The sequence below is a fragment of the Alligator mississippiensis genome, chromosome 12 (genome assembly GCF_030867095.1).
Source record: "Alligator mississippiensis isolate rAllMis1 chromosome 12, rAllMis1, whole genome shotgun sequence".
Lineage (NCBI taxonomy): Eukaryota > Metazoa > Chordata > Crocodylia > Alligatoridae > Alligator > Alligator mississippiensis.
In genome coordinates, this window is record NC_081835.1 from 20,313,583 (window position 1) to 20,385,671 (window position 72,089).

Below are 72,089 nucleotides of genomic sequence, written 5' to 3' on the forward strand. Positions count from 1 at the left end.
AAGGCCCCTTGCCATGTCTCCTTCCTGAATTTACATGTCCACGATTTTCAACTGGAGTGCTGTAAGATTCAAAAGGGCTATGGAGTTACTTAATTTTTTAATAGTACAAGCTCAGCACTGGTATGATTTCTTCCGGCAAGGAAATGGAATGCATTTTGGGGGAAAGAAAAATGTCTGTTACATTACTCAATCCCGCCCCCCCCGGGCGCCTTTTCAGAGTAAGAGTGAAGCATGCCACTAATTTTAATACAGAACCCCCCCCCCCCCCCCACATTCACCTCCAACAACTGAAGAGATATTGTAGAGCTGTTCAGTTCTTCTTCCTCTATCTATATAATACATATCCCTTCCCCCTCTGCTTTCCTATTCTAACCTCTCCTTTTCCTTCTACAGTTTTGCCACATACCCCAAGGATACCCATACCCCAGAGACTGAGATACGTGGTCTAAAAACAAAGCTGCGAGTGCCAATGGAAAGACAAGGCAAACTTCCTTAAGAAACCCTGAATAACAATGTCAGTGTTTAAGTAGCACTGACCCTTAAACAACCAAGGATGAACAGAAGAAAGTTAGTAATGAACAGGGGAAATAAAGGCATCACCTGGGGAATATGAAGACAAAACCATGTTATGAGCATAAATGCAGCTGCCTGGATCCTTCATTTAGAAGCCAGTTGTTTCAGTTGGAAAGAGAGGAAAGGCAGGGGCCATCACTTTCCATCTTGAAACGTGTTCTTCTCTGTTTTCCCCAAGGCATCCCCCTCCCTCCACTGCCCTTGGAGACACTTAAATACAGTTGAAAGGATCACTTTCCTGACCTGTTCCACCAACACTACTCTTCTTTTCAGTCCCCTTCATTGAGTGCTTCAGAAGGTGTTTTATCCATCCTTTTATCACATTACCAGCTTCCACAATCATCCTATTTTATGCTGCCACTTTCTCACACAACTTGCCCCATGACCCGACCCATAAGGCCACAACACGCTGTCTTCTGTCAAATCCCTAAGATTCCCCTCTACTTACAAGAAATCAGCCTAGCAGGCAGTTTGATTGTTTATCAGGTTAGAACAGCAGTTATATTTTTAAAGTCTGAAAATCATTTGGTAGGACTCTAATATAGCATAATCATATTCTTGTTCCTCTTTCATTTTGTAGCACTTTTGTATCTTGCCACAAAACAAAAGTTAGTCTTTTAGGGTAGCATTCTTCCATTCTTCAGCATTCCTCTAACACCTGCTATTAAAGGGCTAAAAAGCTATTATATCAAAGGGCTACTCCTTTGAGAATTTCTTATTCATACTTTAGCTCAGGTTATGTGTATGACAACAATGTAAAAGCTACCTGGATGGAGCTATTTACCCACATGCAATACACAAGGTGCTGAAAAAGTGCTCAAGTTTTAAAATGGCAAGCTCTTGTTTGCCCATCAGCAGCTTCTATACCACATGGCTAGAAAAAACAGGGAACTTTAATTATTCTTCTCAACAACAGCAAGGACACCAACCCCATTTACAATGAACAAAAAGTTTTATTGGAACATATACACACAGGGATAACAGAGGTATCTGAATCAGCAAATATGGAATGTTTAGAAAGTTAAAATAAATAAGGATACCAAGATTTGCCAGTGCTAGGTGTAGCACCAATGTAAGTAAATGCCCTCTGAACAAGTCCGACTCTGGTGGGACCATCCCTGCAGAGTCTATAAAGATTCCTACCACCAGAAAGTGGCCAATAATTTTGGAATACAAAGAGTCACTATAGTGCTTTCTACTGGTGTGCATTCAAACTGTTTATTCGCTGCTTTCGTCTCTTATTTCTTTAATAATATCTATTAAGTTCTGAAGTCCAAAAACGTAACCCGTGTCTTGGCCCTCATGCACCACACTATCTTCTCCATAGTACTTGCAGGTAGTATGGGCAAAGTCTATCATACGGACATCAACAGTACTAGCAGTGGGTTTGTAAGCATATGCTCCTGCTGATTCATCTGAAGACTCCTCTGAAAGGTCTTCCAAGTCCTCTGGGTCCGAGTCCACAGCCACTTCCTGCCTCTCCTTGCCATCGTAAATGATCAGCAAGGAACTGGAATAGAAGCGATAAGACTCCTGCTTTTCTAAGACAGATTTGAGTTCAGTCAGTTTCTTTATAACAGATTCAAAGAGTTCCCTGCGCAGGTATTTGCCATTATGAAAGAACTGGTAAAGTGCTTCTTTAAATCCTTGGACTGAAAGCTTTCTCCCATGGTACTTATTCATGAACATTAACTGGGCAGTGCCTGTTTGGTAGACCTGTGCAGAAGGAGAGAGAGAAAGAAGAGGAATGGTTAGGACCGAGTGGCAAAGATGCAATCAACCCTGGAAGAAAGAAATTGTTATGGCTCAACACCTAGCACATGCAAAGGTTTTTTTTTTAAACCAAGACTGTACCCTTGTCTCTCAAAACAGCTCTTACACAGGTGAAGGGAAAGACATTCTAGCACCCTAGCCTCAACAGCAGCCAAGGTACTAAGAGTCAAAGGAAAGTGAAAATTCCTCAGGTTTAGGTTTGAGCTCTTCCACTCTGCAAGTGAGGCTGGAGTGTTTAACTAAGATTAGAGAGGCTGTGGCCAAGATTTACTGAGTCAAGTTACAACATGTACCACAACCACTCTGCATTGCTCCCCTGGGTAGCAACTGCAGCATGGCTCTGCAGGCAGCCTCAATTAAATGATTCCCAGAATTACTGGCATCTGACAGCAAGTGCCATAAGCAAAAAAAGTGAAAATGTGCCCCCATAAAGGGGGTGGTATTTTTAGCAATCTGCAAAGTTGCAGCTTGTTCCTACAAGCCAAGATTTTATTTATTTATTTATTTAAAATACCAAACCTGAAAATTAAGAGAGTTAGGAGTTTATATTTACAGGTCAGAGATTTTTCAACTGGCCTGTGCTCTATTCTGGAAGAGGCCTCTACAAAAGGGAGCACAGTGTAAACGGGGCTGCTAACAGCAAGCTAGAATCTTCACTCTAGTTAAAACTACAATGGTGGTGAACATAGGCAGCATCCATCATTTTGACTGGGGCTCTGCTCTCTACAAATAAAATTTTAAAAGTGAACTGAGTGACAGTCATGAGCAGTATCCATTCTACCAAACAGAACAAGGTTCACGGAGTAAAGAGCCAAGGAGTGTATGGGAAGGGAGAGAGCAGGCCCCATACCACTGACATGAATGGAAACTGGTAGAGAAGTTGTTTCTCCAATGACTCAAGCCACAGGGGAGAACAATAAAAAAGTTTCTGCTTCCTGTCCAGGGCTCAGCTGGAAAAGGCACAACTCATCCCCACTTCACAGCAGCCAAGGGTCAGAGAGGAAGAAAAAGTGACAGTCACCCAATACTCTAAGCCAGGGGTTCTCAATCCCCGGGGCTGTGGCGGGTTGGCTGCTGATCCGCAGCACAGTCAGCTTCCAGTCCGGAAGCGGCCACGAACTTGCAAACCGTGGCACCCCCAGAGCTGGGTGGAGAGGCTGCAGCTCTTTTCACAGGGCCCATAGCAGTGCAGGGTTTGACCCACCCCCCTGCCCAGGGAGGGGCGTGGAGTATCCTTACGTCTTCCAGCCAGAAATTCCAACTGCGGTTGGCTGCAACTGCTGGGCCATGGTTTGCCAAGCTATGGCATAAAAACATTGGGAACCCCTGCTCTAAGCTAAGAGACAACTGCTCTGCTATCCGTAGCAGTAAGGAGCAGCTGTAGTAGATGAAGCTCCCTGGCAGCATATTAAGTAGGTAGAAAGGGGAAGCAGTAAACTCCCAAACTAGTATTAAGTTTCAGTGCCATTTCAAATCTTAAAAGGGCACATGACCAAGACCCATCAGTCCTGGGCAGTCCCAAGAAGCCAAGGCATGGTTTGGGTACATGTTCCTCAAAAGGTGCAGACTCAATGCCAGAACTGCAGGAGAGTCAAGCAAGTGCCCTACTATCTAGTCACTCAGTTGTAGGCAATTAATGTTGAGTGAATGCTAAGCTGATTCCTCCCATCTAAATCACTGTAATCATACCACTTGCATGTTACACTGAGCTTCTGTCAGCAGTGAAGAGAAGCCAGTTAGTGTTCAGAACAAAAAAAGTGACCACACTTTCTTCTTTCATGGCACTGAATGCACCATGCACTTTAGCATAAGTCTGTACATGCCTTGTTTTCCACACATTCGGTACTGGAGAATACTCCTTTCAGTAACCTCCTGTATTGTATTTTATAGGCTAGCTACTCTGGGGCTGGCCTTGACATGAACTAGTAAGATGCAAACTTGGTAAGAGAGCAAAAAGTTCATCTTCTGGTCTCATATTCACAGGACTCATTCACTGTGATGCTAAGGGAGAGCTGCAGATTGCAGTTTAAGACTAGTTTCAAGCAAGAACTGGGAGTTTTTGCTAATGCTGCCAAATCACATGGCTGCAACTATTTAGCAGCATCTCTTCTAAGTAGGACAAGTTTCATTCCCACTGTATCCCCAAGTCATTTTGGACTCACCTGCATGCCACACACTCGGACCCCAATAATTGCTGAAGTGCTCTGTTGACACTTCCGAATCTGATTAGCCTTCTTCTCTTCTGATGCATCATCTCCATGCTGCCGGGTCCCCATTTTGAGGTCCAACACACATGGTACCTCATATCGAGAGGTTAAGTTTTCCAGCAAGATGAATTCTAACTAGTTAAGGGAAAAGCCTTATAAAAGCCTCACATTGCTTTATCCCAATCTACACAAGCTGCACATTTGTATTTTAAAATGAAGATCCCCACAAGGTGCCTTTGAAAGTTGTCTTAGGCAAATTTAATTGATTCATTGCCTAATGTTAGCCTCTCCTTGGACACGTTAACCTGACCAACATTCTTTTCTATAACAAACAGAGGATGATCCAGTTCAACACTGGACTGAGGTTCAGTGAATGTCAACTTCTCCTACCAAGTGTGAACTTGGGAAAGACATTTAATTCCCCTGGTGCTTCAGTTCCTTATCTGTAAAGCAGGGCAACACTTCTTATCTTCATGTGCAAACAAGAGGGGCTCAGATACAATAGTGCCGGAGGGCTAGACTTAAAAAATCACCCAACACACAGCTCTAGCCCAGGAAAATTCTATTTGCAATGATTATTTACCATAATTTTAAGGGATTCAATTCTGTGTTCCTATAATATCACTTTCGTTAAGCCTCGGGCCCTGAAGTACCTTTTCTAAAAGCACACAGGTCTTCAAATCTGCACCTAACATGCAATTCTGTAGTTAGACAGAGCAGAAAGGAACTACATACGTTTCAGGTACTTGAGCTCACAGGAGTTGCTATAACCCCCGATTAAATTTTAGGCTCGGTTTGCTTTTTACCGAAAAAAGATTACAGAAATTATAAAGTCGCTGGAGAACAGAACCAGCCTATATCAAGCGTTAGAAAAGGGTACTGCGCTGCTTTCCCACTCAGGTAACTGATGCTTACTACCTTCCTCAATATTAATTGAGTCACAATCACCTGCACTGAAATGCTGGGAAGACAGCACTGCTGGGTTTTTGAGATGGGTTAAAGGGAAAAGCCAAATCTGATGATACAGCCTAACACTTGCAAAAATTAAGATTCCTGGTGCCAGGAAAGAGCACCACTACTCCACTTATCTGACTTTCAGCATTCAGAAGCTTGTTTAATCAAATCACTTGAACTGAGAAGGCAATAAATGTAATTAAAATTCACACCAAACTAAATTAGTGTTTTAGCTGTACAGTGTGGGTTGGTCTTTTTGGCTTTTGCTAGGAAAGACAGAGCCCTCCTTGTCCCAAAAAGCTTCTTGTGACAGTATGGAAAAGGATACTATATTGGTTCCTATGTTTAGCATTTTCCTTCATTCTCTGTAACTGCTGCTGGTGACATTTCATACTCCAAGGATTATGATGTTTTATCTGGGAACTGACATTCCCTTTTTTCTCTGCACTATAATACATGACTTCGGATTTCTTCAGCCAGTCAAATTCTTCCTCTAATTTGTGACTAGAAAAAAAACAAAACAAAAAATTAAAAAAAGCCACAGGTCAAAGGGAAAGAGGCATCCCATTATTTGCAGGTTTTCTAGATCAGTGTTTCTCAACCTTTCAAGTAGCAAGTACACCTAACTTATTAAAATTTTAATAAGTACCCAACACAATTTCCCAGGGGATTTTATATTTACAGACTGTGTACCATATGTTGCAAGAAGGACTGTGTATACAAGGCCATGACATGACAGATGTCTGATCTGCTGTGGATCAGGTTGCCACCTTTTACACCAAGGTTGCACAACTCAAGTATGTAGCTGGGCTAGAGGTGATGTAGGCCAAAGCTAGGAGGGCTGAACCCAGTGCCATGCAAAGCACAAAACGCCAATTACTGGGGAATTTAAATTTAAAATTTTTGCCATCTTTTTGAGATGAAAAGAGGGCAAGAGAGAGAAAGGAAAAGAGAGGGCAAGAGAAAGTTGGGGTACCTGTGTACCCCGTACTTGTCTCATGTACGTACCCCCAGGGGTATGCATACCACAGGTTGAGAAACTATGTTCTAGGTGTTTGCATTACATTTCGCCGACTTACGAATAAGCAAACTAAAAGCAGAGTATGCATTCAAAAGGCTCTTCCCAATTGCGGAATTAAACCATTTAATTTTATTAGGGGGAAGTTGTCCACTGTTGGTATCCAGTGTTCACAACAAATCCGCCTCCCAAACTGCCTATGCACTAGTACAGATTTACATAAAAATAGTCCCATGAAGCAAATATTAACACCATTTACAGAATTCTTCACTGCCTGGACTACACAGTGGCACTGAAGGACATAGCTATATACTTTCAATGTTTCTACTGGACCAGTCAGTTTTCTGGATGATGCTCATTACAGTATGGTGTGTAGAGGGTTTAAGCTGCACAAGGACTTCAGGGACCTTGCTTTACTACACCTGCATTCGGTTTGAACCAAACAAGAGAATCCAGGCAATCAGAACAGTTGCATTTGCTCTTACAACTGCTCCATTTTGAAACTAAAAAAACAGAAATGAAAGAGCCTTCCCTCAACTGCCACTGCAAAAAGCAGCCCAAATGCATGTTCCCTTTGTGAAGGGAATGTGCTTCAGAGCACAAGAGCAAGAAACTCAATGAACCATGCTAATGCCTCCAGAACCAGTGCAAATCTTGAACCCATGAAGATGATTTCAATGCTTTTATTTGTGACCCACCTTTTCATCTTTTCCTCCTTCCTGTGCTGTCGGACCCACTCTTTAGATACCTTTTCATTTTCTAATAATACAGTCTTTTTGTTAGTCCACCGCAACAACTTATTTTTGGTTTCACAGTCAGAATTATCTAAACTTTCCAAGTTATCATGGTCCCCATTTAACGGATATGCTATTAGACATAAGTTTCCATCTTCGTCTTCTTCAAAGCTCACCGACACCACGCCTGAGGAAAAAAAGGACATGCCCAGTTGGGAATGGCTGAAGTGACAAGCAAACATCTTATGCAACATGACTTTACACTAAGAATATAGCAACTTTTGATTTTTCTCTTACCCAAGTCCTTAGTTTTTATCTTGCCACAGGCCAAAACTCATCTGTCAACCTAACAAATATCAAAACATCTAGACAAAAATGACACCTCACGTAAGACAATTTATCATTTAGACAGAACAACTGTGAAAAGGAGAGTCTCCTCTCCACGGTGCAGAGTCAAAAAAGAATCAAATAATAACAGGAGACGATTTCACTTATTGAAAATTTTTATTATATTTAAAAAGTTCTGACTGGTCTGCCCCTAATAGATGTAAAGCACTTTATATTTACATCTTGCAGTGAAAAGTAACCTGCACAACAAACACCAAAAGCTTTAAGTTTTGCATGACAGCAAAGCAAAAAGCATTTATCCAGACACAGATTTGATTGAGGGTTAGATTTCAAGGGAAAGGAAAGGTTTGCAAGCAGAGCAAAACAAGGAAAACGTCACGCATTACAACAGAAACTAGTTCAAAGGCTTCCACTTAGAATCACCACGTTTATTTTTACAGTTCTTATTTATTTTCAGTTTTGTTTTTCTTGTTTGGTTTTTTTTTTTTTGAAAGTGCATTTTATTGATGTTGGTTATGCAGCAGTCTTGTGAAATAAAGAACAAAATGTAATACAGAGCAAATCTGTCTGTGGTACACAGAAACATGGTGAACCTTGAAAGCATTTTTCCTCCTCATCTCAAGAGTCTCTAGGTCACTGCACTGTATTTTAAGAGTCTTAGTGGAGAGTTCTGATAGGGCTGCACACAGTGCCATATTAACAAGTTTCAATGGTTATCGAAGAAGCCTTTAAAAAATACATTCAGCCAGTTATTTTTTTTTCCTCAGTCCTCTCTCTTTATCCTCAAATCAATCAATCTGCACAGTTCTTGCCGCTCATCACTAGGCCAGAGGGGAGAGTTCTCGGCGTGAGACTGGCACTTCTGAGCTGGGCAGGCGCCTCTGGGACCTACTGTAGCAGGGGCAGGGAGTGCAGAAGTTCTGACTGACAGTCCTGCTGCCACACAGCAAAAAGGACAAACAGGAAAAAAAGGGGGGAACCAACTAGCATATGACTTTTGGCTTTATCCTGGAAAAAACAACAGAGATGGACCGAATGAGGCCCCTTACCCTAGTCCCTCCCACGCTCCCCAAGAGACAAAAAGAGCCACACATACTGGTACAATTGTTCTATTACAGTTCGTAAATATGTATAGAACATGTTTTCTTCAATTCCAGAAGAGCTTGGTGTGCAATCAGGCAATATAAATTTTGAAACATCTTCAAAGTCTTCCTCTGATCTTACAATAATTATAATGTCAAACTTAGGTCACCCTTACTCAGTACTTACAGCTAATATACTTTAGAAAGCAATCCCAAATTAATAAGTGCTTCAGATATATTTTACCCATTAATCATCAGGCAGTAGTTACGGGGATATCCACAATGAGTAAAACAATTTTGGCTACCTAATGTAATGCTTGAGAACTGGAATTTCCATTCCTGCATGCTATCTGAACCCAACCTCATCACAGCTGCTGGCCCCTTGCCTACCTAAACACCAAACTGTCTCTTCCTTGAGGGCAGAAACACATTATAAACGTTTAACAAAGTACTATTCAACTTTCTTTGCTATACTGACATTCAGTGAGTGATGGTGATTAAAATGAGTGTGTCAGAGGACAATCCAAAAAAACAATACAGCTAACTTACACAAGACACAGTCGAGAAATCTTACCCAGCCCCTGAAAATGAATCAAACAAAAGGCAACAAATAAAAAAAGAAAAGAAAAAAAAAAATCAGAAATCAAAGCACAGAATTACTGAGAACATGTACAAGCTGTCAGCTACTTACCTGTCCCTAAAGGAGATATATGGGCTGTCACCAGCAGAGCTGCTCTACTCTAATGCTGTTAGTCAGCCCAAAGACCAACTGGCAAGCATCGCCACCCCTGCATCTCCACAGCCTGCCTCAGACAACATCAAAATACATGAAAAGAAAACCCCTAAAATCTCTTCAGCACAAAGAGATTTTAGAGAACAGAGAGCACACACTTGTATTTACAGAAGGAAAAAGCCCAACCCCTTTTAAGGTTTGGTAACCTACCTTCATACTGAGGAGTGAATTTACGCATTTCTGTTGGGAGAGTCTCATAAAACTGGTGTTCCCTCTGGATGAGGGGTTTACAGATGGTCTTGTCATTAAACCGGAGGACACAGGAGTGACCCCCAACCTGGTGGACAAAAGGCTCGAGCAGGACTCCCTTGGAATAGTGCTCCACTTCCATAGCTCCAAATGCTGGGCTCATCCTTGTAGCACATTAGACAGAACAAGGTGGCAGTGGTGAAGGCAGTTCAGAGGCAGAAGTCTCCAAAAATCTGTCTCCCAAAAAGCGTTTCCTCCAATTCAAAGAGTCTGTTAAAAACAAACAATAGAATCCCTTTGGTTAGACAGCCCTGTATTTCAAAGCCTGGATTGACCAAACCTAAGGTCAGGCAGCGAAGGAAGCCAAATGCAAAACACTCCTCTGGAAGCAGGAACAGAAAAGAGCCTTTCAGCTTGAAGCACTGAAGCAAATAAGAGTGAGGTCATAGACAGCACTGAAAAACAAGCCCACAAAGCCCACCCATCAAAGCCTCAGCCAATGAGGATTATATTTTGCTTCTGGGAAGGATCACCATGGAGGAGGGAAGGGAGGAGCTTCAACACAAAAGCGCAGGAGGTGAAACTACTGCTTCTCTCAGCTGTTCTGGCTGCCAACCCTCACAAGCATTTTCTTATCAAAGGTCCACAGGGCAAACTCAAGATAAAACTCATGTTTTAAGCAGTTTTTGCTATACTCTTACTACATACTAAGCAGAATTCAACTACAAAGAAAAAGTTTTCTTTAAATAAAAGTTACATGCAGTGGACTCTTACAGCACCACTGTAAATCTACCTATCCTTCCCCTTTTGTTTTGAAACAGCAAAACAATACAAATCATAAGACTTCCTTCTGTCTTACAATTTATTTTGAAACAGCAAAACAACCTACGAGAAGACACCTAAGAGCCACCAAATCAACAATTCATGCTTTCCAAAAGGAAACACTACCCAAAATCCACCATGAACAGTTTTCTTCAAGTTCTTAAAAAACCCCAAAAAACCCCCAGATGTTTTACATGCTTCATTTTATCCTTGTATTAAGAGTGATCATGGAATTAAAATCTTTCAGGTAAGTTAACTTTTAGTCTCAGTAAGCAATTTTCAAGTGTACTTTCTTGCAGAACTGAGGACAGACCACTTTTCATACCCTTTCAAGACAGCTAAAATGACCACTAATAAAGTGAAATTATGATATTTAACATTTTGACAAAACTAAAAATAGACAAAACTGGTAATAGCTACCTATTACCAAATTAGACTGTAATTTTAAACCAATCTCTAAATGATTAACTTTTGTATCTAAAACTGACCCGACATGTTTATTCGCCTGTGGTAAAGACTGAACGTGAACAACACCGCAACAACACAAAGTGTTCTAGGTCAGAGGGCTATTTTTGTTTGCCCTCCACAGATATTTAACAGCTTTATCCTACCTTTACAAGTGGAGAACTGCAGGCTTATAGCAATGACGGAAAGCTCTGACAAGTAGTGATGCTAACAGAGCTATAAGCACCCATAGTACTTTGCATGTAAAGCCATTCAAGCTGTTTATCTCCTTAATTCAATTAGCAAGAAACAATATGTCAACCTATTTAATTCGGACTCCTAGAAAAAACTCCTTTCTGTGAAGAACACTGCTAGTTGACCTGTCACACACCTACTACTAGATTTTGTACCAGGACAGAAATTAGAGTAACAACAAACAAACATTGTGGGCAATTCTATAGAAAGAAAAAAAAATGGAACACCGTATGTAGTTTCCTAGGATGAAAGCTGCATTTCCAAAATTTGAATTATATTTTCACATGTAGGGACAAGGACTGCATGTGTTGCATTCCCAGTCTACATGGATTTCCTAGTACTCTTTTTTTTAAACATATTATATCCACAAAATCTTTGGCCAAAAAGATCTGCATTAAAACAATACCAAGAACTGGAATTCAAACGTTTTAGCTGGACATATACACACATGAATTCAGAAATATTTTTTTTTTAGAAGTACCTTTCTTTAAGTGTGCTATAATGTAATTTTTTTCTCAAATCCTCTCAGGCACTTGTCCTCACCTAACCTCATGAAAATGATCCAATCTATTTCAGTAACATACTTATCCAGAAGATGGCGCACACAGTATTTTAAAATTAAAGCAAGAAAAGTAAACCACTTTTTTCTGCACTTATCTTACTGCAGTTTTTCCTAACTTTACAAAGGTATATTACTATATTGCCCTATACACAAAATTTATTAATCAAGATTCACTTCATTTGTCAGTTATTGAAACTGAAAATATACTCTAAAGATCCACTTAAAAACATATCTCATGGCACTGTAGAAGGAGATTACAAGCACAATGGAATGTGTTTTTAAAAGGATTAAGCCATAAACACTCTTGCACCAGCATAACAGCATCCACATTAAGGGGATACACTACTACTTTTAACTCAAGTTGTTTGCAATCCAAAACTGGTGCACACATCAAGCCTGCCAACTGCAGGACTGATACTGGCCTGGGGCTTTATGAAGCCATCACTTCATAAATGAAGCAAATGTAATTTGACTACAAGATGGTTCAGCTGGGAGAAAAAGAAAAAACACCCCCCTCCTTCCCTTGTCCTCTCATCCCTAGTGAGCTCATTAGTTCTTCAGTATGACTTCACAACTTGTTTTCTTCCACATATTCCCATGGAGACCATAGGCTACTGGCACACCCAATTTAGAAATCTGTAGTCACTTGTGTATGAAGTTATCCAGGACACGGTTCAATGGGAAAAGAATGTTTCTTTTACTATAAAATCTGTAACAATACCACTAAGCTGAATGATGCCTCATCAAGTTATGTTCTCTCATAACTGCTGTATTTGATGTGAGATTATAAAGACTCATTAATACTTCAGCAGCTTTGTCAAGGTGAGGCTCTATTATTTGCTCCTATGCAGATACTTGTAAAGAAAAAAAAAAAAGAAGAAAAAAAAGGGCCTATTTTGTATGTGTGAAAGGTCAATTTGTATCCTTCAGTTGCATGGGTGGGGGGGAAGGAAAAATGAAGGGAACTTTTAAGCTGGTTCTCATTTGCTAACCTTCCACATTACTTTATTATTACCAAGGTTTAAATGAAGTCACAAGTACATTTTGCTCTTTTATAAAACTCTTGGTGAATCATCACTTTAGAAAGGTGCTAGACTTAACAAACCAGCTTTCAAAAGCCTAAGACACATTGAAAATGGAGAACATTACTGCTACAGCTATACCATTATAATTATATGGTGGTATAACTCCATGTGTGGCCACTTAACAGCATTACCAACACATTCTTGTTCTGAGTTAATATAAATTACTTCAGAAGCAAATTAAACTGAGCTAGAAAAAAAAAAGGTAGGCTTATCCCAAAAAGAAAACAAACATCAAATGCCCATTCCAATTTTGTACCACTCAAAGCTGTCTAAATATTTTTATCTCACTCCCTGCCCACTCAACTCCTACCCTTATACCTCTGAGAAGTGACCAATAATAAAGAAAATGAATCCAAGTAAAGTTTGACCAAATACAAAAAGACTAGAGATGTGGGTTTGTGATGGAAGTGGCAATTCAAGCTTTGCTACCGGGGATACGCTACAGTACACAAGGATTATAAACTATTCCACATTAAAAGAGTTGGTTTGTTCTTTTGTTGTTTTTTTTTTTTTAACCAAGTCTCAGGACAAAAATATTAAAGTAAAGGCAAACTAAACTTAGGCATAATGACAACCTCTTCTATTACATTATGATTAGGGGTGCACTGATAAAAATGTTGGGCCAATACTGATGGCTGACTACTGACAAGCCATATAGGCCCATACGGCCTGGAGAGCAGTGTCTGCTGGGGGGAAACAGCATGGAGGGCAGATTGAGGCCCTCATGGTGAGGGAGGGAGTGGGGCTGAGGCAGGTGCTTCCCAGCCGGGGTGGGGCAGGATGCTGGATGGAGCAGGCAGCTCATCCAAGGGGTGTGGGGGGGCAGCTCCCTGAACTGCATGCACCCCCAGGGAGGTGTGCGAGGGCAGGCTGCTGCTGCGCACTCGGGGCCAAGGTTGCACCAGCCTCTTCCCAGTGAGTGCAATCAGGCCAGGTAGCAGCAGCACTGGGAGGCAGGCTGTATGGGGACTACAGCCACTCCAGAAATTTGCCAAAGGACCCCCTTCCAGCACCACTGCCCACCCAGCTCAGCCCAAGCACAGCTACTGGGGAGAGGCTGGCACGGCACGTGCCCCAAGCGTACAACAGCTGCCTGCCCTTACCCCATGCTCCCCATGCCTCCCCGGAGTGCACACAGTGGCAGGACATGTCCCCCCTCCCAACCCCTCTGCCCCAGCCCCACTCATTCCCTCACCCTGCAGGCCTTAATCTACACTCCCCACCCCCTGCATACATATGACTTTTATCATACATAAGACAGTTCCACCTGGCCCAGGCTCCTCTGTTTCCAGGAGACATCATGCACAGCCAGATCAGGAAGGGCTGCAGCAACAGTAGGCTCTCCTGTCTCCGTAAGGCTTATCAGATAACCCTAATAGAGAAGAAGTGTATGCTTGTACCACAGCACAGCACAGCAATGTGGTCTGGCTAACCACATTGGAAGGAGTACTCCAGAGCCACTGGAGTTAACTGAAGCACCACAACAGTGGTTCTCAACCGAGGGTTGCACCAAATTCAAAGAAGTTGTGGAGTGGCACCCTGAATCTAAAAAAGGGTGAGAAACACTGCTTTAAGGCCACAGCAACTCAGCCTGGATTTAGAAATAGCCACAATGGATTCCTTAGAGACAGCATAAAAATACCTGTACTATTACCCATTCCAAACTATTCAGACTTTTTTGTTTCAGTGCTTAAAAAACGCTGAAAGTTATCAACTTCCATGTAATCTAATCAAAGTGTTATCAAAGTTTTACAAAATCAAAAGCAATGGCTATGTTTACAGGTCAAATCCCAGAGATCACCACTGAAATCTCATGTTAAATTGACTGTGACAGTGCCAGCCTAAAAGGACAGTAATTAGGACAACAAGATTTGGTAACAGAAATGCTTTTTTCCATATAAGGGCTTATAGACTTCCATAGATTCCAGGGTCGGAAGGGACCTCAGTGGGCCATCTAGTCTGACCCCCTGTCCCTGGCAGGCAAGAAAAGGGTCACCAAGCCTGGGATCATGTGATCCCAGCCAGGTGCCCGTCCCATCTCCTCTTGAAGACCCCCAAGGATGGGGCAAGCACCACCTCCCTTGGAAGTCCATTCCAGATTCTGGCAACCCTGACTGTGAAGAACATTTTTCTAATGTCCAGTCTGAACCTACTCTTCAACACATTAGCAGCACAGTTTTTTGCATTGATTCAATCACAGAAAACAAATCACATATGATAAAGTGAAGAAGCTTGCATGAAGCTTTTAATCCAACTTCTCTTCCTAGGAGAATGAAGCCAGTGTATATCTGATTAACATTGAGGCAGTACTAGAAACAAACAAAATGTACCTTGGCCAAGTTCAGGAATAAATAGAAGAATTTGCAACACAAGTGGCTGGTTTACATTTTGATGGGAACCCACATTAAACTTATTTTATAGCATTGTTTTAATAGTAATCCCCTACCCCCTCGAACATGAAGGAAGCTCACTCCTGGTTATGGTTCTGAAGAGTTTTTGCCAAGTTTGGAACATTAATTCTGTTTGGGACTAATCTGTTTACAACCAAACACTATTTACTTAGACTAAGGGGTCCTCAAGTTCAGCTTGTGGACCAAATGCAGCCTGCAAACTCCTTTGATATGGTCTGCCATTCACAACTACCCCTCTGAATCCAGGACAAAACTCAATCCCCCCCCAAGTTCAGGTGCTAGAATGGAAAATGAGATTCCCCTTTAAACAATCCAGCCAAGTGTCTTAGGAGAAAACCCTGTAAAAAATGTGTTTATTTCTTGGCCTTCACAAAAGCAGCCCCACATCCATTACAAACAACTGCACTAGAGATAGAAAGAAAGTTGAAGCTCCTCTTCCACCACTTTTCTCTCCTAACTCCATATATCTAATTTAAAGTTATTATCAAAAGCAATTTAAGCTGTATTTCAGATGTTCTAAAAAAACAAACAAACAAAAAAAACTCAAGACAATTATGCTGAAGCTCACCTCTATAACCCGAGGTCTCGGCAAACTCTTTAAAAGCAACTTTAAAACCCTACTTCCACAAACTTTTACATCAATACAGGAGAACACTGTATATTACGTTTTGGCAAAGAATAGCACTTATTGGTCTTCTTGGGCTCGTAGGAAATAACGCCAGTACAACCATGCACTGCAGGCACTGACCAACAGAAAACAAGCTATTTCCTTCTTGTAAGACAAAATCAGCTAATAAAACGTTTTGTACAAGTTTAATGAGTTTACTGCAAAAAAATTCAAGCATCTGCTGCTGGTTGAGAAAATAGGAAAGCAACCAAGTGAGAATAAAGGGGAGGTGCAGGTGCAGAATCTATTCATCTCAAGTTGCCTGCAGCATTTTCTTTAGCAATGTTTGTTTAGTGTCAGGAAGTGTATGAAACATTTTAGCAGTATGGAAATAAATTTAGTAAGCCTGATAGATATGGTTCACTTCAAAGGAAAATTCTGATTAAAATTATGGCCAAATCCTATGTTGCCTTTTTTGACAGGTGTATCTTCAGTGCTGCTGCTGTAGTTAGCTGTTTGGTAGGGCTGTGCAAAGCTTTGGTTGCAGATTCAATCTGGAGAATTGGCCCAATTCAGCAACTGAATCCAAATCAAATTCAGATACCAATTAGAAAGTCCAAATTGAACTGGAAGCCTTTGAATCGATTCAGAAAAGATTCGGCACTGCTTCAGAGATTAGGCCATAGATTAAACAGGTAGCAGTCCTCACCACAATGGACAGCTGCCTCCAGTTGGTAAATCTGTTGTGGTGGGCTGAGGGGGGAAGGGAAGGGGAATGGGGGAGGGAGGGCTTGGGGCTAGGACAAGCTGCCCAGCCAGGGTGGGGAATGCAGGACCTGTGGAGGGAGGAGGGCAGGGGGGGCACAGGAGGTGGGATCGGCAGCACTGGAAGCAAGGGCTGTGCCCTGCTGATGCCTGCCCAGCCAGGGCATGAGTGGGGGGCACGATGCAGGCGCAGCACTCTCTGGGCAGAAGAGGGCAAGCAGTAGAGGGGCTATGCCCTGCTCCCAATCCTGCTGTGCCTGCTCCCCCCCAGGCTTCCCGTCCCCCTCATCCCCACTAGGCACACAGCAGCAGGGCAGAAGCTCTGCTCCCAGCACTGATGTGGGTGCAGCAGCACTGGGAGCAGGGGCCACGCCCTGCTGCCTTGCCACCTTACACCCAGAGTGAGCCATGCCTGCATCGTGCCCCCCCACTCCAGCTGGGGCAGTGGCAGCAGCGCAGAGCCCCCACACTCCCAGTGCTGCCGTGCCCACATCCCAGGCCCCCCACCCCCTTCCAAGTCCCGTGCTCTCCGCCCTGGCTGGGCAGCATGTCCCAGCCTCAGCCCCAATCCCTCCCTCCCCCACGCCCCTTCCCTTCCCGGCTCCACCCACCAGGACAAACTCAACAGCTGGAGGCAGCTGCATCCAGTATGGTGAGGACTGCTGCTTGTTTAGTCTATGGCTGAATCTCCAAAGCAGCACCAAATCTTCAGATCCGATTCAGCAGAATCAAATCGTGACAGTGATTCAAATCTCCAAATCAAATTGCTGTCCCTCTGAATCGACTGAATCCAAATCCAAAGCAAATACTTGCCACTTTGTACAGGCCTACTATTTGGTTACTTGGCACGGGGATAAGGTGATCGGCTAACAATGTTTTTCAAAGCTGTCTTGTCATAATGATGCCTATTATGAAATCTTGTAAAGGGAAGGTACTACGTAATTCCTATTAAATTCAAGAGTGACCTGGGGAAGTAAATGCTCTGCTCTCACATTTGTAATGTGTGCTCACCTGTGTGAGTGAGTGAGCAGTTTCACATCATTGTGTTAGTTTCCAAGGAGGTGGTATTAACTACCTTAATGAGGCTGGCTTAATTAGAGACAGAAAACCAAGACACAGAAGGTTAAATTTGCTGCTTCCCCTCCTATTGGCAGGGCTTGCAGAACTTATGTCAAATCAGTAAAGACGACTGCCTCCTGATGGTTAGATACTAATAATGAAAATTTTATGCAGAGCCATCTTCTTGTTGCATGGCTAGCAAATTATAACAAGACATTACTTCTAATGAATAAGCAACAGGTACACTAATTTCATCTAAGAGTTGGATAACAGCTCATCTCAATTCTCTTCACACTTTCTAAAGTAAAAAGGAATACAGAATTCAGGATTTAAATGTACATTGAAATTTACTCAGATTTCTTCACTTTTTTTTTTTTTTTTAAAGTAGTCTAAAAAAACCACACAAAAACAAAACCCAAAAACTAAGCAGGTGCTGAACTAAAAAGATTAACTGCTGAGACAAAAAATAACTCTAGGTTGCCTAGTAGGCTTTTCAGTGAAGAACTTTTTCTTGGGAGAGGAGGGGGATATAAAGCAAGACTGTGCGCTGAAAATAATAAATGTTCTACACTTTGTTTTAGGAACCAGAGCAAGAAAACCATGATATCATATCTTTAAACCAGTGATGCTCAACCTCCTGTGCTGACAGGCTGGATGAGTGGCATGGAACCAGTCCACTGCAGTGTCCTGTGGATGCAATCCAATGCACCAGCCCAACCCCCAATGGAGTGACCCCGCACACTGGCCCCAGGGCACACGAGCATTACCTAGTGCGCTGGACCCCATCATCTGGGCTACAGGCAGCAAGGGTATGGCAATTAACACCATCACAGCTCCCTTGCTGACAAGTTCTGGATCTGTCAGAAGCTCTGCAGGCTAAGCCCACAGGACAGATGTTGAGCACCACTGCTTTATACCTGGCAGAAAATTGTTTTCATACACTTCTGTAACCTGACATTCTGTCACTTACTCTGCAGAATATACTATTCCAGGGTTCATGCTTCAACCACTGGCACTTGACAAGGTACTTCATAAAGTCTCTCTCAAACAGGAAGCAAAAAGCAACTGAAAAAATTACTGTGTGTTAAGATTTAGTTTTAAGATACTTATGCTCTGACCAGTAAAAGCATCTGTATTCTACTACTAATAGAAATCTACTATCAATCTTTTTATCCCTTGTCAACACAGCTGTTTCAAACCAAGATGTACGAAAGGGCACATTTGAATATCCTACATTCCATAAACATATTAATAAAACATCAACTGAAGAGGGTACAACACAAGACCTTCTCTCTGTTAAAAGATTGTCTAAAGGGTAGTGTCTGGGACTTGGAAAACCTGGATACAAATCCCCACTCTATCACAGATTTTCCATAGGACAGTGAAAAGGGACAATCATCTGGCTTCTCTGGGCCTCAAATTCCCCTATTAATAAAATGAAGAATCAATACTAGCTCTGGGGCTCATCAGGATATTGTGATGATAAATGCATAAAAGAATTTGCTCAGCTACTATTTAAATTAGACATATGTAAAAAAGTATGTTAATGCTCCTTTAAGACAAATTTTGATTTTTGAAGAAATCTTTCCCCTCCCTGCATACACACTGCAGGTGACAAAATAAACGATACCTTCTAAAAGTCTCTAGTTTTCATGGAGCCCAATCTAAGTACGAGATTAGACATGGTGGCTGTGTGTCAAAATCCAGACATTTTAAACAGGTAACATATCCACAATTACTCACAAGCCAATGCTGCTAGCACTAACCAAGGCTTTTGATCAAGCAAAAGCCTGCATGAGGAACAGGACAGCTGTACATAGCTTCTTCACTGAAGTAATCCACAAGTATGCAAGGCCTTTTTGGATACAACTCTTAACACCTGGTGCTTTTCAAGAGTTACTAGATATAGGCACTATAACAGTATACACACACATGTAAAATAGCCCATAAGAAAAATGTGATGTGCCATTCATGGTATTAACAGTCACCATACATTACCATTATTAAAATGAGTGTTGTCTAACTTGGTTCTTTTTTAATTTCACATCCTCCTTTGGAGATACAGCCTAAATCAGGGGTGGGCAATTATCTTGGGTGGAGGGCCGCTTACTGAGTTTTGGCAAGGCATCAAGGGCCGCATGACAGGCAGCCAGGGGCAGATAAATATTAACTTCCTAAATTTTTTAGGGGCACTGCGGGCCGGACAGAATGGCCCCGCAGGCTGCATTTTGCCCACCCCTGGCCTAAATAAAGTAAACAGACAGCCCTTAATACGCCTAACACTCATAGGTGGAGGGATAAAAATTTAGGGGGGGAGGGGGCGCCGAGTGTGTGCACATATGCATGTGCACCCCCAGTAGGTAAATCTGTGGGGCAAGGCACAGGGAAGGGCAGGGGAAGAGGGAGCAGGGCTGGAGTTGGGGAAGGCCCTGCACAGCCAGGGTGGGGCATGGGACTGAGCCGCAGCTCATCTGGGGGGCGTGAGGAGGGAGTTGCAGTTCCCACCACTGCACACACCCCAGGAGAGCATGAGGGGCATGTGCCCCCAGATTCAAGTGGGGTAGGATGGGCTGCTGCAAGCTAGGTTTGCACCGGGCAACTCCCAGTGGAGGCTGGGCTACACTGCACTCAGGCAGTGCCGGGGGGGGTGGGGTGGTGTGCACACAGCTACAGTACCTGCAACAAGTTCTGGGGTGGCTGCAGCCCCCCCCCGAAATAGCTCTCTTCCAGCACCACCGCTGCCTGCCCCGAGAGTGTTGGTGCCGATCTGATACGGGACGGAGGCACAGCCAGTGCAGAGTGGGATATGGAGATACAAGCAGCTTGTCTGGGAGGCACAGGGAGCAGGGGATGGTTCCCACCGCTACATATGCCCCAGGAAGGGCATGGGGCGGTGCCCCCAGATCTGCATGTGGGGCAAAGGCAGGCTGCTGCTGAAGGCTGGGGCAGCGGGCTCTTCCCAGTGGTGCAGGTGGCAGCAGCACTGAGGGGGGGGCTGTAGCAAATTTTGGGGTGGCTGCAGCTCCCCCTTCCCCCCATATTCCTTTCCTAGCACCACTGACCACTCCCAAGCACAGCCCTGTCCCAGCCTACCCCCTACCTCCCCAGGAAGAGCCTGGCACTGCCCCTGGCCCCAGCCCACAACAACAGCCTGCCTTCACCCTGTGAACAGATCTGGAGGCATACACCCTCCATGCCCTCCTGGTGCGCACGTAGCAGCTGGTGCTGCACCCCCCCCCCCCAAATAAGCAGCTTGCAGCTGTCTCCTGCTCCGCCCCAACTGTACAGTGGCTGCCCCTGGCCCTGCTCCATTCCCTCCCTCACCATTGGGGCCTCAATCTGCCCCTTACCTTGCTCCTTCCCCTGCAACAGACTTACCAGCTACAAGCCACTCTCCAAGCTGCCCAGCTGCATATCAGAATTGGACCGGTATGGCTCATTAACAATCAGCTATTGGTATTGGCCCAAAAATTCTCTGCGTACTCCTAGTTATTTGGGCTGTGTGAAACAGCACTATTCCACTTCAACGGAACAGTGTTTTGTTTAAATTTTCATTTAGTTTCAGAAGTACTATTCCATTTAGTTTCGTCAAAGCTGTTTTAATGTTTTGCCATTCCACAGCCAGTGCTGGGAAGATCAGTGCTGCTGCTGGTCCCAAAACAAAAGGTCAAATGGCTGACTTGCATGAATTGAAAACAACAGTGTAAATATGCATCAACAATTAAAGAAACTTTTGATATAGGAAAGATGATGATTATCTGATTAAATGCTTCAAAAGATCTAAACCAGGGATGCTAGACTCCTGGTCCATGGGCCAGACTGGCCATGTTACGCCATCCTGCCCACAAGGTTCCCCACAGGTCCAGAATGTGGGCTGCAGGAGAGCAATGGCACTGTTGTCCTGCTGCCAAATTCCAGACCCATGGGGAGCCCCAGGTCCTGTGAATTAGATGGGGTGCCCAAGTCCAGGCTCGTGCACTGGAAGAGGGCAGCACCAAGCCCCAGAGCCCAATCCTGATGTAGAGAGGCTGGCACTGAGCCCCCAGGATCCAATCCCACTGCACAGGAAGTAGGAGACAGCAGCCCCTGGGACTTAGGGTAACCATAATAATTTTAGGGAAACCCAGTGTTCATTGGATTCCTTAACTTGATGACAAAACTGCTAGTCAGCCTTTCTGTACTTAAGGACTGTAAACCATGTTCTGTTGTCAACAGCTGAGTTACATCAGTAATTTCCCAAAAGGAAGATCTCAAAGTTCTGCCCAACAGCTACATTCCTTTGATTGACCAACAGTTTTTCTGCCATGTGCTGTTCAAAACCTGCACTCCCAATATCTTCCTATTCAGTAACTTCTTGGCAATAAAAAAAATAAAAAATAAAAAACAATAGAGGGACTGAGTTGCAAGTCTGCCAAGCTGCTATAATACCTGGCAAGTGGGAGATGTGAGATTTTTGTGATCAAAATAAGATGAGAGTGTACGAGAGATCTGCTGAGCCTTGTTCAAATCATGTTATATCAAGAGTTGGGCCTCCAGAAGTCTTCTTGATATGAGGCATGTCAGCAGATCAATGGGATAGCATGCAGGTTGAAACTACGTTCAAATTGACACTGTATTCATTCTGTGGACTAGTTAGAGTGAGACAAGGCCAGGTAGCTCCTGTTTATTACTGTTCAAAAGCAGTTTGTGTGTTATGAGCCTTAGGAGGGAAGACTCATTAGCATGAACTTAACTCTTCACTTTCTAGTTTTCAGAAGATTGTGGTTTGCTGAACCCGACATTCTAAAATAGCACAATACTCGCAATCAATCTGAACTCTGTATTAATTATTTTGTAGGGTTTGTTTTTTTTTTTTAAATCAAACATAAGTATTTTGTAGCAGCTATCATCTAGTCTGTGGTTAAGATGCTACTGTAGCTTGGTAAAGGCTGCTAAGCAATTCCCAAGTACTACTCTTCACCATACCTCCACTTAACTATAGGATTATAGTAAATGATACACTCCAAATATTTAAAAATCAGTGAATTTTTTGAAATCAAAGACTGCATAAAAATCGCAAGGGGGGGAGGGACAGCAACACAGCAATCTTATACAATATTTTCTAAACCACAGAAAATGAAACGCAGATTGAAGTGGAGGCAGCATTGACGAGCCTGTTAAGCAAAATCTGTTAATGAATCTAGTGATCCAAACTGCCAGGGCGGGGAGAGAGAAGGAAGAAGAGAAATACCAGCACTATGCCCTGGCTCTTCAGTGATTCAAGTAAAATATTAATGGGTATCTAATTTTTCCCCTACCCAAACTAGGGGATTCTCTCAAAATAAATATTATTCACAAATAAAGTACAACCAAGCTCTATTAAGATGAAGGTCTTGCATTATTTCCCTGGATTCATATTTGTTTCATAGACAGAACTTTAGGAAAAAAGGCTGGTTTAGGTTCCAGTCAGAATCTGTAAAAATGAGATTTCACTCTTTGAACTTGTATACTGTTCTGAACCTGTTCATTCCTCGCACTTTAACTTGATAAAGGGAAAGCATGATTTAATCCTTCAAATTTTGAAGCAAAAAGAATAAAATGGACACTAAATTATTTAAATCATTAATTAAAAAAAATGTGCACATCATCGTGTTGTACTCATCACTGCTCAAATCCGCATTTAGTCCACTTAGCACTAGTCCCCAAAGGGCGGGCATTATGTCATCATGAACTTCAGGAACAATAATCCTCTAAATATTTTCACTGCCCACACCAATGCAGAAGATTACACATTTTACACTATCTGCACATCCACACATTTAAGCATCAGTTAAATAAGGATTCCAAACATAAATCAGCTCTAATTAGAATTGCAAAATCTTTACATAAACCCTTCCAAAAAAAATAATAAATAAATAAAAACTACTGATTAGCTTTGGAGACCTGTATTTCAGATTAGCTTTTTAATATAAATCCATACTCTACAGTACTGTAATTAATTGCAATGCTCTTCCCTGTCTGAAGTGCCCCCCCCACCCCCCCGAATGGAGAAGTCAGATTTGTCCAACTTTCTCAAAATCGAGACCACAGACCAGATACAGAATGGGTGAAAAATTTCAGAGAACTACAGATGAAAACAAAATGCTCCTTGGCTTGAGGTTAGGACAGAATTCAGCAGCATTGTGGTTTGTCTTATCTCTTCTTACGCAGGCTGATACACTACACATGAAGGTGGATCTCTATAGAGGTCAATGACAAAATGCCTATTGGGGTGAAGTCATAGTTCTACCGGATTCAGTGTTACAGTGTTTTAAAATTTAATTTATAGGATTATATTTTCATACATGCAGAACAATAAACGGATGAAATGAGACAAGCTAGAAGAACAAGTTTTCCCTACATTTAAAAGTACAGGGTAATTTTAGAGTATCAATGACTGTCTTAATTACCCTGCCTGGCTTCAATTCCAGTACACCCTGTTAAGAAGAGTTCTGACACATGGAAACAAGAACAAGGTAACCAATCTAGCAAACTGAAACCAGCAGGCAACAGTTTATGCATTTGGAAAGGTAGAAGATCACATTCACATCTAGAAAAAGTTGAGTGATCCAATATCTGCTCTTTGGAATCCAGTCCACATATAAGTGACATTTAAGTAAAAAAACAGCTTTCCTTTCTCAAAGTAAATAAAGCATTAAAATGGTGTGTAAAGTGGTATTTACTCTGAACCGACATTCTGCTATGTAAACATGTACTAATCTGCAAACACACCAGTCAGTTTCTCACAGTAGTGATGAAACAAAATACCATAATTCTTCAGGGGTTCTCCAAGGTCTTTTCAGTGATGACCACTCAAAATGAAGTAATTTCCATCTCTGTAGATGCAAGCAACTCAAAGTAAGGGTTTTCGCAATATTCAGTTGCTATCTTAGTAGCACTGTAAAAAATATTGTAATTATAAAACATGTCAATACTAATACCTGTATCCCACGCAGAAGCAGTGTTGAAAGGAATGTGCACAATTATGCCAACATAGCTTTTTTTTTTTAAACTACAAAATAAACTAATGCAAGTGACCTTAAATTTGTCATCACTTCTGATAATGGGGTTCCAAGTACTACTTCACATATATTAAGAATATGAACACAGATCAAGGTGAAAAGGTAACATTTAAAATACCATTACCTTTTAAAATGATAGGGAGCCTGTGCCTTGTCTGCAACTCTCGTGATATATAAAAAGACAACTAATTTGTTGGTGAGGTTGGTTTCAGTCCCTTTTCTTCTTCCACCCCAACCAAATCTGAAGATTTTCCTCCCCCATGCCTTTTACATTAAAATAAATAAATAAATAAATAAATAAATAATCAATCAATCAATCAATCAATCAGGCCTTTTCTATGCTAGAAGATTCATTGACAGGACTTCTAGTGAAGCAAGAGAATCACTAGAGTCAAAACAATAAAATTAGAGTAAATGAATTGAAGGAGGAACACAAGAAAAAATATAAATCTGCACAGGATTTGTAACAAAGAATAAGACAACAGAAACCAGTTCTCAAAAACTTCCCTGATTTTAACTGAAGACAAAAGTAACTATTACTTTAGCAGCATCTAGCGTGACTAGTTGGCTTTCTTTGGGCTTGAACCTTAGATCTCGTCTGAACAAGAGAACTGAATCAGATTATATTAGTGTGATGTTAAAAATACAATTCACTACACAGACATTTCTTTATTTTGCAAAGTGGCTTATTTCAATTTAGCCAAGTAAATAATTCTAGGCATGGTTTAAACCAAAATAAGCAAATGCACGTAGCCTTCTGCACCATTTAAAGTTAAATCACACTTCAGTGGAACTGAGACCACTTTCTCCTGCAAACAATGCCTCAGAAATGAGACAAAAAGCCATTAAGCTACTCAGAAGTAGCATTTCTCACCTCTGCAATCAGGAGCTGCATTAATCTGAAGTCATCACAAGCCTCTTACCACCATAAAGTCCTTACCTATCTCAAGTACAGCACAGATGATTTACAATGCATTTGGAACAGATACAGAAACAACAGAAAACAAAGGCTAAAAGGAAGCTTTTTTCTCCACTAAGCATGCAACCAAGTATCGCATACACTTCCCGAAAACACTCAGACACTGCCAGCTTTCTGCATCATACCACTGCATTACTATTTAAGCATTCTGGTCAAAGCCCTCTGTGCATCATGAAGACGACAAATGAAAACTGAACATAGCAATCACGATATTTCAGTGTGCAGCAAGATTGATGAGGCTTATCACTGCACATTATTTTTAGTCATTTTTGTAGGGGGATGAGTGAGAGTGGAGGAAGCGGGCACTTTTCTTTAAAAGAGGGTCTGTTCTTAATACCTGTATGAATCGCCTTGAATCTCTAATCTATACAGACACATGAAACTAGGAGGGCTATCCTCCACTGCAGAACAAAATGCTGTTCTGGGGTAGAATAAAGATCTTCCTCTGTTTATTACGTTTTGGAATCCGAAGCTGCAGTTCAGCTTATCTCCCTTCTCCCATGCCGTTTGTTCTAATTTTCTCCCTTTCAGTTTCTTGCTTCCTCTGCTTATCCCAGGTCCCTTCACCAGGTCCCATGTGCTGCCTACCACATCCTACTCTGCTGTCCCCAGCCAGATGCTTCTGTGCCAGATACCTTCTTTTGCTTTCCAGTGTTTCTTTAAATATTTCAAACCATTCTCATACTCTCAACAGTGGAAGAGTGAGAGAATTTGGAAGTAAAATTTTGAACAAACTGGAAGAATGGAAACAATAAGATGAAATTTAGCCAAAAAAGCTACCTGAAGTCTATGTAACGATAATTAGGATATACCCTCCCCCCCAACATACTGACATCCAACTACAAGAGGCAAGTCCCTTACCATTGTCTTCCAATTTTTTTTTTTTAAGTGTCTAGCCCATACTAGACAGGATTCCCAACAATTTGTTTGTAGGTTATACCTCAATGTGAAGAGCTGGAGAAACTGGGTCATCTAAAAAGTGGACCTAAAGTTCCAAGCTTGACAAACTTAAGCCAAAAAACTATTATCCAACAATATAATTCACCACAGTCCTTCACCAACCAGATATATTCATGACCTCAAAAATTCTGTATTACATGAAACGGGAAGTTACAACAAAAGCTTCAATGGTTTGTCCCTTTGCTCAAGACCCTCTGACACTAAAAGCCAGCACTCAATATTTATTTAAGAAGATTTTAGTTTTAGGTAACTTTTTTCCTGCTTTCTGGCTCTATAATAAATTTTACTTTGATTAGCAAAACAAAAGTATTTCCTGACTCCTACATCACATTACAATGCATATTTGTTGTTGTTAACCTCATCATACAGTCTCTTTTGCAACACAGAAGACAGTGAGGCCAGGTTTAAAACAAACAAATTCCAGTATTTTTCCTCTTAACAAAACCCCCCAACAATTCTGACGTGCCACTGCCTAATTTTTGGCTGGAAAAGATTAGTGTAAAAATATACCTTTAATAATGATTAATTCTATTAGAGAGCTAGATAATGCATCTTAAAACTATTCTTACATGGCTATATTGTTTCAAAGGTATCTTAACTCTGGACAAAACACAAAGCCAAATGAAAGCATTATAGCACAAAGGAAAAATCCTCCCCTGCAATGGAAAATTTTAATCTTTTGAAGCAAGCTGCAGAGATGCTTAGCTGGACCTGGGTTGCCTAGATACCAATCGCACCCTTTTGCCAACTGAAAGAAGTGAGGTATCAGCAAACCAAACAACTGACAAGTGGATGAGCTAGACTAGGCAGCAAATTTTCATTCCATTGCTCCTAATCTCCAAACAGCAAAAAAAACACATTCTAGTCTGAAAAGGAGATCACTTTATGTTTGGTGCATGTACTGAATCAGTCTTAATGGGAAAATACAGATTGGCTCCAGTCACATTTCTAATCAATACACACAGATTATTCATTAGTGATGTAGGCCGTACAATACTATGCATACTTCACTCAATGTTGCGATAAGAGAAAAGTAACACACTGTATACCCAACCTTGAGCACAGTGTAACACATAGCATGAAGGGCATCTAATTCACCTGCATTTACACTTCCTATCAGAAAAAAAGAGGGTTGGGGGGGAGCAGGCTCACCAGAGACCCTGTTAACCACAAAGGTGAACCTACAATAAAAAAAAATGACAATTCAAATCTTGGATATGTTTCAGCTTTGTGCACACATTCCTAACTATAAAGCAAGTGCCATGTTCCAGTTTGAGGGAGAAACACTGCCAATTCACTCAGTGCACTTCAATATAAAATTCACATTTTCATTTAAAACCTGAAAATATTTGTTTGCATTCTGACTAGAGTTAAAGACTTCATCAAGTTATACTGCAGTAGTTATAATAAATTTAAAACAAAGCCAATAATTTCAGCCTCAAATACTTATCCTGCGTTACAATTTTCCCTTGAAACTTTCTACCTTAGCTACACAATTCCAGTGACCTGGAATTATTAATAAAAAAAAGGCAACCTACCATAATTCTGGACACTGGTCTATGCTCCTATCCAGGGTTAAATGGCATGATTCTTCAGACACCTCAAGAAAGGCATCTGGAGACTTCTCTGCTAACACTGTGGTTTCTACCAGTAGGATGGACACTGTCCTCTTACACAGGATGCACACACCTAGGCTTCATTCTCACCTGTAGTACTAGTCCACCTCTGGCAAGTGGGACTTCATTTATTTTTCCCCATCAATTGTTATGAAATAATAAACAAGACAGAGAAGTCTCTCAACGTGGATAAGATCTAAATCACTGGTCAGGAAGCCTCAATTTATAATCGTTGTTTTCTACAAAAAGTGCATTCTTGTTTGATATCCTTTATTCATTTAACTTCTTGAAACTTTGCACTTTTAGAGAAAGGTTAGGGCTTGACTGTATCTAGACAAACTGGCAAACAGACAACAAGGCTGGTGGGTGGGTATCAGGTCGGTTATCTCTCATCTTCATATACTGATGTTAACAAGGATGTTACCTCTGGAGACGACAAACTCTCCCTACGCTTGAAGAAGGGCATTTGAAAACTTGCAAACACAATTTTTCCAACTATTTAGTTGGTCTTATAAAAGATATCACATCTATCATCTACCCAAAGTACCTTGTCTGCCTGTGATCTCTGGAGACACAAATACACAGTTTGACAACTGAAACTAAGCATCACAAAGATGCTTAATGGGATCTTCTAGACAAGGAGTAAGCAACCCCTGGCACAGGCGCCAGAGTGCGGCACACAACATGCACCTTGGGGTGGATGGCAGGGAAAAGGCCAGGACTGCACTGCCACAACAAGGATTGGGCCCCTCACAGCTCCCCTGCCTTCCGCTTCTGGCACACCAACATCTTACAAGCTGAGCTGGCAGGTGTTTTTGGCACTGTCCAAAAATATTGCCAACCCGTTCTAGACTGAGCACCAAGTCCCATTGGGTAAAATAAGTTTTCTTTAATCTTTACTAGTCTGTAAAGAAGCCTCTAGGAACCTTGCAAGACTGGGCCCCTAATATAGTCCATGGCCTGTTGTAACCTTTTTAGAAGCGTTATAAATGGGTTACATGAACATATTTTCTCAAATAGTATAGAATTATAAATTATAATCCCTATTCCATGACAGTCTTTGAGCTGTAGCATGCCTTAAATTAAAACTATCTTTATATAATTGTATTTTGTTAAAAAAGCATCTTAAAATAAAATAAAAAGTTGAAATGGGATTTTTTTCACTTAACAAAAAATTAAAAAAAAAAAACTTTTGATTTTTAGCAACCCTGGTGTCTTCCTATACAACATAAAACAGTACTCAAGAGCTAGGCCAGTCTCATATGGAGTCTTAAGATGCAACTGTGACAAATCCTCAAAAATATGCTTGGAGAAACCTACTTGCTTCAATAAATGAAGAATTAAGTTGTTTATGAAACCCCTTATTGTAGCAAATCCTTTAAAGTTACACGGTGCTATGTAAAATATTCTCCTTGTCATCTCATAACCTTGTCTTCCTTGCCCAGGTCTCTAGCAGAGGGAGGTAGTTAGCCATGTTAGTCTGAAGTCAAGGCAGAGGCATTTTAGAGATTACCTCACTCAGAAAGGGAGAAAGGCATAAGCTTTTGCAGACAACAGTTGACTTACTCAGATGCTATGAGAGTAGGTTATTATCAAGCATACTCCCTTCTGAAGGGGTCAGCCCCTAAGGTGCCTCCCAGAGCACCCACCCTGCCTTCTGCCCAATTCTCTATGGTAGATCCAACACCCTTTGGGGGCATTGGAAGGTGTTGCGTTTGTTTTTTTTAACGAAAAAAACCACACCAAAGGCACACACCTTCAATCCCCTCACCCCCAAACTATAGCTATCTATATAATTTCACCTGTTAAATAAGCTTGCAAGAGCATCACAATTGCAAGGCACAGAAAAGTGCTGTAAACTGAAAAATACAGCGCACCAGTGGCAAATTTAATTTCCAGGATCAAATACCACAAAGCGGAAATCCCCTTCTGAAAAAGCTGCATTAGGAAAGAAAGAAAAAAGAAATCCCCAGGCTTCTCCAGAACCTCTAATAATCCCAGGGGGTGAGACGCCTTTATTTGCCACAGGCTTGATGGGGCCGGGAGACACAGTAGCTAAAGGTGACAAAGGGGCTCTGCTGACCTGACCCCTCCGCCTCCCCTCGCACTTTGAATTGAGCTCATTCAGACAGTATCGAGATGAGTCACAACTGCACAAAGGAAGCAAACGTTTCCACAGCAGGAGGAAGACCCTCCCTCGGGGAACATGATGCAAGGCCCCGTTTTTCCTCTCTCAACCAGGTTATAAAGACTGGAGCAAACACAATACACCCCCCCTCTCCCCCGGCCAGGAAATCCCGACTTCAGCTGTCCAACAGCCTCTCCCTCCTTCCCGATGTAAGGCACGGGGCCTCCCTGCCTGGCGGCGCTCGCCCCTCACGTACCCGCATGGGCTGCATCCTCCAAGGGGGCCACCCCCGCTCAGCACAGACTTGCCCCCCCCGGGAGAAGGAAAGAAGGAAGGAAGCACTCGCTCCCTTCCCGGGCCCCGAGACCCGCACGGGCCGAGAACTTCTGGCCAATGGGGGATGGGCTGCGCCAGGGTCCCGGGAGGCGCGAGCCAGGCCCGGCCGCGGAGAGGAAGTGAAACCCCGACTCCCACCTCCGCCTCAACGGGGCGGCACCCGGCGGGGACGAGGCGGGCGTGAATTACCTGGCGGTGGCGGCAGCGCGGGCGGAGACTCCGGCTCTTTTGTTCCTCAGCGGCCAAAATGGCGGCGCCGAGCGGGGCGCCCCCTCCCCCCACCCGGCCGCAGGTAGGCCACTCCCCCGCCTCTCTATTGGCTCCGCCGAGGCCGCGGCGCGCTGATTGGGCGGGCGCCAGAGGGCCTGTTGCTAGGGCAGCGGGGCAGCATCGGCCACGTGACGGGGAGGAGGAGGAGGAGGAGGAGGGGGAGGGGCGCGTGGGCGGGAAGCAGCGGGCCTCGGGCGCCTTGCCGGCTCCCAGCCGTTCAAATGAAAGCTGTGAAATAACATTGAGGAGCAGGAGGATTCTCCACACTGGCCCCTGACTCCCTATCTTTGCCTTGACCTGAACTCGGCACCTGGGTTGAGGTGCAGGGATTCTCTCCCTTCCTTACTTTAAGAAAGGAAATGAAGCTGTCAAAGCAGCTGCTTGGGAACTTGTTCGGGGTGGAAACCTGGGCACAGCTCTACCTGACACGGGCAGGGCACTGAAGTCGCCTTGTCACTGCCCTTCTGCGGGAATAAGCCGGTCGGTGGCAAAGGGACCCCTTGGCTCCACTCACCCATGGCGCCAGGCACGTCTTTGCCAGCATCGTGGCTTGGGGTTAATGGCAGCGGGCCTCGCTCACGTGCGGGTCCGGCTGCAGGAGTGGCCGTGGTCCCTACTGGGATTTAGTCTCCTGGTTCCTTTAATTACGGCCACAGCTCTCCATATTTAATCCTCCTAGTCCCTGGCCACAGCTGTCAGGAGAGCTATGAACACGGCTGTGGTTAGTTTGACTACTCATCAGCTATGTTCCTGGCTCTAAGATGATCATTTGTTGATACCACAAGCAGAGGCACCAAGTAGGTGGGGGCCCGAGGGCCCTGGCCCACCTTGGGAAAAGGGCTGGCACCTGAAATGCATGTAACTTTCCACACATCCATCATCTTAGCACCCCCTGCCCTCAGAAGAATAGAAGTTGGTGCCTATGAATTCACAAGCGTGGTGCATAACACCCCGTTCCCCAGCCCAAGTGCTGTCGCTGCTTGTTGTGTGCAGGCCTACAACGCTGCTGCTTCGCTCACCAAACGGACTTGCTTTTTTCCTCAATGACCCTCTCACAAGGGAAAGGTGGCAAAGAACAAACTTACAGACAGTTGAAGCAACAGTCATACCCAGAATCTTACAGGTCCTATAGATGAGGCTACTTTCTACTCCTTTTGCTTCTGCTATGGTGGTAAAATCCCATTTCTGTCCTCCTGAACCATGAGGCAGCATTCACTCCTATGTGGCTCCCATCTCCCTTGATTTCACTCTATATGATGATGACCCTGTTGTAAAAAATGATCTAGACTGTATTGCTTTGTGAAGTCACAGAATATAGCCAAATGTAACCATGTTAATGAGCCTGTAATAACAGATCTGTCAGCCCGGAAAGAACAAAAACTGAAAAATGAGATCGCTGCATTCTAGTTTACTAAGCAACAGCCCCTCTGACAATGTACTCAGTAAGGCAGTGTCATCTATTTAATCACATTAATGAGATAGGGCATTTTTACATAGGTATAAATTACTAGCATCCTGTGCTAATTTTAAATTTATTAAAGGTCAGAAAGCTAAAAGTGGTAAAAACCACCACAATTCTGTCACATAAAACACAGCAGATCTCTGTTTCCAAAAACAGTGCTTAGACCTTTCACTGCATCCCTAGAGATCAGATGCTGTGACACTGCCCTAAGCAGAGAGCATCCTGTGGAACAACATGCATCTTGTATCAAACCTCCCATATTTGATTTCTGAATTCTTATCAAACAAGACAAAGGGGTGAATTTTTCACAGTGCCTATTTGGCAAGAGAAGGTGCTATTCTTTGTGGAAATGTGCAGCATCACTTCACAAATGAGGTTCATAGGACCTTCCATTTGTGTCCATACTAAAAGTACCATACTTATGAAAAGTGCTGTATAGATAATAACTATTTGCCGCAGGTTCTTTCTGCCTAAGATATGCATATCTGTCCTTCAGATGCCACAGATGCAAGGGGGGGCTTCTATTACGAATCCCTGGAGGTCTGCAGATTCTCCGCAGAAACAGTTGGCAATGACATTTTTCCCCCAATATATGTGTCAATATCAAAGCATGACATTTTGGTGGATATTTACAATTCTCTGTGTTCTCTTGTCTTGAATGGGTAGCTGTGGACTGTGACTATAGCTTATCCTTATGGCAGTTCCTCATTTTGGTTGGCATTTATCAATACATTGTTCGTGTTTTAGTCACTGATCATATATGGTCATGGTTGTTTTATAAATGATGTAATTGTCTCCAGGAGCAAATCTGATGTATGTTCACCAGTCGCTGGGAGGCAGGTGTTGAGATACAGCCCTTTGAGCCTTGTGTGTGATTATATTATACTCTCAGAGGGCAAGAAATATTATTAGGTTATTAATGGTTGCACTATGTTTCTTCAGGTCTTGTTCCTCACAAACATCTTTCTGCCCTTCTTAATTAGTTGGTAGTAGCAGGTTCCAGCTTATGCAGATCACCCAGATGTCTCTGGTTTTCCTATGATCAATGTCACTGATACAGTTCATGACTGTAATAAGATGTTGAAATCAGGTTTCATTTAACAGGTGCAGTGTTATGGCTCACCTCTCACTGATTCCCCCCCCCTGCCCCTTACCCCCTTCACTGCCCTTGATTATGCACCTCTCACGTTCGTTTTCTGAACAGTGACCATACTTCTCCAGATCCCTTTGTACCTGTGACTTGGTCAATAGCTAACAGCTTACATATGCTTTGAGAAGAAAATGCTAAATTAATCCCTTGCTTGCCTGCTTGGCACTCCAGGTGACCCCACAGTGCTTACTTTGAACACCTTACCCTGGGCTTTGGCTTGTCGTCACTATACATAAGACACTTAGCTGTGCAGGCAGTTAAGAGTTACTGTAAATAGCAATTATTTTCTTGCCAAACAAAGGAGATGTACCGTGGGTACAGCATTAGCTCTGAAGGTTTTAGTCCTCTGCTCACCTTGAGAAGTGTCTACTTCCAACAGTGACAGACCTTTCACATAATAAATAACCACCAAATATTGTGCTTCTGCAAATGCCTGTTGTTTGTGTTAAGAGGTGGTGAAAAGTGTCAGACTGTCAGATTGAGAAACCAAAGGTTTTCTTCTGTCCATGGAATTGATACAGATATCAGCAAGCATGTTTCTCCTTCCCCTGCTGTTCCTATCCGTGACCCAGAGGAACAACCCCATAGCAAGATGCTCACAAATGTATTGCATGTTCAGTCTATGTTTTCCCTGCCACAACTTCCCACAAAGGACATTGTACTGTTTGGCACCTATAACCTAGGCCCTAGGACCTGTTTACTTCGCTGGAAGTAGTGAACAATGATAAGCTGAGATATATTCACTTGACTATCTGAAGGTTATCTTGCCACAGGGAAACTTGGAGACTTTCATTTAAATAAAGCTGAGATTTCACAACACAAGCAGTGAGCCAAAAAAAGCAAACACACTCCACACCTGCTCACCAGGTCAGTCAAGCTCAAACCTTAGACAGATATTTTCCAATTCTGCTGGTCTTTCCATTTCACAAACCCTTTATTCTGCCTACAGCGTACTACTTGTATAATGTCTGTCATGAGTTGGATTCATGCACATCATATTAGTTACTTTTTTTTAACAAATGCGTTTTGGATAGTGTGTATGATTCAATGCACAAAAAATGTATTCTACTAAAGCAGCATAGCACTTGCTCTAGTCACCAGGGCAGATTAAAAATGCCATACTGTCAAGAGGTATGCTAGGACTGAGTGTAGGGAAAATGCACTCTTGAGTCTATCTTCAATCCTGACCGGGTCATAAAAATAATAATCTTAACAAACAAAAAAAAAAAACACTGGAAAAAAATAACGATGGAAAGACTTTTCTTTTTCCAGATTCAAAGCAAAGCCAGCTGCATTGGCAGCACAGAGCCCAGTCCCCAGCCAGGCATTTCTATTCCCCTTGAGCAATGACAAGGTGATGAATGAGTGCTGCAAGATAAACAGGAGAGGACTCTGTTTACTGGGATGAGATGTCTCAAAAGCTGCAGGGGTGGGTGGGCAAACAGCTGCCATTTTAATGACTCAGGTTATGGAGGTATCACAGATTAATCTGTGATACTCTGCCAAGATCTCTAATTAATGGGTCTTTTTAACCTAATGTTGCGCTCATTTCAATTGGTCTGATCAGATCCAGAAAAAAATAATAAATCCAGAGCATACCATTTAAAAGTTTATAAAAGTTTACAAGCAACAATTCAGAAAAACTTAGAGCCATGACATGTATATTCCTTCTGAAATTAGTTATAGAAGAACTGGCTGGCTCAGCAAATTAATAGAGAGCTGTGGAGCCTGACATCTCTGGTTCATTCATTCAAATCTAGTCCACATTCCCGATAAGAGAAAGTTATCTCGATGTGCCTGAGCTCCACATCTCTAAAGTACAGAGAACAATGCTTCCTTTCTTTCATTTCTTTGTCTATTTTGTCCATTTATGTTACAAGCTGTTTAAGGTAGGGGCTGTAGATGCTTTCTGTAGCAACAGGAGATAGTCTCTGAATCAAAAGCAAATGGAATTTCATGGGACAAAGAAAGGCAGTCTCTGGCTCCAGAGCTTTCTTCCTGCTCAGTTAGAAGGTTAGAAGCAGCTGCTCCTGGAAAAGCGCTTACATGCCTGTTACCATTCTTATTGCATCCTCAGTGGATGTGTGATGTCACAGTTCTCCAAAATGTGTTCAGAATAAAAAACAAAAAAAACCACAAGAAAATCCACAAAGTTACCATTTCCATTTTGGAATGGGTTATTGGTCATTGCTCTTGGGTAACTGATCTCATTCAGTGAATAAGGTAATGGGGTTGATAGCACAGAGGTGCTGCTGCTCCTGCTCTTAAGGCAGGAAAGAGCTATGGGTCCCACAGCTTCCTGTTCTCACCGCCAACACATATGTGGTTATGTGACACACCCCTGGGCCTATTTCCCCACTTGCTAGGACCCTGCTCTTTGTAGTTTTAAGCTGCTCCTAACATAGCAACCACCCCTCCAACTTTTCTTAGTGAAAGCTCTTCACAAAAAGCTGTGCATGGAAGGAGCTCTGGCCTCACATCTGATCAGCGCAGATCTTGAACTAACACAAGAGATGGCTTGTCACATTACCCCCTTTAGTGCCTCCAGGCCATATGTTCATGGACAACAGTTTTCAAATTAATATCTTTTCAATGAAACAGATCATCAGTTTGTACACAGCATTCTTATTTTTATGGTAGTACCTAGGGACTAACCCTTTTTCTAGGCACTGTACAATCATAGCAATAAGCAGGCTCAACCCAAAGAGCTTACAATCAAGGATACACCCAGTGTGACTGTGAGGTCACACCAGCCTCTGATGTCACTGACTTCCGAAATCCTGCATTCAATTGGCTGAGCCCTTGCCACAGGCCCTTATGACAGTAAGTCACTGCCACACCCACCCTCTCCTGCAGGGCTGAGGTTTTGCACCCAGGCAGCCCTTCAATGACTGCGAGCTGCTGCTCTGTACTTGCTAGAGCAGGGGTAGGCAACCCCCCGCACAGGTCCCAGAGTGTGGCACGCAAAGGCATTTTGCTTGGCATGCATGCCTCGGGGCAGACAGCAAGAAGGGGCCGGGGCTGTGCTGCCATAACAAAGACTGGGCTACTCGTGGCTGCCCCACTGCCTGGCCTTGACACATCATCTTACAAATTGAGGTTGCGGGTGATTTTGGACCTCTGCCCAAAAACGTTGCTGACCCCTGTGCTAGAGTCTCCCACTTGCTAACTGTTGATTTTTAGGATCAAGCAGGCCACAATAAAATGGCAGATGATGCTCTCCAGGCTGCCCTGAGTTAGTTGTTCAGAGAGGATTCAGGCTCAGAAATCCTATACCTACTGTACTGTTAAATGAGGACCATTAAAAGGACTCCTTGACCCTTCTCTTAAATGGGTAGAAACCCAAGGCAGTGGAGGCAGTTAGGAGAAAAAAAAGCGTTATTGCTTTGATCAAATACAACATTTTTGTAAAAGGCTTTTGTGAAACTGAAACCGAAATTTAAAAAAAATCCCCTCTCCCTTACATGCATATGGCACAGTTAAAGAACCTTGCTTCATTGGGCATAGTTACACCTTTACAACCGTTTCAATATCTTTTCTTTGCATTTTCAGTTGTTTGACATCAGCAAAATAATAGGGAAAAAAAAACCCTGTGTGCAATGAAGGCCACAAGAGACAAACTAATTCACTCTGGGGACACTGCAGATAAGGAGCCACACTCACTGCACTCGCCAATCACATTACTGTGGCTCATTTTGTACGTATGTGTGCATGTGCACACGTATCAAATGTAGCCATAGTGGTGATAGCATCAAGCTGTTAATGGTCATGGGGCTGACAGGAGGAAACAAATTAGGGCTGGAAAAAGCTGTTCTGAAAAAAATACTGTAGCAACCAAGCTTCCCAAATGCCCTCAAACCTCAAAATGATTCACACTTCAATAGCCTCAAACTTACCTGGCCCATCTTCCTGAGATACTTTAATATTAAACATTTAAAACTATTTTTCATTTTCAAAACACCACAGTGCATGTGGTTTCACTCAGAAGCAGATGCATCAAAATCCTATGGGAAGGAACTATTCTCACAGAATTTTCTCAAAATAATACAGATATGACATTTTGGGTCATGATGAACCCTCTTTTTGTAAGAATTTTAACCCATTTCTCAAACAGAGAAAGGCTCAGATAAATTGAATCAACAGCAACATTTGAAAATTTGTTAATTTATCTGAATTCCAAAATCAGTCCAACAGTTACTACTGTAAAGAGCAGGATTCCATTGAAAACTGGTCTCTTCCTACTTTAACTAGGAAATCAAGCAAGCAAGAAATCTATCCCTGCAAAAATGTGAAACCAGCTGAGATGGCATGTGTTTGTACAGGTTACAGAAGAACTTTGGCCCAGCAGAATTTTAATTTTAGTGCAAGAAAAGAGTCTCTTGACAATTCACTTGCAGCTATCAGTCTCATCACAAATGGGATAAGTGTATGTAGGTCATGTTTGCCCTGGGGCAACCTATGTTCTCTGTTCATAGAAATTAAGTGCAACTCCCATGCGTGACTACAGAAATTGACTGGCAATATGTTTTCCCCATTTAAGCCAAACCTGTGGTAACCAATTAAATCACAGACACAGTGTTTGTGACCACTGATGTTCTGAACCACTGAGAAAAAACATCCCCGCATGCACAGAACCAGCTTCTCACACACTTACTCACTGGATCAACCTTGCTGTTTCTTTGCAGATGGGCTCTATCAACCTGTCATTGTGCCTTCAATGGATAGAAGATTCATGTCTGTTCAAAATGGACATGCTTTTCCTCCTATGTTTTCTGCTTTACCCCTCAAGAATGCCAAGTAGTGCTGTTGTCCTTTGATTCAGCCCTCAGGGAAAGCATACCATTACCACGTTCAAAATAGGTCCTATGCTCATTCCAAATTTCTGTTGTTTTCTTTCTTTTTAAAAAAAAAAATGAACTAAAAACCCCCCAAATTTGCCAGAATCTCAGGAATGGACAGCTTGGATCAGAAACAAATCCTACTTACTCTTGAAAGAGTTGGACCCCCATCAAAGTGAACCAATCCCAGCTGATCATCTGAGGATGTCAGTGTTGCTCAAGGCAAGGAGGCGGGAATAAATAATTTTCCACACTGCTTTGTTTTGCAGGCCATGATGGGCTTCTGCACTGGGAACTAAAGAGATGTGATTATAAGTGTTGTTTTTCAGGACAAAAAAGTCTCAACACAAACCTAAATATTTATAACTGTTGGTGCCTATCAATGCAACACTTACTTAACTACTTACTTCAGGTTCATATGGGACATCCAGTAGTAGATACCTCCTTCCACACTGCTGGTCTGCCCTGATGGGGCATTTTTTGTTGTAATAATATCCTATGCTTCCCAGTGGCTGGGGCCTAGAAAACTGTATACATGCAAAAAGCCCATCACTTTACTGTATGGTGTGGAAGAATGCCATCCCAGTTTCTTCCCAGACTCTTCTATTAAGTTTTTCCTTGCCATTGTCTTTTCACCTCTCCGTCAAGTTAGTTGCTCTGGGTTACTGTGGAGGTGAGGGACTTCAGATAAGAGGGCAGGAACTCCACCTCTCTATTGTGTTAGCACTGACATCATGGCATGGGGGCAGGGGCTTGAGCCCATGTCACTCTCTTAGGTGACCAATGATGCCTTTTAAATTGGTTGGTCAGCATCAAACAACACCTGGCCTTGATTGGGTCTCGAAGGTGATGTCACAAGGGCTATATAAAGCTAAAACTCCCCAGGATAAGGGGAGCAGCCATGTTAAGTTACATACAGCAACTGAACACCTGCAACTCTCTTTCTCTCTCAGGATGCTGAAGTGAGTAGACTACTTGGAACTTATCTAGCTATATAGCTTACTGTAATGTAGAAGCATGTCAAACCGCTACTAAGTTGACATGGTTTGCTCTGGGTTATTCTTTGATACTTCTCTATCCTATACCCTTCCCCAAGCCTACCCTCTTTAACCAATAAAGTTCTTCACTATAACTAGCATGGAGGACTCAATGGGACAGGGATTGGGACATGCCTTCAAGCTCCTTATGCTCAGCTGACTAAGGGAGGCTACTCTTTGTGCTTCAGGCTAAAGGAAGCACCCCAAGTTCTTGCACTGGGTCAAGCACCCTCAAGGTCTACAAGGCCTGTGTACCCCAGGGGGCACAGGGCCTAGATACAGACCAGACTCCCGGGTGGTGGCAGCAGTTACCCCAGACCTGTAGGTGTGTTCCAAGAAGGGGGTCAGCCAGACACGAGGCACCCCAGGAGCGGCACTCAGGGCTTGGTAGGTGAACAGCCGCAGTGAGGTGGGTGGTTCGGTGCAGGAGCACCCCCCTACTGGTCCGACATATGGTACTCACCTTTTTTGGCCAGTCACATAGCACTTCCCTATCCAAGCCTTGTTAGCAAAGCAAGTGGACTAGCATGGCAGCTGGTCCATGTATCAGCTGGCAGAGTTTGAGAGTGACTTGGATGAGTAGAACTCTTTATGCAGGTAGGAGGTATACTACATCTGGTCCCTGCTACCCCAGGAAGAGAAATGCCCAAAGGTGCTATCAGTCCATTACTTTCTGTGTGTTGATGCCCAAGCTCAGGGCAATGCCAACAGGCTAGGAGTCATCTTGTTCAGAGAAAGTCAGCTCTTGTGTTTCATGTGTATATCTGTCTCTTCTCTGCAATGCCTCCAGCTTCAGGGTTTCTTCCTCTTGCTATTTTTAGTGCAATGCTGCTTGTCTTATGTAACTAGACAGAGTAGGCTGCCTTGTAAACAGACATTGGCTGTAAATATCCAGACATGGGCTCAATGGAGCTGCACTACTATAATGAAGACAATGTTATAAATCACCCAGTATAAGAACAAAGCTGTACTTGTTCACAAACAGAACAGATGTATGAACAAACAAGGAGCATCGTGATAATGTCAGTACATGAAAGGAGGGAATGCTTTCCAGTTGTGAGAACAGAAAACTGTGATTCAGGCTACATATCCTTTCAATTACCTTGCTCTGTAACACAGGGCAAGTTAGCTGATCTTCTCTGCCTTTATTACTTCTCTTTAAAAAGATTTGAGGCCAACCTACTTCTCTAGAGGCCTGCAAGGTTCATGAAGTGCTTTGAGATCCTCAAAGAACAGGTTCTGATAAAAGCACTAATTACTGTTGGCATTATTCATATGTAACACTCTGTGGAGCAACAATTATAGTGAGTGCAAGTAGAACACAATAGCTCAAAAGGACCAGGCTTTGTAGACGAGGAGGTTGTATGTCAGCCTGCAGAACTCCAGCCAGTGAAAGGTGTAATTGCTCCTATAGAAAAGGAATTATTTCCAGTCTAGTGGCAGAGTCTGGTTTTTGGGCCTCGGCACTTTGTGTTCTAACTGGACATGCATAAAGTTTGTTTTGGTCGTGAGACAGCAAGGACAGCCAGGTGATGAAGGGATGGATTTGCATTGTGCCTCTTTGAGAAGATGCTGTGTATTATTTTTGGAGGCTATTTTGTGCTGGAGGCATTTAGAGCTCCCCAACGCCAGTACTTTTCCAGCAATAGCTCTAATCTGTCCTGAGTGCTGGCTGAAGATTCTCATCAATGGCTCTGTCTACATGCTTGGAAATCCTGTCGGTCACTAACTCATGGCCTCATTCCTCATGTCAGGAGAGTTTTGGCACCGCTCGCAAAGCGTAACTGATACAATTTCCTAGTCAAGAGTCAGGGCAGGGGGTGGATCTTCACTGCAGGCCCAGCGGATGCCTGTTATTCTGAGAGCATTTCAAATTCCTCATTGGTTCCTGTAATACTGTTACAGTCAGTTACATAATCCTGCAGGGCCCCCTTTGGACTTGTTTTTCATTTTAATCTGTAGTCAGTTTTGTTCTCTCTCTCTCTCCCTGCCCCGCACTAGTATCCTGTTATAACCATGTCTATAACTAATTATAGAAAAAGTAATAGAAATTAGGAAATAGGTGCCCCGATGATGGCCTAGAGCAAATAAAGCTTCTCATCTGGAAATTCCTCTAGCACAACAGAATTTCCCCGTAGGGCATAGGGCCAGCATCATGTCCCTCTGCCATCTCCACTTGAGTCAAAGACTGTACTAGGGATGTAAAAGACACTATGGGCACTGAGAGACATTTGTTGTGCAATTGGCTCCCTGAAAGTGCTTTATAGCCATGCCCTGACAGAAGTGCATGGTTGCAGAGTGCTTTAAAAGTGCCTGATTGCGTGACAAATTAATCCCGATGTAATGAGGGTCCAGATGAAGGTGTTTCAAAGTAGAGTGCCTTCGTTAACTTGTGTTAGTCCCTGCGTTCAATTGTGGCTGGGCTGATGCAGCTCTGACCTGCCCCTGGTGCTGTCTGCAGGATGGGACAGGGGAGAAGGGCTTGGGTTTGCCCAGCCTGAGCTGGAGGGTAGGCGGGTGGATTGGAGCCCCCATCACTTTGCAGCCTCCCCCCAGCCTCCTCTCCCTCCTGCTCAGGCTGGGCAAACCCCAGCCTGGAGCTCCCTCCCCTCCCTTCTCCCCCCTCCCATCCTGCAGACAACATGGCTAGGGGAGAAAGCCTGCAGGCAGTCTCTCTCCAGTGGTTCAGCTCCAAAGTATAGCTCGATCCCCTACCTCGCAACCCAATAGCAAATGTCCATTGTGTTTGTGGGGAGCTCACTCTAACTGATGGCACTTTTTGTGAAGTGCCATGAGTTAGAGCGGGGAGCTGTACGTCTCTCAGCGCCCTATAGCTCTGCTTTCTGGCTCTCCTAGACTACTATGTGGGGTCCTTCGAGGACTGTTCCTGTCCAGCCATAAATTAGAACTGCCCTAGAGATGCCATAATTTATGCTGGGCATTGAATCAGCCTCCACAATCCCAGAGATACAAAGACAGAATAAAGATAACTTCCTCCTCTTCTCCTTCCAGCTTCCTTTCCTCCAAGGCACAGCTCAGAATCAGGGCTGAAGTGTTTACAAACAAATTCTTTATTAAATTCCTTCCTCTCAAGTCACCATACAAATGGAACATATCACCTTTCTGCTATAAGCCAGGAGAAATCCCCCTGTCCAGCTTTGCATTCCTAAACCACTTGTCACTAGGGTGGCTCAGCACTGAGGAGCCTGCCAAAATTAGGGCATGGGGAATGCTGGAGAGTGGAAGGATTGAGCTGGCAGCAAATGTGTGAACAATGGATTCCAGGTTCCACCATCACATCAGAATGACCATCAGAGAGCAGGCTGTAAACCACGTGCTACAAAATACATTATTCGAAATCGATCATACCTCTTGGGAGGAAAAAGGATGCACAAAGACACCAACCAGAGAAAGCTCAAAGAACACCCCAAGGGAAAAGGAATACAGGGAAGATAAGGATTATATGTATATGGGGAATAAAACAGATACTAATTTAGTGCTCAGCAAAACCAAACCCAGGATTTAACAGTAGGGCCAGGTCCAACGAATGACACCAATTTTTATACCAGTTAGGGATCTGGCCTACTGTTTAGGAGTGAGCTCTCAGATGATCCCTCCTCTATTGTTGAAGCCAAAGCGGTAATCATGAACAGTTCAAGCCCTGCCAGTTACCAAAAGCAGTTTATTTGCATTTATATTCAGCCTCTAAGAAGAAAGCTCTGCGGAGGGATGAGGTTTCTACAGGTTGTTACTGACCCAGGAACAAATATCAGCTCCTGATCAAAGGTAGGGCAAACCCACATCCTGTCCTGACAGAAAAAATACCTGTGCTGATGGAAGCAGGTGAATGCACTCAGTAAGACACAGGTCAGAGTGGTAGCAAGCACAGCTGATCTGTTAGAATTAACCTATCAGCAGGTCAGTAGAGCTACACAGGTCATTTCCATACCATCTCTGGGGATTTCTCTCCCCAGTTCTAAAAGTTGCAGCAGGAATCTTTGATGTTGGCAATTGGTGTAGAGATTATTAGGCCAAATTACGCTCACTGCATCTGTGCCAAGGTTAATGAGAAAGCCCATGCAGTCTCACAAGTTGCAGCATTTGAGTTCACGTGTCTTGGAGAAATTATGTTGTGACAGCAAGGGAAGAGCCAAGCAACTGGCATGTACCTACATTATTATACTGAGCCTGAGCCAGGTGGAGAAGGGCTCACATTGGGTTTCCTCAGAAATGAGACAAGAGACTTAATTCATTAATATTTTTAAATCATATGGAGCTCCTTAGTGGAAAGCTGTAAAGGAGGATAAAGAATCATTACTATTTATTATGTTCATTACCCTGAAGAGACAGCCTCTGTACTCCTCTGCGATGGATACAGCCTCTTACACAAAATCCTACTTCATACCATCTTTGATGGGCAGTGCAGTGCATGGTATCATGTAACCAATGATGAGGTGCAGGGGAAATACCATAATCAAGAATGTGGTTCTCCCAGGGTGAGGCTAGATCCTTGCACTCTGGGCAGGCTGACCCCCATCTAGGCCAGATTAAGCCTTTAGTGGGCCCTAGGCAAACAAACTCATGCCCCCCTACTTAATACTGTATCTTTATATTACTTTTTTCACTAAATAATTATAATATGTCACATAAGCACAACCGGGACCCTTCTTTACTTAAGGCCCTTGGTACGTGCCTAATTTGCCTACGTGTTAATCTGGCCCTGACCCCTGTGAGTTTCCTCAAATGCGGGAAACTCAACTGCACAGTTCTGTGGCAACTGGGGACTGAATTCATTACTCCTTGGCCTTTTCACTTGGAGCAAGCAAGACTAGGGAACAGCTGAACCCCAAGGCCTCTGGGCTTGGGGCTTGCACATAGGATGCCTGCTATGGATTTGGGGAGTATCTGAAGCCCAAGACTGATGGGTCCGGGAGGGAGGATTCTTGCCCAGTGGTAGAGCCACACACACAGACTTGAACGATTGAGCTCAGCTCAGTTGAAATTTAGAACTTCACTACTGGGCTTTGCCTAGTACAATTTGGACCTGATTTGGCCCTTGAAACAAAATAAAAATAAAACTACACAATGATGAGGTGTGGCATTGGGACTGCTATATCACACGCCATAATGCTGCACTGGTGTGGGTTGTTGACGCACAGCAATGCATCATCACTGCAGAATAACAGCATCAACTTATGCCACTGGCAAGCAGACAGTGTCTCTAGCATATCGTGTGTGTGCATCCACCCACTAAGCCTGCTGTACTTGGCACCTTGAGGCTGCTTCACTCCTACGGACTGGCTAAGCTGCTCATTTTCTTCCCTGGTTTACCTTCAGCTGCTTTTGTCAGGGGACAAAAGGCAACTCTCTCAGAAGCTGCTCTTTAGGCCACTCACTACTTAGGAAAGCACCAACATAAGAGGAATCCATGGAATACATATGAGAAGAGGGAACAGGATAATCTGGCTTCATAGATCAGTACAGAAGACTACCTAAGAAGTCTTTTGCACCAGTTAGGGTTTCTCAGGGGCAGACTCACAGCCAAAGGGTACTCTGCAAAAGATAAGAAATGACTTCTTGCTCTTTGTTGCTTCTTCAGGATTAACAGAGAATCCCTGGGAAAAACTATTGGGGTTTTCCTTCTTTCACTTTTTATATAAAAATGCACCTCTTTTCCACTGCAGAGACTCGAGGGTGATCAGAGAACTAATTAAATTAATTCTTTGCAGTTCCTAGCCAAAACCAAGCAAGAAGAGAATACCCCAAAACCCATTAAACTTCTTCAATCAATCAAAAAGTAGCATAAAACCTGACATAAGATCTTTTAGATCCCTCCCAAATCCTTTCCAAGTCACCATTTTTGTGCAATTAAGACTCTGTGGGCATTGCAGCTGCTACATGTATGTTATCATACTGTGCCTGAACAATGGAGAAATATTCACATTGGGGTTCTCATCCCTGTAAGAACAACAAGTTTACATGTTTGTAAAACATGTGGAACTACTCAGTGGAAAGTTATAAGGGAGGATTAAAGGTATATGTAGAAACTAACCTCACTTAGTACCAGCTGGACATGATACACGCTCACTTTATAAAAAAAGCAGTTTTGGAAACTGGCTGGCTTAGGACTGGTAAAGGACTTCAGGGCATCTTCGCTTGAGATACCAGTTCCAGGCTAGTGACCAAAAGTTGTAATCCTCTGGATGCCTTGTATAAAGGGTTTGGTGAGTATGGTCTGGCTCCCAGCAGTCAAGTATCCACAGGTGGCTTTAACTAACATGGGGCCTTTGTACACGCCACAAAATTGGCCTTTAAAGAGAGTTAAATGCCCTTTTACACTGCTTTAATGGTGTTGCTGTTTGCACATTCGGCGGTGTATTGTGCATTAAATGACTTAGGGATGTAGCAAAATAAAACATGTCCAAGGTGTTTTAGTCCGCTACCTTAGGACGTGTGTAGATGAAACAGGGGCACTAAATTGAAGCGGTGGGTTTTTAAACCCATCGCTTCAATTTAGGGCATAGTAAACCCCCATGTCATACATGCACCCCACACTTACCTGCCTCTCTGGCGGCGCAGAAGGGAGGGAGAGCTGCCAGCAGGTGGAACAGTTCCTAGGCTGTGGGAGGGGTGGGCTGGTGCTTCCCTCTGCTGCAGCCGCAGCCCCCCGCCAGGTGGCACCCGCCTACAGGCACCTGGCTTGGGTGGTTCCGGGGAGCACCGCAGATACGGAGGGAAGCACCAGGCCCTCACACAGCTCCAGCAGGCAGACAGGTTCCAGGGGGGAAAAAAATAATCAGGCTCACCGCTTTTCTTGGGTGGAGCCTGCCTTCCCAGGCTGCTGCCAGGCTGCCCATAGGGCTTCTTGCAGAGCCACAGAGCTGCATGGAGTTTGGTGCTTTGTTCCACAGCTGAAGGGGAAGCAAACTAAAACTCCACAGAGGAGTTTTACTTTGCTGTGCCCCAAGTCATTTAAGGTGCGTTACGCCGCCGAATTTCCTACAGCAGTTCGAATTAATGTTCAATACGCCACTGAGATGTGCAAACACCAACACCGTTAAAGTGGTGCTAAAGTATTTAGCCCACTCTAAAGTGTTGTGGACACATGCCCCTCATTTTGTCTATGCACCACCACTGGAGGGAGTTTATTCCACAGTCTGGACACCCTGACTGTGAAGGAGTTTTTCCTGGAATTGAGTCTGAAGTGGCCTTCTAGGAGTTTGTATTCATTGCTCCAGGTCTTCCACAGGCGTGCCCTGGTGAACAGTTGTTCACTGAATTCTTGATGTACTCCCCTGATATAGCAGTAAGCTGCTACCAAGTCCCCTCTCAGCCTTCTCTCTTTCCAAGTTCCTCTGCCTCTCCTTGTATGGCTTGTCTTGCAAGTCCCTGATCATTTGGGTGGCTCCTCTCTGGATCTTCTCAAGTTTTTCCACATCCTTGTTGAAGTGCAGCACCCAGAACTGGACACAGTACTCCAGCTGCAGTCTCACCAGTGCGGAGTACAGTGGGAGTATCACTTCCTTAGTTTTGCATGAGATGCAACGGTTAATGCGTGCCAGCGTGTTGTTTGCCCTGCTGGCCACAGCATTGCACTGCCAGCTCATGTTCATGTGTTGGTCGATCACTACCCCTAGGTCCCTTTTGGCCGTGGTGCAAGTCAAATTGTCACCACTGAGCCTGTAGATATGTTGGGGATTGTTTGCCCCCAGATGGAGCATGTTATACTTCTGAGTGTTAAACTTCATCTGGTTTTGATCTGCCCAGCTCTCCAGCCTGTGTTGAAAGACTTCAGTTCTAGGCCTCATCATGACTGCAGTGTAAGAAACTCATGGCTATATATCTACATACAATGATAACTTTTCTGAAAGAAAGAAAGAAAGAAAGAAGGAAAGACATGCAGCAGCATAAACCTTCCCTGACTATCTTAGTAAAGGGGCCAACAGTTAACTCACAGAATGTGAACTTAACTCACATTTACAGAAAAGGCCAACCTTGAAATTCTTGTAGACCCCTTGCCACTGGATTGAGATCCAGAATCTCATCCTTCATTTCAAAACTATTATGTTTCCAGCCATAATGGCAAAGCCACTCCAGAAGACTTGGTATTATGCCTGCAAAGAGACTGCAACAATAATTCTGACATTCATCTCAGTGGCATGTTCAGATTTAAACCTAACAGGTAACACAGTCAACATTGCTGGCTATTTCACTATTGAAACACTTTAGTTAAAACATGCTGCTTATTTCACATAATTCCCCAGCTGCCTTCCCAGGAGCCCAAAGACTCAACTGCCCCTTTCTGGCTGCTGAATAAATACCTCCAGCTGCTACCTGAAAACAATCCAATACAGTCAGGTGTTAATGCAAAAATATGCACATCACAGACATATGGACAGCATAAAATATATTTAACATAATGCATAACTATGCTGAATCATCATTCATGTTTATATATAATTAAATGATAATCTTCCAATTCAGAATGTAAAGAAAGTTTTTGCAGTATTTCCAATCTACTGCATAAAGGCATTGTAGTATCCAAGGGCTTTCCTGCGGAATTTGGATCTAGCATGTTCAATACAGTCTTACTCAAAGAGTTGCAGCTGATTGATTTAGGTTCATCCTCCCTTGTTTGGACTGTCTTACAGTGGGACTGAACAGAGGATTCAATCCATGGGGGTTATACATAACAATGCAAGGTGACTGCTGGGATACTGTGCCCAGTTCGGGTGTCCACACTTTAACACAGATACTGACAATTTGCCAATGTGTCTATATCTGTCTGAGCTTTTAAGCTCTCCTGCATCTGAGCAGCTTCCCACCAGTCTCTGGCTCTGGTCTCCTGAGCACAGACCCTCTGGGTGTTATTTTTAGGGAATGTTACCCTATGACCCAATTGCTTAAGGCTGCCCAAAATGAATGTGCCTCTGCCACAAGACACCTTTGTTGCTGACCCATTACCATCCCAGAGATCCACCATTGTGGGTATCCTGTTTATAGTTTAATCCAGGACAGCTGAAGCAAGACACAGCCTTTGCAGAGGAATTTCTTAACACTACTCACAAACCAAAGATACAATGCTATAGGCAAAACAAGCAAGCTATGTGCAGTCCCCTCTCTCAGCATCTTCACAGTTCAAGTATTCTTTGAGGTTTGGTCTGTGTCGTCAAAGTTATAAGAATGAACAGTGGTCTGGAAAAGAAGCCTTATTCAGGGACTTAAATTTGATCTATTTACAACACTGCACAAAAATGTAAACACTGAGTTGATCACAAGGTACATGCAGCTAAGCAGAAAGAAAAGGTCTGATAACCTCAAGACCTCTTTAGTCTAGTCAACAAAGGCATAACAAAATTCAGTAGCCAGAAGTTAGAAATTGTCACGTTAATAGTTGAGGTTAATACCTGAAACGATTTACCAAAAGGTGCAAAAACACTAAGTGAAGTTCTACAGTGTATGTTTTGCTACAGCTCAGATTGGGTGGTTATAACAGCCCCTTCTCGCCTTAAATATCTATTAATCCAAATCAGCCCCTTTCACCAACAGAAGAAATTTGTGCAATAAATGTCTTCATTTTGATCCAAACTATTCCCCATAGCCCCCAACCCCATCACCCACATTGCTGGTCAAGCCTATTAAACTTTGAGAATTAGAAAAAACAGATGGAAAATGGGAGAGTAACTACAGTTTAAGAAGCCAGCCCAATGCCGCTTCTAACCCTGAGTCTCTAGGCCACAGTCCAGAATTTTGCACTGTGCTGGACAACACCCAGTGTGTGTGCCTTGAAAGCCATAGTGAGAAGAGTCATGAGGAATCTTATCTTTCTTAGGGCTTTTTACTGTGCCTTTTCTGTTTGAGCAATGAGGGCAGGACAAGAACAGAAGGAAAAGAAAGGGAAGAAAGAGAAGAAAAGGATGGTGGGGAAGGAGGAAAGTAGCAGGCATGAGAAGAGGAAGCAGGGCCCTCCTCTGTAATGGTCTGTAAGACTCCAGCAATGGTTCCAACTGGGGTCACACTGCAGCAAGACAGTGGTACAATCTTTAGGAAGGAGAACACATGCTCAGCCATCTGGTACTTCATGTCGTTACAGTTTCAGGTCAGGTCAGTCTGGGATTCAAAAGGTGAATGACTACGTTTCACTGCAAGTGTAAAATAGCAGGAATGGGCAAGAGAATGTAGTCACAGTTGGTCACTCCAAGGCATGGCAAGCCTGTGCTTCACTGTGTTAGGTCTGGCCATCTGGTACCAAGTACCATGTCACCATTGATGACTAAGGCTTATGAGTTTAAACCTTTGATAGTCAAGGGCCTGCTCTCAGGTCTGCTGGTCACCTTCCTCCTCACCTATAATCCCACGCTGCTATTTTTGTCCAGAGCCCAGCTCTGTTGCTACACCATTGTCTTCTTGTCATAGCCAAGTGATGTTTGTCATTTCACTGTGTTTGATGACTCTTATGTCACAAAGCCATGTTTCAGTACTGACTAATATGCCAATGCCCTTGGCCAGTGCCAAGCATTCTACTTCACCTATTTTTACATTGACGTGGCTCTCAGTGATATACATACAATTATATGTAGGCTACATGTCTATTTTTTCTCGCACTCCTTTATCTGACACTGTTACTTTCTCAACATTATCTGCCTCTGATGTAACCTGCCCTTCCTCTGCTGTAGTTTCTGGCCTATCCTGCACTGGATACAGAGAGAGATTTGTTTTACTGGCATGCAAAGCAGATGGCTTTGTCTTCCCTGCTGGCTTTCCTTCAGCTCCTAGTTTAAATAATCCCCTCCAACCCAGATAATATCTTGGAAAACATGGCTTATAGCTAGAGGATCCAAAGGCTCAACCTATTTAGAGTATCAACAAGAAGGTTAAAGGGTGACTTGATTAGTCTATAAGGATTCACATGGAGAATAACATTTGGTAACAGGCACTTCAAGCTAAGAGACCCAAGTACAACAGGCTCCAATGACTATAAATTTGGTCCTTGAACTAGTGGGAAGAGCTGTGGGAAATAGTTCGGCATTCAACAACCTGGAGAAGCAGCAGCCACAGCAGGGGCCATGCTCACCCCCTCAAATACTGCCCCTTTAAACTCGCCTATTGGATCAAGAAGTGATATTCTTTTCTTTCTGCCAGGAGGTGGATCCTATCTCAGGATGTTCATCCTTACATTTTACCATTATCCCCTTCTCTTGCAAGATTGGTTTCCTGAACTGGAAAACCAAGGGAGTTTGTTTTGAGGTAGGTCAGGCTGTCCCAGTAATTCATTTTGCTCCTTCTCTAGCAGTTCAGTAGCTCAGGCCACAACCTGAGCTGGGCTCTGAGGACCACGAGAGAAAAACCATGGATGCTAATATAAGACTCTTTTTTGCAAGACAAGTTCTTGCATGTTCTGCTTTCTGTGCAGTAAACTGAGACCTCGTTCCTTCTACCCCATGTCTAATCTGCTGCTGGTCTTCGACCTCCACAGCTACACTGGGGTTTTTACTTTGCGACTGGGTACTAGGTTTGGGGTCTGATTCTGGTTTACACTGGCTTCATCAGTGGAGTTAACCTGATTGATAGTAATGTAACTGAAGTGAGAATCAGCATTTTTATCTAGAAGCTAAGGGTTTTTTACTTGTTGGTTTATTTAACAGATCTCCTAGACTCTCAGACTGCGAGGATGAATTCAGAAGCCTGCTGCCCTTTATACTGAACTCCCACTCACTCCCCGAGTCCTCTGTGCTCACTCTGTCTGGGGCCTCTCTCCTCTGTCACGTGGTAAAGTAAAACTGGTCTCCCGAGGAAATTGTGCCTTTTATGTTTGAGCTGAGAAGCACAAACAGATCTAGGGACTTTCCCCTGGGCAGGCTGAGTCAGGGGCCGTGCCCGTACTGAAACCCAGCTGACATTTACTGACATTCACCATAAGAACAGACATTTGAGTCGCATCCACTTCCCCCAGTCAGTGCAAACAGGGAACTGGAGATTCTTCGGCATCCCAAGGCCTCTCTGCAAACACTGCACTCAAGGAGTCCCTGGGTCAGAAGAGGCTTCCAAGTGAACTCCAGACCTGCCTCTAACCAGCTGGAAGATTGAGGATTTAGCAGAGCATCTAGGGCCACATTTCCTATAACCTCTCAGCACAGACTAGGACTTACAAAGGCACAGCAGCAGATTTCACATTTAACTCCTAGTGAATTCAATGGGGCTGAGTGCATGTTTTTCATGAGGGCAGCGCTTTCTGGCTGGGGACGCTATTGAGCATGCTGGTTCCACCCATCCTGCAGGCACACCCAACACCCAGAAACATGCTGGCAAGGTCACAGTGTAGATGGAGGCTTTGAGAGTGACTGCAGAGTAACACCCCAAGAACCTCACTGACAGATCCATGGGGCATGGGTAGGTGCAGAGTGCCCAGGACATGATAGGACTGCAGAGTAGGTACCCAAGAGCCTAGTCAAGATGTTTTTGTAGCTCTCTAGGGGCCTCTCTGCTGCTTTAGGTGCCCAAATATCTTTGCAAGTCTGTCCCTTGATCAGTATCAGGATTTGTCAAGAGTGTGTGGTGAGCAGACTGCACAGAAGAAGCAGGCAAATGGCACAACTTACCATGTTAAATGAATCATTAGGAAATGTACAGTGCAGATATAAATACCTTTGGTTGCACTGGGGCCCAAGATGCCAGATTTAAGTGTGACCTTGTGGCCTGCAGAGATTACAAAGGGGAGCCTCATCTGAAGGGATTTTTAGTGTGTGTGTGTGTGGGGGGGGGGGGGGGAAGATGCGTTTAAATCACCCATTTATTTAAATAGGACAGTGCATGGTGCTTTCTCACAGGCTACAACAAACAGCTTCTTTGACAATACAGCCATATCATGTGAGGGTTTGTGCCTGCACTGTACCACACGGCCTCATTCTGTTTCAAGGCACTCTAGACATCTATCCCCTAGTGGGAAGACTGCTCTTAGCATATACAGAAGCACCAGAAAATGGAGTAAGTGGTCTCTGGCTTGCCCTATCGCATAGAGAGCTAGAAGGCAGGAAGGCCAAACAGGTTACCAGGAGTCCTATCCATGCTTCAAAATGACACGGTGCAGCTCTGATCATAAGCAGAGAGCCATATACCGACTTAGGCCTTAGCTAGAGAAGGAGCCTGGTTAGCTCTCAGGATTAATAACACAGTAGGAATCATGTTGGGATTGAACACACAACCATTTGAGCCAGCCACGTTATTAAATGATGATGATCTACCCAGATTAGAAGATGTGTGGAGGGTGTGTCAAGGACTAGACTAGAGGGAAGGAAAGACAGCCTAGAATGAAGGTAGAGGGATAGTACTCAATACAAGATGTCCTAAAGGGCCTGACAGACCCTTACTTTGTGACATAAAGAAGGAGCCAGGGAGTCAATCAGTTTGGAATAGGACCTTGGACACTTGGAGGGGCAGGTCTCAATACTTCAACAACCAGCCCAGCTCAAGGTAGACAAGATGTCCCATCCCTTCCCTTCCCCAGTGGTTATAACCTGTTGAGCTTTAGCTCTGCAGCCCAGGAAGGGCATCCGTGGGGTGTGAGATAGCCAGGCATTTCCTTCTCTGATTAATACGTTCTAAACCTCTCCTGTTGCAGGGACCTAAATCCCATTGTAGACAAACCCAAATGATCATCTCCCTGCTCTTTATGCTGAGAGTCCAACCTACCCTATTCTTTGGTCAGCAGAGCAGAGCTCAGATTTCTCACAGGCAGAGAAGGGGGGATTGCAAAAGGAAAGAGAGAGAAGAAAAGAGAAGAGAGACATGTGAAGTCAAATTTAATCCTGGAAGAAGTTGACTGAAATCAGTGGTATAGGTTGTACTAAGGACACAGTGTTGGTTTAAGGACACAGGCAAACAAGGTTCTTTGGTTAAATCTTGTATCTTTTATTAGACCAACTAAATAGTTAGACAATTTTTTCTTAGCAAGCTTTTGGGCTTAAAACCCCTTCATCAGGCTGAAGAAGCATCTGCAGTTGGTGTGAGCTCTTTCTGGATGGAATGAATAGTAAAGAACCTATTTTACTATTCATTCCATCCAGGAAGACCGCACACACCAACTGCAGATGCTTCCTCAGCCTGACAAAGGGTTTTTAACCCCGAAAGCCTGCCAAGAAAAATTTTTCCAACTATTTAGTTAGTCTAATAAAAGATATCAGATTTACCCAAAGAACCTTGACTGAAATCAGTGGAATTTTACCAGGAATAAGTTTGCAAGGGATGATCTGCTCTGAGATGCACTCAGCAGATCCTGCTCTCCCAGCTCTCTCTCTTTAGTCCTCTTCCGTTGCACAGAATGCCTCTCCTTCATTAGAAGCAAAGCAGCAGGAAGGGGGATGTTCCCTGGATGCTTGTTGTTTTCTACGTGCTCTGTTACCCAAGGGCTGACAATTACCCCAGCTCAGATTGGAGTTTAGTAGATCTATACTAATCATTTAAATTGCACCCTGACAGGGACGGCACTGGCCAAAGAGAACATTTAGGGGGGAGATGGCACCTATGGGAGAAGCAGGAGCTTGCCACAGAACAAAGGGAGCCAGAGCATCAGCACATTTGGAAATGGAAGGTTAGGGCATAGCCCGCAGAGAGGGGGAAAATTCCACTCTCAGGTTGTTTTGATAGTTGCTTTCTCCTTACTGATTCAAACAGGAGGTGGAAAGCTACAACCCAGGCACCTTGTAATTAAGATAGATATTTATGCAGTCTGCATGGTGCTATTAAAATCGTCCCTCTGGCTTTCGGAGAAAATACCTAGGATACTTTTCTCCTGGTAATTCATCCACGCAATAGCAAATACTCCCCTCCAAACAACAAGTTAAGAGAACAGAAGAAAGGGGGTGGTAGAGGGGAGACAAGATGCCCCCACAGCAAAACTACTCTGGGAGGACTTCTAGTATGCTCATGCAGTAGAAAGAAAACACTTTATCACTTGTGTACTTGAGATTAATGGAGAAAGTCTAACCATCTGCTCATGATTTTTAATTCTAGACCCCTGCCATAGAGGTCTGGATAAGCAGCAATGCTATTTATGCTTTTTAGGTTTTAACCCCTCTGTTCACAGTGCTTAGCTAAGGGCACGTGCCTTATTTTCCTGCTCTTGGATGGTGTTAGCTAGCATTTATCAACATAGTATATCCTCAACACTAATTAGGCATCCATCCTAATCACTACTCAAGAATGGTCCAGGACTAGAATAGCAAGGGGGTACGGTATAAGTAAAATTTGAAGTTATTAGCCCAAAGGCGGATAAAAGGCCCATGGCTAGAATAGTGGTAAGGGCTTCAGTTCCAGTTTGAGGAACATCAGCATTCGATGAGTACGTGAGGCCGAGGGCTGCAACAGAAAGAGGTGCTTAGAATCATGCCTAGTCAGGGGCATTGGCATGGCTGTGTCATTAAACTCAACCAAAATTAAATTTTAAAAGGCTTGAGATAAACCAACCCACCCACTTCAATTCAAACGGCGATAATAATACATTAAGAAATCAACCATGAGGCCAGCTATTCACGTCATGCCTAAGAAAGCAGCAGTAATAGTCAGGCATGTATAATCAGGAGAAGAGACTATATATAGTTCCAAAAAATAAACTACATCTGGGAGAAGATGACAGGGAGGAGGATGATTCAAAGGGTAAATAGTTCTCTCTAGAACACTTGGGCCTATCTCAAGACTCCCGCTGTCAATGGCTAACACTCACTAGCCTCAAGTCTTGCTGTCAAAGGTGGAACATCTGCATCCCACTGAATGACATTACCCCCCATTTGGACCTTGCTTGCTGGCAGGTGGTGAGCCAGTTGCCACCAAGTATGCTGTGAAAGTCAGGACCAAGTGTGCTGAGATAAATACAAGCTCTTTGACTTTGGGGGTGTGGAAATGAATGGTCTGGACTCTAAGAAATGCCTCAGTGGAACAGCTGCTGGGCCCTGTGAGGCAGGGCAGGCATCTCAGGAGATTGTTTCCGATGCACACAGAGCTATACATAGTTGGATCTTTGCATCTGCAGAACAGTAGAAATCCCAGCCCCAATGACAGCACTGTTCACAAAGAGGAGGTGCTGCACCCACATCTGTGCATGCATAAAGCTTTCCTCCAAGGAAACAGCCAAAAACCCCCTCCCCTTCACTAAGCCTTGAGTCATTCTGTGCTGCCAGCCACCATTTGGCTGTGGACAGAGGAGAACAAACCTCATGAGGAGAGAAACAACAGAGAAGAAACTGCAGAGGGTGCCTTGTCTTAGACCTAATGGACCTTCTTCCATGCACCAGGCTATGCGGATGCTTTCATCCCTCACTGGGAGAAACTGTAAAAATAGGGTTAAAGGCACTAAGAAGACTCATGCAGAATTATCCCTTGGGAGGGACAATATGCAGCAATGTCAGGGCCTTAGCCATAACGGTAGGGCTGATGGCAGGCATCAGGGCTTGGAAATCCCTTGGATCTTAGCAGGAGGCGCCTGGACTAGTTGCTGTGTAACCCACTAATTACACAGCGAGCAGTACTGCTGGCCGGCCCCATCATTTATAGGCTCCCAAAATAGACCAGAGCTGGCTGAAGGTCAGCCAAAGTTGTTTACAGCTGTCTACCAAACACAGCCCTGGGTGATGATGTGTCGGTAACAAAGACAGGCTGAGGCTATGGGGTGGGGAACAAGGTAATGCCAAGCATTCAAAATGGCAGTGGTGCACATTGCACATGTGTTCAACTCCTTGTCCGTCCCCCGTGCCAAAGAACCTCAGCTCTGTGGGTGGAAGGGGTCAGTAGCCAAGGACCGGTGGGTGTGAAGCTGGCAGCTGGAGCTTTACCCCTATACCAGTGCTAGAGCTCTTGTTCTGGGGAGGCCCAGACTTAGCACCAGAATCCAGAGAAGATTCAAGCTTCATCTTCCAACTGGGCCCATTTGCTGCAGTACTGGGAGGGCTAAACAATGCTCATGCTATACATGTTATAGCCTATGACTCTGTGGCAGGGAATCTAGCACAGACCTTCCCCTTCATGACCCCCTCCAGCCTGCACAGACACACACATCTCCCTTCCTTGGCCAACACAGACTCCCCTTTCCCTGACTCTCTCCCTTGGAGTTTCACAGACCACAAGAGTCTTTGTCCTGGGTGCTGATGCTACATGCACTATTTTCATTGCCCCCCACCATCCCAGAATGCAAAACAGAGGAGGAGACCAGATCTCCCCACCTTCCTGGTGCCATCTTCCTGGGTTCTCTTTGATTGTAGCCTGCAGCATGCTACATAACAGGCCAGTTTGCCACAGTTAGCCAGCAGTCCTATTTTTAATCTCTGCTCGGCTTTTCATTTTTAAAACCACCCACGGGAAACATTTCCATCTTACCCTGAAAACGACTTTGCTGTGAAAATAAATGATGAGCCCATCATGGTGCTAAAATAAAAGCCTCCCCAGAGAAGAAAGCCACATGGAGCCAAGGGGGCAGTTCTGCTTTGTTCCAACGGGTTAGACACAAAGCAGCCTCTTGAAGCTCTTTTGTAAGAGAAAACAATTCAGTAAATGACACAAGCAAACCGAAGAGAGGGGTTGCAGCAACAAGCTAATGGCAGCAGGGGAGTGATTCAGTCCAGCTATTGCAGTAAAATAAGCCTGGCAGAATTCACTGGGATGGGCTGAGAGAAAATGCGAGCCCAAACTCCCTTCCACATGGGGCCAATGCTGCAGCCTCCCAGAGCTGAGAGTAAGAGTATTTTAGAATGAGCAGCTGCTGGTGGCTGCACAGTTGCAATGCTTTCCCAACATGGAGGGAAGTGCCCAGGGGACTGCAAGGTAGAGCGTGGGATCAGAGTGGGTAGGGAGCTGGTAAATTATTCTGTGGTAGCTGGAAGAAAGCCACAAGGTACAGCAGAAAACTGTGGTGTGTGATGTCAGAACTGCACCCACTCCCTTTTCATTGGAAGAAGAAGAAGTAGGATGCCAGGATAGACTGTACTGTGATGCATCTAACACAGGCTCCAACAGTGACCAGTCCCAGAGGGTTTAGGGGAAGGTGCATGAAATCCCATGACGGGCATGTATGTAACAATCCCCGCACGGCAGACTGTCCCCCACCTTGCCCTCCATAGTCAGGCTTGAAAACACTTCTTCCAGTTAGAGAGCAAGGGGGTTGCCTGTTGGCCAGTGGATGAAGGATTGAACAAACCATCCCCTCCAACCCATGCACTTCAGGCCAGATGAGGCAGCAGGGGACATGGCGTGCATGACACCAATCCTACTACTAGAGCTGCAAAGGGCATCAGCTTGCACATATCAAGTCTGGCAAACTAAAAAATGGTCAGGACACAAACAAAGAGGACAGTTCAGGGCCCGTGGTCTTTTGGCTTATTAGCCTCTCTGTTGAGACAGTCAACAAGATGGCCTTCTGTGGTACAGAGACCACCGGGAAGAACCAAACCAAGATTCATCAACTGATTATATACAGAAAACTAAACTGTGTTCAGCCTGCAATAACTCTGGGGCTTCTCTACCAAGTTCAAATTCAGAGCAACCTGTTCTTTTAGAGAACGGAGGGGGCTTGGAAGAGAGCGAGCAGTGATGATCACTCACTGGGGAACATTCTGTTCAGGCAGCGGAGGGAAAGGAGCCCAAGCTCAACAAGAGCTGTCACATTCCAGGATGTGAAGGGAACAAAAATCTCCTTGCTGCTCAGATGTGTTCATTTCAGTTGCTTCCTCAGCTGGAGGCAAATAGAAATTGGGCCCAGTTCCTGCTTAGAGCTCCCTGTGGGAAACTTGGGTCACATTCCAGGTCACATTCAGGCTGCCTTTGTTAGGCATTTCACAGCTACTCTGTTGTACTCCCTCGGGCAGGGCCAGCTCTGAGCTATGACAACTGCTTCCTTCTCCCAGAGCCTTGGAGGTCTCTTGATAGGAACTAGATCGGGGTCAGCAAACCCCAGCACACCACCGCCAGCCCAGGCTCTAAGCAGCTGCTGCCAGCCGTGGAGCCCAGGCTGCTCCCAGCAGGCAGCTTGGAGGCTGCAGCCGGGAGGCTGCAAACAGCTGCTCCGGGCTCCGGCACGTTGGCACTCTGGCATCGTCCAAGATTGACATAGTTTTTTTGGCACTCTGGCCAAAAAACGTTGCCTACCCCTGATCTAGATAATAAACAGAGAGGGTGACTCCAGGTACCACAAAGTCCCCTTCTCAGTGTCTGCCATTCTGGGGACATCTCTCACAGGGTTGGAGTTTAAAGACCATGCTCCCCTACTAAAAGGCCAGTCAGTACTGCTGAGATTTCACACCAGCTTTATTCCACAGCCGTCTTCAGGCTTTATCCCACACACCCACCTATGCATGAAATACCCTCCCCCAAACCATCCCCAAGGCCGGCACTCTCATCTAAGGCCTTCCACAATAAGCAAGATGCCAGGAAAGAAAATGTTGCTGGTTATATTCCAGTGGAGGAGCCTCTTTTGCGACTGTGTGTTATCCCTCTCCCACGGATGATGACTGTTGCCTCTTCTTAGATTTTGAGCCTTTGGGCCAGGAGTTGTCTGTGTATGTGAACGGTGCATGCACCACAGAATAACTGTTATGACAATTGACTGATCAGGTATTGACAATTCCAGTTGACAATTTTACCACGTGCAAGACGATGAGGTCTTGCAAAAAGCCTTGACAAGGTAGTGCCTTGCTCTAAGATGCACCCAGGTGAGCTTAACTTGTTCAAGACAGAGGAACCATTTTGAGGAGAGATACTATGCTGAAGTTAAGAATGCCAGGGAGCACAAAAAGACTGGAACAACAAATGATACAACTGCAACCCTGGTCAGGGTTCCTCAGAAGCAAGGAACTGGTTACAAGGAGGTACCGAAAGCTGGAGTAACTTTACAGGGACTGTTACAATTCATCTGGAATGCATACATCCGTCTGGAGTGCCTTCAGAAGGGATGGCATTAGGAACTTTTGTAGTGAGGGATCGTGATGTAAATGCAATATTTATATCAATGGGGAGGTATTGGTAGCAGAAGTTAAATGGGAGCCAACATGCCTATCAAATTCTGGACACTGGCCATTGCTGTTCAAGCCTTTCTGCTTCCCTCTCAGGGGCAAGGGACCATATTAAGGAATGAATATGCAGAGAACATGTGGAAGAAAAGTCATATTCTGAACAGGGAGCAGCATGCATTAGTGGGTAGGAGCCTAAGAAGAGAACACTGGATCTGTGAGCTTGGAGTTCTACATTCCTAAGGATTTGGAGCAAACGTGCCTGACCTTGTCTTGCCTGAAGGGTGCCCTTGGCACCTGAACCTGGCTGAAGTGGGTTTATGATCCAGAATGGATAAGTCTGATAGCTGGCATACAAATGGCTTCCCAGGAAAACAAGCACTGGATATACTTTTCTCTCCAGCCACCCTGACACCTCCAGGAGTTTCTTTGTAGCTAGAGATAGGAAGATCCATCTACCTGAGGTATGAAGCCTTTGCAGATCATTCCATACATCCAGTATTTTAACTACATAACCCACTTCCAAAGGCACTGGGTACTTTTCATAGACATTAAGGCTGGAAGGGACTTTGGAAGATCATCGAGTCCATCCCCCTGCCCAAGGGGCAGGAAGTCAGCAGAGATCATAGGATCCCAGCAAGATAAACATCCAAATTTCTCTTGAAGGCATTCAAAGTAGGTGCTTGAACCACCTCTGATGGCAGACTATTCCAGACCTCGGGGGCTCAGATAGTAAAGAAGTTCTTCCTTATGTCCAGCCTGAAACGGTCTTGCAGGAGTTTATAACCATTCGACCTTGTCGTCCCTTGGGGCACTCTGGTGAACAATCGTTCCCCCAGATCCTGGTGAACACCCCTGATAAACTTATAGGTGGCCATCAGATCACCCCTGAGCCTGCGCTTTTCCAGGCTGAAGAGTCCCACAGCTCTCAGCCTCTCATCGTAAGGTCTGTTTTCCTGACCTCTGATCACATACATGGCTCTTCTCTGGACTCTCTCAAGCTTCTCCACATCCTTTTTGAATTGTGGAGCCCAAAACTGGATGCAGTACTCCAGCTGCGGCCTCACCAAGCCCGAGTACAAGGAGAGAATGACGTCTTGGGATTTGCTTGAGAAGCCTCTATGGATGCAAGCCAGCGTTTTGCTTGCTTTACTAGCCGCAGCATCACATTGAAGTCTCATGGTCATTTTGTGGTCAATCACGACCCCCAAGTCCCTTTCATCCATAGTGCTAGCCAGAGTAGCACTGCCAAGCCTATAAGCATGCTGCAGGTTTTTCTTCCCAAGGTGGAGAACCTTGCATTTTTCAGTGTTAAACACCATCAGGTTCTCGTCCACCCATCTCCTGAGCCTGTCAAGGTCAGCCTGGATCACCCTCCTGTCCTCAGGTGTGGACGCTTTACCCCAAAGTTTGGTATCATCAGCAAACTTCTGCCTTAGACCTCCACATACCTGGGTATATTGCTATTTACGAAGCAGTACATCCAGAGACAATCCCAAATAAAGCTCATTCAGAAAAGTCAACAACTCCCCAGGCAATAGTAAGGTGAGCCTGTGCTCTCTGTCCCATTTCCCACCAGTTCAGAAGCCTGGGATAGTCAGTGCCTGATAGTATAGTCCACTATTTTCTCTTCTACATCTCTCAGGCTGGCACTAACCAGAACATCACTAGGAAATGGAGAAGCACAAGAATAACCAAACTGTCCTTGGAATTAAGAGCATGAAACAGAACTAGCCAGGGAGAAGACTGTAGAGGAAAGTGTCTGCAAGGAACAGGAGAAAAGGGGTGCACTCCTCTTGGGAAGGGATGGAAATTTATCACAGGCTCATGGCAGAATGCCCCAGTTACTAAATGGGGTTACAAGACACTTTTTGCTATGGAAGAAGTATCAGCTATTAAGAAATGAGAGTGTTCTAATTAGAGCAATTAGGAGGCTGCCTAAACCACTGTTTTGGCTTTGGTCTGACATTCAGACAGATGAAACCCAACCACCCACAGTATCTCACATTAACTAACAGGTTATAACATGACTGATGAAACTAACTCTCTGGTGTCCAGCAACAAGGAGCATTCTTGCAGAGCTTGAAAATGACCTCAGGAGAGTAGCAATGCCCTTGCTTCTGAGGTTGCAAGGGGACCCCTGGCTCAAATAACCTAGCAGTTCCCCTGGATGCATACGCACCCACAGAGCCCTCAGTTAAGGAGTCTTGGAGGAGGCAGTTTGTTCCAGGCTCTGGATAACAAAGAGCGGAGACAGTTCCGGTATGTGGGAAAAGAGTCTTGAGGAAACATTGCCTTTGGCTCCCCAATCGCCAGCTGATAGGAAAATTGGTTGATGCTTTGATGCTAAATTCTCAGAGGAGAGCAAAGGATATAGCAGAGGTCAAAAGGAAAAGTTTGCTGTGGGGGACAGGGGCAGCTCAGCCCAGAAGAGCTGGGGGAGGAGCCATTTTTTTCACTCCCACTCCTCAGCGTGGCACTGTCTACCTCTGTTCCCAGTAGCAATGGAAGGGGACTGACATTCATCCCTTCTCTACCTCCTCCAGGTGGGAGACAGATGTCATCCTTTATGGATGGATAGATACAGCATGTCATACTAGAACAGCCACTCTGGACAATCAAGGGTTTGCATCCAGAAGTCACTAATCTCAGCAGTCCTCAAAGGGATGGGCAAGCTGCTCATTGAAGTTTGAGGGGAGCAGGGGGTGGAGGTGGCAGGGAGATCCTACCTAAGGAAAATAAAACAACCAGCTCAGCTGTGGGAGAAGCCAGCAGGAGATGAAGGCTGGCTGGCACAGAATGGTGCATCTTCCACCAGACACCCTGGTGCCTGGTGGCAAGTGAATCATAAGCATCAGAGCCAAATAGCACAGGTGATCCAATCTGCCAGCCTCTAGCCACCCAGGCAGCATCCCAGTGGCACTTGAGTTCATGACTGATTCTCTCTTTTGGCAGTAAACTGAGGGTGTCTTTTCTCTCTTGTGGGATGCCACATTTCAGCGTGTTGTCTGACTTCCCTGTATGTCTTGTTACAGTTAGTGGGAACCCAGGGCATCCAGCATCAGTAAAGCATCACCTCAGGTTACCGGCATGGAAGTGCCTGGGCAGGCCCTTCAAGGCCTCAAGCCAAACCCACTGGTACTATGATCGTTAGCAAACCCTCAATGGGTGTGTACCAGATAATTAAGAACAGGTGGAGGCAGGTAAACACAAATGCTTCTGCTGCTAAAACTCACATGCACAGGTGGTGTGTCCAGGTTGAGGCAATTTCTACATTAGACTGAGCCTTGCTCAACAATTAAAATTCTTTGTGGATGCTGGTAGCTTGAAGAAAAAGCATAGAAATGAATTTGAGAGGCATAAAAATGCATCCTCTTTGCCACCTGGCATCTGGTCTGGCATCATGTCTGCACAGTGCTTCCAACCCCTACTCCCTGCCCCAGCAGCACCGGCACAAAAACAAGTAGAAATCAAGCATGTTTACTGCTATGTAGTCCAAATCACAGCAAGAGAAGGACAACAGATCCTGGTTGCTCAGCTGCTAGTGCTGGGCAATGTGACAAGAAAACCAAAGCCTGATATTCACTTTTGGGCATTGTGTGACCTGGATCTCCTGGGGTTAGTTGGCAAAATAAGTAGGTTTGACTGGAGAGTGAAAAGGCCATGCTGGTGATGTGACTGGACCTGCTGCTGATAGACAGGCAGTCCCATCACTACAGGGGTGATGGACACCACTACCAACCTGGTCAGCTGCCTGAAGTTAGTGGCAGGACATCCCACATCTCGCTGCTTCTGCAGGACCCTGAACAGTCTTCCCTCTTCTGCTTTCTTCCTAAGCGGATGCTGTCATCTTTTCTCATTCCTCACCACTCTCCTACCCTTGAGTGTATCTCTAGCTTGTCCCTGCTTACATGCTGCAATCAAAAAAAAGGTGTGATTGTGAGTTGTGTAGACATACCCCAGTGAGGTTTAGACTAGCTAAGCTCAGGTAGTGATAACAGTGTAGCTACAGCAGGATGGATCTCAGCTCAGGCTCCCTGCCCAAGTACTTACTAGGCTGGTTTTGCAACCTGTGCTTAACCCCATACTGCTGTGGGCTATGCTGTTATTAGTGCCTAAACTGGCTAGTCTAATCCTCACCTAGGTATGTCTGCATAAATTGCCATCACACCTTTGGATTACAGGGTAGGCAGACTAAGAACTTGGCTATTTTACCAGCCACATGCATCTTGACTCCTTCATCTTACTTGCATACAGTAAGGCTAAGAACAGACATTGCATTTGTCCTAGGACAAGTCATGCCTGTCTTTATCCTGAAACAGAAATATCTCAAGATTGGCATGTGCACATATTGCCTTTCTAATCAGAGTTTAGCAAGCAGCTAAATGCATTGCTACTTTTCTGCCATTGATTCAACCACATACTCCTGGGATAACCATTCAGATGCACTGTGTGGTGGTCTGAGACAAACTGTTAGTATTTCTTGTCCTGTGAACCTTTTTAGGATTTAAACCTGGACAATGGACATGGATTTCTGAATGACTGCACTTTGTCCCAGGATAACATGATTTATCCCAGTGTGACATCTGTTTGCAGTCTCACTGTCACAGCCATTCAATGACAACTACCATGATGTTAGCAAGAGGTTCCCTTCTGACTGGTTGAACTGGGACACATTGGTGGGGCAAGGTACTGGGGTGGAAGGCATGGACATGTGGCCTTCACATAGCGCAAGCTCTGGAGACAAACAGAGGATTCCACTCCCTGCTGCTGCTGACGCACTTTTCACCAGCATGAAACAGAGAATAAAGCCAATATCTTTGTATAGAGACACCCTCCAGGAAGGGCCTGGAGAATTATTATGCACACACAAAGCAACAAACAATGTTCAGTGCCAGCATAAGAGTTTCTATGAGCTGAGACACCAAGCACTGAGGTACAAAGTGGTGGGGTAGGGGGTTGCATGTGTGCGTGGGGAAAATCTCTCCAGAAGCCACTCCCACGATGACATTTGTTCTGAACCTGCTCTTTGTGCTACACAGCAGGGAAACATGTTGGTTCACTTATCCCCAGGGACCAAGTGGTTATGTAGCATCTAATGATACTCCAGAAAAATTGCACTCAAGAGTCCCTCATTAGTAATGAAATAAGAATCATGAAACACTAAACACCCAACCTCTCCCTACCACAATAGCCAGCCTGGGGCTCTCATCAGTGGCTGGTTTGCCCTGAAGCTGCAAAGCAGTTTGCAGCACGCATCAGAATCGTGCAGCTTCATGGAGTGGGTTTGAGAGGGGGCAGCTTGGCCTTATTCACAACCATCCAGTAACATCCCACTGGAAGAACAGTAAAACCTAGTAATAATACGCTGCACTTCTCCACCATTTGTCCACCAAAGGGCTCAAGGTACTGTGCAGAAGTGACAGCATCCCTGGCTCCATTTTACAGATAGGGAAACTGAGGCACGGAGCACTGATGCGACTTGCCCAAGGTCACAAAGAGAATCCATGGCAAAAGCAGGACTTGAACCAAGGCACCTGGCATTGCAGTTCCCTGTTGGTTGTAATCATTAGACAACACTGGTTTGTAGCACAAAGACAGCCTATGGTCATGGAAGGGTTCCTCCTCCTCTGGACACTGTTCTCTCATCAACCTTCACTGAGTTGTGTACACCTGGACACACTGTATGGTATCCCTCAAAGGTTAATGAGAGCTGACAGAATCACAAGGCCCTGCAAAGCCCTAACTCTAATCCTGACCTAACACTGCAGTCCAGCCCTAGTTCTCCCCTGGGACTGCAATCTGGTCCCATGTTCAACCTGGGCCACAATCCAGCCCCAGTCCCAGCTCAGGCTGCCCTTGAGTGCCAGCCCTTCCCAATGCATGTAACCCAGAACTGAGTGCAGATAAATTAAACGTATGCTGTTGTAGTTCCAGCCATAAACTTCACAACAGCTGCAGCTCACTGGAGATGCAGCCACTCACAGGTGTCACTGTCACACTTCCTTTGGTTCTGCCACACAACTCCAACATGGACACGAATAGATCTCCTCTCATTCACACTAAACCCTTGGCATGCATTTTCTACAGAGAAAGGAGCTTCTTCTTAGGCTAAATGCAAAAGCTAAAACACAGCGCCTACCTTTTTACTGACAGGACTTTAAAAACAAATGCAGATAGGGGAAGGGAGGGAGATTCCAACCTGTCATTCACACCCCAGGTCAGGGCATCTGCTGTCATTCACTCCCTGACAATGCACAGCAGTCTCTGTGCTGGGTCTCAGTGCCTGTGTGCTTCATGACTGGCTGGACACTGAGCAGCTGATCAATGGTGAGTGCCCCAAGGTGAATTCTGTCACCCTCCAGTGCTGAGGAAATGAACAGTACTAAACTTTTTTCTATCTCCCTTTTCTGAATAGTACCAGGAAATTGCAATCAGCTCTGGAGACGGCTGCAGTAGCCATTCGAGTGCAGCACTGCATATTACAGCACGTCGCGTGAGGATGGTGCTGTAGCAGGTACAGGAAGCATTCTGGCCAAGGACACCAGAGGGAAAGCCCAGATCTTTCCGAAAGTGCCCTGGAATCTTATTATCCAGGCACGCTAGGCAAGAGCTTGGCTTCCCTCTAATCTGCTGCATATCCCCTCCAGAAGGAATGCCATCTGGCGCGGTGTCCAATAGGCCTTCATCCCAGCCCAGCACTGCAACAGCATTGGCAGTCTGAAACCATGCACCAGATCTCACACTGCTGTTTAGGAGTATGTAGAAGCCCATCAAAAAGCCCTTTTGCGGGTGTATTCAGGGCCTTTGCATTGTGTTGCAGGTGCAGCTACTCCACACTCACAGAAGTAGGCCACAAGAGGAGTAAACCCACTCCTCCCATGTTCTCTGGCTCCCCAGAGGCTAAATGAAGCAGCTTCAGTTTTTATGCCCCTGCCATTGAAGCAGTGAAACAGCATGTTGTGAACATATGTCCAGGGGGACAGAGTGGCCCCCCACATGGCCAGTTATTGCTCTGTCTGATCTAGAGGACAGAAATGTCATGTGCCTGCACCTCACATGCTCTCTGCAACACAGATGACTTTGCTGGCCCCTACCCCATGCTGGAACTGCTCTGATGACCCCTGCTGCTAGGCTTCACCTCAGTGGACAGGGAGGAGCTGGGACACCATGATAATGGGCATGTAACAAGCACCTAAAGATGAAACACAGAGGGGTGAGTGCTGTGCTCGCTCTCCAGACTAGGGGCATTTCAAGGAGTTGGGCATCTCTCCCAGGCATCTCTCAAGGGCTCTGGGAGAAAAATGCTCCCTCATGGTCAGAGGTGTCATGCTGCTAGATGCCTGGCCAAGCTTTTTCTAGGTCTCCTACGAACTGCGTCACCGAGTGCTCTTGGGCATTATCATTCAGTTGCTTCAGGATGTTCTGATCCTCCTCTGCCTGCCTGGATGTGATTATCAGCCAGGAACACCTGGTCCCTAGTAGCAGCTGGCAAGTCCTAGGACAAGGGACCTGAGTCATCCATTACCTGCAATAAAGACAATAGATCAGAAGAAGAGCATTGTTGGGGCAATCCCACAATCCTCTGCTGCATTGATTACATAGATAGCCCTTGTTAATAGGACCGTGCTAGCAACAGCGCATTTATGATAGCAACCATGGGGCACTGAGGTGACCACCGCCCTGACATATAAATATCCCTGCTGTTTCTGATGGAGAAGCCACCAACCACACACAGAACAGGACCAAGGGACATACATCTCTCTGATGTCAAGCTGCCTAGGCTGCCAATGCAAAGGGCTTCATGGGTGGGCACATGACTGCAGGTCTGGAAATGTCAATGCAGTCAATCCATGCAGTGGAGAAGACCATCTCTGGAGAGATCCATGGAGCCAGGGACCGGGTGGTTTGGGCTGAAAATTAGTCAATCCACTAGCTCTTAAGGATTCAAAATGTTGGGCTAAGAGACAGCACTGGCCACAATGGTGCCAGCTTCTCCAGCCCTCCTGACCTTGCTCAGGCCCAGGCTGCCCCCCCATGCCCTTGCTCTGCAGAGACCTCACAGTCCCAGCTCATAGCACCCACAGTTCTTCCACTTCCTGCCCTATCATGCACATGTTCCCACCATGGGGAGGCTGGGGAGCTGTACGGCCTGATGAAGAGGATGTTATTTTCCCCCTGTGATAGCTGGCTGGCTTTGAAATATTGAAGAGTCCCCAGCCCTGAACAGACATTTGTGTGCCTCTGTGCCTGGTTTGAACAGATGCCCAAGGATCTCATGTTAGGTTTTGTCCTGCCACCCATCACCACAGTACCTGAGCACCTGTCCTGTGAAAATAAAAGCAGCAGCAAATCCCTAGTTGGATGTCAAAGAATTTCTGGCAGTTTGGGGGGGGACACAGGTAAAAGCTCTGCATAGGGTAGGGTTTGTATTTTGTGTTTGAAAATGACTTTTCTAGATTGTTTTTCAAGGTTAGGCTGTTAGGTGTGTTCCTTTTGTGTAGATGGAGTTGAAAAGGGTGGTAGCATTGGGGTGTCATCAGGTTAGGTTAAATGGAAACAAGGCAAGAGTGCAGGTACATGGAGTATTTTGGATGAGCTGCTCTGGAATAGCAGTGTGTGTAAAGTAGGTTACACATTTTTACGGTCCATTTATTTGCCCATTCATGCATATACACCCCTCCTCCCAATTGTAAGGTTTCCTGTCCGTACCTTGCTCCTCTCCTGACCTGTTTCCTCACTAAACTCTTGTCCATGGAAAGAAATACTATGGCCAGGGGAAACGGTACAGAGCCCAAAGGACAACTTCTAGGCAGGACTGCAGTCCCCTTGAACGTGCTCCCCTTTGTATAGGTCCCTCAGCTCAGGTGATCTTTACTGGGTTACACCAAACGCTCTTCCCCTACCTGGGGTAGGTTTGACCCAAGCCTGAGGAAGTAGAACAGGCAGAGGCTTGCAAGCAGGACTGAGCATTATCTCCTTGAGCTCTGGGGTAGAGCACAATACCACTGCAGCTTCATGTGCTCCCATCTCAGGCACACCACCACCCTCTTCTTTCATCCCTTCTCTAAATTGCATTAGAAAAAGGACAATTTGTCACATCAAAACAAGGTCAGCCTTAAAAACCCTTGTGAACCCTGCTCCCCCCCTTACCCCCTTACCCCCACTCCCTGGACCTTCCTTAGAGCTGTGAAGTACTGTCCTTCTGATGGGACACCCACACTGACGACTACACAGGACTTATATTATTTTTGGGAATGGGGGATGGAGAAGAAACTCATTCTTGTGACCATGCTCAAAAATAAACCCAGCAATGTTTCAGGGCAGATGTGTCCCCAGAGCACCCAGCAGTGAGTACCACTGCTGTCCATTTGTGTCCACCCCTATCAGCCAGAGGCAGAGGAGATGCTTTTTTACAGACAGGATCAAAACAATGCTAGTAGGAAACATGTTTTCCACGTGGCTCAGAGCTCAGACCCTGTTCCACCAGATCAACATAATGCCAAAGGTGCTCTCAGGAATCAGCATCTCATCATATTAGCATTATCACTCAGGAGAGGAGGTGACACAGAGGGAGCATGCTAGAAAAGCCATCCTCCCTCATGGGAGCTGGGTATAGCTGAGTAGGGAGACCATGCCAGAGTGGTGATCCACCACCAAACTCATTCCTTTGGGGCATATGGCTGCTTTTGTTTTCTTTAGCTTTTTTGCAGGATCATGACTGCATCCCCTTATCTATCTGAAATGCTTTAAAGAGCAGGGACTCACAGTGAGACAGCTAGAGCTGCCTTCTGCGATATATGCTCCCCTCCCCCCCGCCTGCATTCCTCTTTCCTATGATTTAAGCTACATTCAACCCCAGCCTGACTACAAAATACTGCCAAGTAACTAATAAGCTTTGGTAAGATTGGATTTTCCCCTCACAGTAGAGAACAGGAACAGGAGCAAATCCAAATGATTTATCCTTGCATTTCAAAGGGCTTTGACCTAGAAAAATGCAAAAGGAATCCCACAAGTGGCTGGAAAAAGCATATTCCCATTTTATAAAAAAAATGTGCATTATCCCCCCTCATCTTAGCTGTGCTGATGCCATTCACAAAAGCTGGAGTGGATGGTCTCCCTTTCACTGGCTAAAGATCAGCTCAGGGAGCTACCTACAGAACAGAATTCAGGGCTTCACATCTAGGCCTAAGGCCTTAGAGCAACTGCCAGAGAAAAATCTACAATGCAGGCGTTTTGCACATGCTGCCTTATATAACAGTACCGCTCCCCTCATCATCAGGTATTAGTGCCCTTACACCCTTTCATTATTTGCCTTCCTATGAGGTAGGATGGTGCTATTATTTCTACTTTATAGATTGGGAGCTGAGGCCCAGAGAAGCTACAGGGCAGGTGCTTAGAGTATCACCCCTAACTCCAGAGGGTCTTTTATAAGTCTGGTCCTAAATGATTTGCCAGTGGTCAGACAGGATGTCTCTGGCAGAATCTGAATATTCCAAGTCCTAGAATAGTGCTCTAACAACTGCTGCGCGTCCTCTCTCCAGCACAACACTGCCCCGACTCTGGCGTGTATGAACAAATGGAACCAGCTGCAATGCTCAGCTAGCAGAAGTGGGCGAAATTAGGCCTCAGTTGTCGATGGAGCCGTATTAGTCAGCAGGATGGCCTCGAGCACCATGACACGCGCAAGAACTGGAACAGGCGCATCAGTCTGCTATGTGAAAAACAAGCACCCTTCCTCTTCCAGCCAATGAAGGGGCAGAGTTTTTCTGCACCACTGACAGCCATCAAGTAGATCAGAGGACCTGGTCTGAAAGTTGGCAGGCTATCATATACATGTACGTGTACATGTATATGTACATGTACATGAAAAGAAACTGCTGCCACTAACTGATTCCCCCAAATATGCACTAATGTACACATTTGTCTCTACCCCTCTGACCTGCACAAATGAAAGCATTTGTCTCATGCTCCTAAGCAGAGAGGCTGTAATGCTCTAGAGCTGTGCAATTGGACTTCCAAGGTTTCAAAGTGTCTGAAATGTAAGGTAAGAGCCTCGCACACCGGTGAAGTGTGTTAGCAGCATCAATTGATACTGAATGTTAGCAAGAAAAAGACCCAGCTTTGCAATCCTAACCCTGTCAGAACCGCTAAAGAAATCAGCAAGCTCTTTGAGCAGCTCTCCCGCCCGCCTGCCTTGTTTACATGCAAGTATGTCCAGGCATTCAGGGTACAGCCCAATCTTATCCCTGTGGATTCCTGCATTTCCAAAAATGTTCCAGCTATTCTCTACTTAATGCTATTTGTGTGTCTCAATTTAGCATCGATACTGACACTCCAGCAAGGACCAGGCATTGACCTTATGTGGGCAAGACTGCAACAGAGACGGAGAGATGGTGACAGAGTTGCATATCACTAACAAAACAAAGCCTTGGGCGCTGGGCTGCATCTGCTCAGTACCTGGGTTCACATGCCATGGCAGCAAGACAACCAGGCTTGAAGCAGCCACATTACCCTGACCCAGAAGTGCTGGTACCACTTTTCCTTGAACAGTAGTACTTGCAGCTACAGACTGAATCTGTGTGTTTGTATCAGCACCCCCATCTCACTCTGAATCTCATCAGAGCACAGCACCCTGCCGGGTTGACCCCACCCAATCACACTTCCCCCTGGATGGGAAAAGGGATAGCAGGGACATAGCTCAGCTTTTTATAAATAGTAGAGCCAAGGCACACCAGCTGCTTCACCCAACCCTCCTCCACCCCCACCTTCACTGCTTCCCTTATCTCCTGCTGCTCAGGCCTCTTCTTTTTTATATTTTAATCTTATATTAGTACCACCAACCCTTCTCTAGGTCTGGCTGGTGGGAGAGCAGTCTTTGAAACCTCCACACCACCCCAAAGGTGGCTTGGAGCAGGGCAATCACGCTACTGAGACACAGGTCCCTATACCTTTGCTCTGTCTCAGCTTGACTATGTGTACTGAATGAGGAGAGAACAATAAATAATAGGTGATCACCCAATCAAGGGCTGTATCAGTGAGGGTTGGGGAAATCTGTCTCTAAAAGGATGATGGCAGAGGTGATGAAATTCCTGGATCATTGAGTAACTCAACATACATAAAATCTTCCCCCTGCCCTGAGGGCTGCATCCTACACCCTGGGAACAACAGGCCAGCTCAGGGCAACGGGATGACCACATACTAGGGAAACCTGTCTGGCATCAAGGCTGTCAGAAAGCAGGCAGGGTTTGGGGAGTGGAAAATCCCAATCAGAAGAAGGAAAGAATCAATTGTCATCACTAGGTCATAGGGGGGCTTGATTTTGTACAGGGGTCAGGGTAGAGGGTGTCACTGTTGAGTGCTGTACCAGCGAGGAAGGGAAGCAGCTGCGCACCGGTAAGAGATTCTCCTTCATTCAAAGGAGAAGCCACATTCAAGAGGAAGGATCCAACCTGCCTTGGAGGATTGTGACCCAAGCCCAAGCAGGTGGAAACAGGGTACTGCATGTACCAGAGGCCCAGTGGGTGGGTCCTGAACACAGTAGCCTGGGAGCCTGAAGCTGAGGGAGCTACCCAGGGTTGTGAGACAGGATCATCGTCTGGCA

The 72,089-nt window shown here is 44.7% G+C and overlaps 1 protein-coding gene and 1 long non-coding RNA gene across 3 annotated transcripts; one reads left to right on the forward strand and one right to left on the reverse strand.

Moving 5' to 3' along the window:
* Positions 1 to 1,506: 1,506 nt before the first annotated feature.
* On the reverse strand, positions 1,507 to 31,036 carry IP6K2 (inositol hexakisphosphate kinase 2). 2 transcript variants are annotated; one of them, XM_006273331.4, is made up of 6 exons: positions 30,930 to 31,036; positions 9,633 to 9,941; positions 7,224 to 7,446; positions 5,836 to 6,011; positions 4,509 to 4,684; positions 1,507 to 2,289 (listed from the first exon to the last, which is right to left on the reverse strand). In XM_006273331.4, the coding sequence occupies exons 2-6, from the start codon at positions 9,832 to 9,834 to the stop codon at positions 1,792 to 1,794; spliced, it is 1,275 nt and encodes a 424-aa protein (XP_006273393.1). In that variant the 5' UTR covers positions 9,835 to 9,941; positions 30,930 to 31,036; the 3' UTR covers positions 1,507 to 1,791. The 2 variants fall into 2 exon arrangements, with proteins under 2 accessions (XP_006273393.1, XP_019350987.1); XM_019495442.2 differs by lacking the exon at positions 30,930 to 31,036 and adding an exon at positions 30,661 to 30,752.
* Positions 30,943 to 51,294, forward strand: LOC132244547 (uncharacterized). Its single transcript, XR_009456108.1, has 2 exons — positions 30,943 to 31,032; positions 51,143 to 51,294. It is a non-coding gene; the product is annotated as an uncharacterized LOC132244547 (long non-coding RNA).
* Positions 51,295 to 72,089: the final 20,795 nt, after the last annotated feature.

Excerpts from the sequence above, each read along its gene's own strand:
- IP6K2 (XM_006273331.4), bottom strand. The coding sequence starts at position 9,834 with ATGAGCCCAGCATTTGGAGCTATGGAAGTGGAGCACTATTCCAAGGGA. Across the intron at positions 4,685-5,835 it reads TAAACATAGGAACCAATATA|AATTCATCTTGCTGGAAAAC; the intron begins GTATCCTTTTCC and ends TTAACTAGTTAG. Across the intron at positions 2,290-4,508 it reads TCCGAGTGTGTGGCATGCAG|GTCTACCAAACAGGCACTGC; the intron begins GTGAGTCCAAAA and ends CCTTCTGCACAG.